At 48.2% G+C, this 69,613-nt stretch overlaps 6 protein-coding genes and 1 pseudogene across 8 annotated transcripts; 2 read left to right on the top strand and 5 right to left on the bottom strand.

Annotated features, from left to right (window-relative positions):
* Nucleotides 1-36,815: 36,815 nt before the first annotated feature.
* LOC136452519 (WRKY transcription factor 22-like) lies at nucleotides 36,816-39,480 on the top strand. Its single transcript, XM_066453130.1, has 3 exons — nucleotides 36,816-38,138; nucleotides 38,352-38,477; nucleotides 38,872-39,480. Exons 1-3 carry the CDS (start codon nucleotides 37,537-37,539, stop codon nucleotides 39,338-39,340), a joined length of 1,197 nt encoding a protein of 398 aa, XP_066309227.1. The 5' UTR covers nucleotides 36,816-37,536; the 3' UTR covers nucleotides 39,341-39,480.
* A 527-nt stretch (nucleotides 39,481-40,007) lies between these two features.
* Nucleotides 40,008-46,010, bottom strand: LOC136450181 (protein SGT1 homolog). The gene is made up of 10 exons (XM_066450530.1): nucleotides 45,769-46,010; nucleotides 44,314-44,383; nucleotides 44,085-44,209; nucleotides 43,703-43,832; nucleotides 43,376-43,472; nucleotides 43,231-43,296; nucleotides 42,203-42,341; nucleotides 40,650-40,732; nucleotides 40,447-40,551; nucleotides 40,008-40,372 (listed from the first exon to the last, which is right to left on the bottom strand). Exons 1-10 carry the CDS (start codon nucleotides 45,929-45,931, stop codon nucleotides 40,265-40,267), a joined length of 1,086 nt encoding a protein of 361 aa, XP_066306627.1. The 5' UTR covers nucleotides 45,932-46,010; the 3' UTR covers nucleotides 40,008-40,264.
* Nucleotides 46,011-46,781: 771 nt separating this feature from the next.
* LOC136454881 (secreted RxLR effector protein 161-like) lies at nucleotides 46,782-49,449 on the bottom strand. The gene is made up of 2 exons (XM_066455130.1): nucleotides 48,907-49,449; nucleotides 46,782-46,967 (listed from the first exon to the last, which is right to left on the bottom strand). The coding sequence occupies exons 1-2, from the start codon at nucleotides 49,447-49,449 to the stop codon at nucleotides 46,782-46,784; spliced, it is 729 nt and encodes a 242-aa protein (XP_066311227.1).
* A 2,092-nt stretch (nucleotides 49,450-51,541) lies between these two features.
* Nucleotides 51,542-52,812, bottom strand: LOC136454880 (uncharacterized). The gene is made up of 2 exons (XM_066455129.1): nucleotides 51,810-52,812; nucleotides 51,542-51,576 (listed from the first exon to the last, which is right to left on the bottom strand). Exons 1-2 carry the CDS (start codon nucleotides 52,810-52,812, stop codon nucleotides 51,542-51,544), a joined length of 1,038 nt encoding a protein of 345 aa, XP_066311226.1.
* Nucleotides 52,813-53,897: 1,085 nt separating this feature from the next.
* LOC136450180 (late embryogenesis abundant protein Lea14-A-like) lies at nucleotides 53,898-56,487 on the bottom strand. Its single transcript, XM_066450529.1, has 3 exons — nucleotides 55,770-56,487; nucleotides 54,828-55,341; nucleotides 53,898-54,717 (listed from the first exon to the last, which is right to left on the bottom strand). The coding sequence occupies exons 1-3, from the start codon at nucleotides 55,855-55,857 to the stop codon at nucleotides 54,465-54,467; spliced, it is 855 nt and encodes a 284-aa protein (XP_066306626.1). The 5' UTR covers nucleotides 55,858-56,487; the 3' UTR covers nucleotides 53,898-54,464.
* A 114-nt stretch (nucleotides 56,488-56,601) lies between these two features.
* LOC136450179 (uncharacterized protein At1g65760-like) lies at nucleotides 56,602-57,942 on the bottom strand (annotated as a pseudogene).
* Nucleotides 57,943-62,924: 4,982 nt separating this feature from the next.
* LOC136450178 (neutral ceramidase-like) lies at nucleotides 62,925-67,551 on the top strand. Of its 3 annotated transcripts, none has more exons than XM_066450525.1 (10): nucleotides 62,925-63,092; nucleotides 63,211-63,649; nucleotides 63,736-63,944; nucleotides 64,188-64,526; nucleotides 64,629-64,887; nucleotides 65,000-65,273; nucleotides 65,360-65,485; nucleotides 66,012-66,075; nucleotides 66,184-66,347; nucleotides 66,905-67,551. In XM_066450525.1, exons 2-10 carry the CDS (start codon nucleotides 63,246-63,248, stop codon nucleotides 67,451-67,453), a joined length of 2,388 nt encoding a protein of 795 aa, XP_066306622.1. In that variant the 5' UTR covers nucleotides 62,925-63,092; nucleotides 63,211-63,245; the 3' UTR covers nucleotides 67,454-67,551. The 3 variants fall into 3 exon arrangements, with proteins under 3 accessions (XP_066306622.1, XP_066306624.1, XP_066306623.1); XM_066450527.1 differs by lacking the exon at nucleotides 66,905-67,551 and adding an exon at nucleotides 66,469-66,895; XM_066450526.1 differs by lacking the exon at nucleotides 65,360-65,485.
* The last annotated feature ends 2,062 nt before the right edge of the window (nucleotides 67,552-69,613 follow it).

Genomic DNA, 69,613 nt, shown 5'->3' with positions numbered 1-69,613 from the left:
ACGCGCTGGACGACCCGCCGTACCGCATCAACGTGCTCTCCCCCTCCGAAGTCATGCAGCGTATCAAGGAGGCAATGGAGCCTTCTTGGGACAGTGCGAGAGCCCCCTTGATTTTGTGTACCCGGTGTCGGGGCATCCCCCGATGCGGCCAGAATTAGGATACATCATCCTTGTAAGTTTTCCCTTCCCCATGCCTTCTCTTCAATTGAACTCCCTATCCCTTGATACTAACATTGAGATTGGGGGACCAGCCGAGGGACCTCGTCCTCATAGATCACCCGGCTCCGTTGCCGAGGGATCCATCCGTGAGGGCGGCGAACCACGCCGAGGCCGAGTGGCAGAGGAAGGCGAAGGAGGACGAGAGGAAGAAGAGGCAACAGAAATTGCGTGCGAGGGAGCTAGTGGAGGACACTGATAGTGATGACGATGACGATGAGCTGGACGACAATGAGGTAGTTGCCGACACCGAGCGAGATGACCTAGAGAGCGAGGATATGCTAACAGGTATCCGCTCGTCCTTACAGGGGTCGGGACCCTTCCCGTACCATGGAGGGGAGGCCGCGTCCGAGAGACCGACAGAGACGGGCCTGCCGCCGCGCCCGAGGTGCCAGCGGAGGAGGGTGGCTCCGTCGTCACGCCCCAAGATGCAAGGGGGGCGAGCCCCTCTGCCCGGGAGTAGGGGGTGAGCTCAAAATGGCCCTGCCCCGATGAGGTGGAGCAGGGACCTAGGGGTTTGTCCCCCAAACATATCCACAGCCTATAACACCCATGGTGTTACGAGCTTGTTTAGCACTGTAATTTAGGACTAAGTAAAATTTCCGAAGCGAGTTTTCTCGGATTTTGGATTTAAAACATACTTGAGGTGATAAGCGAATCCTGTGTGACTTAGTTTAGTGGACTCAAATAAACGCTCAAGTTAAATTACGCAGTGCGCAGAAATATTTAGTAATGTCCGATAACGATTCTAGCAAGTAAATGGCGAATGGCTTGTTCTGTTGGATTGAACGTGAAAACAATTTTTATAAATAAAAATACGATATGACTGTTATATAGTACTTAAGTAAAATTCGGAGCATGATTATGGTTGTAGTTAAAATATCAAGTAACAAACTTTAGTGCTTTAGCCGTATTTAAAAATATAAATAGTCGGCTTGGTAAATGAATATTTGAGGGCTGAAATAATAACGATAGCGCCACTGACCACTCGCCCCACCTACCTCGCCGGTAGGATGCACGCGTTGATGGATGAGTTGGCCGGGCTGCTGCTGTCGGGTACTGCTCTGCTTGTTTTCCCTCCCTCACTGCCAGTTCCATCGCTTCACCCTGCGTCTCTTGTCTTGTCGCTTTGCCTGCCTTGCTTGTCTCTGCTGCCGCGGTCTCATCCTTGTCTGCATCCGTTGTCTGCCTTGCGTTCGTGTTCTAGCGGAGATTGAGCCCAGTGTTGCTTTTCCACATGCCCTCGCCATGTCCTTTCATGTTCTGTGCACGCAGCAAACAGCCACGCTACGTCGTCCTTCCCTGTCCCCGCGTCCATGCTCTGGCGGGTGTACTATTGCCTCCTACCATTGGCTTCTCGAGGACGCTAAGTCACCGCTTGCCTTGCTCACCTCTCTCTCGGACTCTCCGTCTCGATGCTCCCTGCTCCCTGTCTCACGTGAGCACCCGCCCAAGGCCAACGCCGACGCCGCTACCCCGCACCCCACGTGCATGCACGCCGAGCCGTGCACGGCTCCTCACCTTCCTCTCGCGCGCCTGTGCTGCTTCCCCCTCCTCTGCCTCCCTCACACCCGGTGTCGCCGTGCCGTGCCAGTCGCTCGTCGTCATCTCTTCCCTTTCCTCCTTGTGAGCGCGCGCAACTTCCATGGTCCCATGCTGGAGTCGCGCCCCAGCTCCTGCTCGCCTCTCCTCCGGTCTATATCGTCCCCAGCGCCGCTGTCGTGCGCAGCGCCACCCTACCTTCGTCGAGCACCTAGCACCGCGCGCGAGCGTGCCGCACCCCGCTGAGGTAACGCCCACCGTACCGAGCCACAGTGCTCCGCCATGGTGGCTTCCGTCGGTGCCGGTTCTCCCCACGCGTGAGGCTGCCTTGGTCCCGCGCTGGAGCCATGGCCTCAGCTCCTGCTATTCCCCCATGTCGTTCGCCTTGCCTTGCTCCTCCGCGCCACCGTGGTCGCTTCCTCTGCCGCCACCACGGACGCAAGCGCGCATGTCCACAACGCGCCCGGGCTACGTGGACCCACGCCACTCCACTTCCATCGTCGCCGCATCCAAAGCCCAGCGCAGCTCCACGTCGTCGCTCTCTGCTGCTCATTCCACGTGTAGCACCGGTGGCTGCGCTCTCACTGCTTTCCGCTGGCACCTATGGTGGCTCCCGACGCCGACCGTTGCACGCGCTACTATGCCCAGATTTCACGCCGCGTCTCCATCGTGGTCCGTGCTCATGCCCGCAGCGCTGCCCTGCTGCTCCACGGTGCCTCCTCCGCCATCGTGTGCACTGGGTGCAACCGCCTGGCTACCGACCGGTGCTCCCCGGTCTATCCTCTGTTATTGAAGATGAAGTGAAGGGTATGAATCCAAGCAAAAGTTTTGTATAGGGTCCTTACAGCGAAATACGTGACTCGTTTTAATAGGACTCTGGACCTAGGGTTGAATACAGAAAAATGTAGGGTCATTTTTGCAAAAATCGCCAGGCCACGCTGGGCCAGTCAGCTGCCATCGCGTCGGGCAGACTTGCTGGGCCAAACTCGCCGTCCACGTTGGGCCGCCGCTTGCTCCACTGGGCCGGCCTGTTGCCACCCGCCTGGGCCGCCGCGTCCCTTACCGCGCCGCTGGGCCGCGCCTGGCTAGCAGGCCGCTCATGTAGTTGCTGGGCCGCTTGCGTCCATGCACCTAGACTGGCTTGTGCCTGCACGCCTAGGCCGCCGTTCGCGCCACGCCGCTGAGCCAATTTTGATGGCTGCTGGCCCTTTAGTTCTAAAGCGATTGCCAATTTAGTCTCAGGAATAAAATTATAAAATCAATATAAAATAGTATAGGGATCCAAAAATGGTGAAACCAGTTTTGTTGAGTCTCTAAAATCATGATCTACCTGTTAGTATATTTTGTTCACATAGTTTGATAATATTCTTGGAAGCTAAATAATTAATTTAAGGTATTTAATATTGTAAAAATATAAACATGTAGGAATTGTTGTGATAAATTGGTGATAGTGTTGGCTCTGAAAATTTTTACAGTAAATTACTAATATTATTTGCTGCTCACTATAATTTTTGTAGCTCCAGAATAATTAGTTTGCTAGATAGATAGTGATGCCCTATTTCAAATAATGATTAAATCGATAGAATAAAATAAAGAAACAATTTGGGTTTATATAACTAAAACATTGGTTGGGAAGTAACACCTTATTTGACAACATGGATACGTAGACTAGCGTTAGAGCTATCTCGTTAGCTTGTGATGCGTGATAGGATTTCTAAGCGTTTCGGCTGTCATTGGTTATTTACATCTATGCATTTGCATCAATGCATATCATATAGGTACGATGATGGATCAACGGATCAATTGAAGGATGATTGGGAATCCGAAGATGGTGCAATGGTATTCTCTTCAGGAGATGATGCAATGGGCTTTCTATCTAGTTGATGGTGGATGATCTGAAGATGTAGATACTAACTTTTAATATATATCTTACCCAAGCAAGCCCCGGGGCATAACCCCTACTTTTTTGCACTTTAAATTATATTTGTGCATTAAGTTTTAAGGAGCTGAATGAAACCCACTTGCATATATATATCTTTATCCTATGAGTCTTACTAGTATGACAGGATCGTGTATATTGCTATGCTACAGGACTCCGATAGAAGTCGAGTGATGGCTGTCACTCACGAGAGATAGGAAATATATTATTGGATTATTGTCACTTAGAATATATAAAAATGGTGGAAATGAAAATGGTGATTGGGCAAGGATATAGTTTGGGTATTGGTGGGTGTAAGAGGTTGTATCACCGCGGACGCAGGGCATAGCTTGGTTACACCGCTTTCCCTGTCTATGTCGGTTAAGGACCGGCCGTTGCATAAGACTCTAAGGAAAGTCATAGACTTATTATCCCGAGCACATACTTGGGTATGGGTGCTTGAAAGACTTGTTGCTCTCTTATTGTGGATCCGACTCTTTTTGGACCGACTATCTTGGTGGTTTTTAGGTTAGGAGGCCCTTGCACCGCACTGAGTCTAGGACTCAGGGGCGAGAGCTTGGAGTCCCAGTTTGGATAGGGACCTAGACACCCAGGACAAGAGGGTGATGGGTTGGTCCTGCTTGTGCCTTGGGTACAAGCGGGATGTGTGTTTTTGGGGTACCCAGCAGGGGGCATTGATTCATGAATCACCGGGCAATCCGGTACGGCTTGTTTTGTGTCTAGCACCGTAGTAAGAACTGGAAGAAGAAAGATGGAAAAAGGAACTCTGATTGGTTATCACCTGCTTGAAAGTAGCATAGGTGCTTACATAGAATGGTTAGTTAATAAACTAATGCATTGCTAATAAAAATCGAATATAAGGATGCACTTTTAGTAATGCTCCTACAGATGCAATAAACCCACAAGCCAGATAGCCTTGCATATCCTTGGAGTCTTTTCTTTTCTCCTATCGGATAAGCCTTGTTGAGTACAATTGAGTACTCAGGGTTTTATTCCCCCTATTGCAGGTGGCAGGTGGATGCTAAAGTTGACACTTGTGTGTGGATTCCTCCTGGTGGGCTTAGAGAGAATTTCTTTTATGTTGTGGTCGTAGTTTTTATTTATAACTCTTACTAAATGTTTTTGTAAATGAAAGTTTTATAATCTGTTGTCCTAGTTCACATATCAATGCGTCATCACACCATGAATAGATAATTATTTCCGCTGTAATTCTGATCACATGTTTATATTCCGCTGTTACATTAAATTGTTCATAACTCTAATAATATGATTACATTCTGCTATTATCAAAATAAATATTATACTCTGATGTTGTATTAAAAGTGATGTAAGAAATAGTTAAGAATGATGTAAGCTTTATTCTCTCATTTGTGATCCTGATAGAAAATGTGGATTTTCGGGTTCTCCCCTAGGGTGTGCCCAACGGAACCGAGTAATTTGGTGTTCTCCTTTGGGTGCTTAGTGTCTAATGGAAGATGAGCACTCCTGGGAGGCATTAGATTAGGCGGTTCTGCCACACCGCCCAACAATGCCAATGTAAGTCACCAACTCCTCTATTTTTCTCTGTTTTCACCGTGACTCATGTTTTTCTTTCTCACAACATCTTGAGGCGACACAATATTTTGGCACTGGTGCCAAAAAGAGCGTCGCCCTTCAAGTGAGTTGACAGTCATCGGTTCACCTCGCACCTGTTTTGAGCAGGAGCGGCACCGGTGCGACTATGTCATCGGCCTGTCATGCACCGCCCATGGTGGCCTCTGTGCCCTCGGTGGGACAAGCGGGCTCTGAGGCTGGAGGGACGCCCTCAGAGGTCACTGAGTAGCCAACGACGGAGGTGATTCTACGGCTAATAATGGGGCGGACGGAGCTACCAACTACACTTGTGGCGCCGACCACAGCGGGCGCGACACCGCCGGCTGAGGCCCCACCAACGCAGGCAGAGGTGGCAGCGACTATGATAGGTGAGACGTAGCCAAATGCCACCGTGGTGGTGCTTGAGGAAGCGGCGTGATCCACGCCACCGATGGCCCAAGTGACGGCGCTCGATGTGGGCCGGACAGAAGGGGACATGGTCGAGGGGTCCCCAGATGTTGCGGCGGTGGTGGAGAGGATCAGTGGGGAATCGTCCCTAGCCCTGACATCGGGGGCAGCCACTCGCCCACACGGGATGAGCCCCTGCTCCAGTGGACGAATCCACAGGACCCGATGTCGACACTCTACACCCTCGACGATGCCACTGAGAGCATGGAGTGGAAGAGTCTCGACGAGGGGATTGCGGCCATGATAAAAGGCTTGGACCATGCCAGGGGCACCCTGCGCAAAGTCATCGTTCCCACTGGCTAGGTATTCACTTGATCTTGCCTCTTGCCCTCCTCTCTCTTCATGTATTTTTGTGTTCTGACCATCATCTTTTTTCAGTCCCTTATCGCTCGCAGATGGGAGAAATCCTGGTTCCGTCACGAGCAGAAGGAGAACTGGGACCGCAACATCTAAGAGGCCTGGTTGTGTGGGGATGTGACCGCCTAGCTCGTTGTCGCCCAACAGAGGGTGGTTGAGCTAACTCCCCTTGCCAAGGAGGCAGACAGTCTCCGACTATGGGAGGCCAAGGCCCGTTGGCATGAGGAGGAGACCGAGAGGGCGTTCGAGGCCCTGTTGGTGAGGGTGTGGCAAAAGGAGGAGGATGCTGCCAGAGTCAGGAGGGAGCAGGATGAGCTGCTTCAAAGGGATGCTGAGACCCACCAGCAGATCCTTGACCTTCTGGTCGAGGCTTAGAAGGAGCAGGAGCTGAAGCTAGTAGCCGAGGAGAAGCTCGTAGCCCTAGAGCAGAGGCAGGTCAGGATGCCAAGGCAATCGTCTAGCTGCGCAAGGAGCGAGACGAGCTGCTCCAAACCACGGAGAGGCTTTGCTTAGAGCGTGGCTAGGCCGTCTGATAGCACAATGAGGTGCAGCAGAGGATCAGCTCCCTCTAGGCTGAGCTCAGAACCATGACAACCTAGAGGCTAGAGGCTAAGGGCGTCTCTGCCGGGCTAGCTACGGAGCTCATCGAGGTGAGGAGGAACCTTTAGGCAGAGAGCGATGAGCTTGGTATCCTAAGCGCTACCCTCAGAGTGATCTACGATGGCCTAGAGGTGGTGTGGTTAGAGGGGACCAGTTTGCTCACAGCCCGTGCCATCAAGATCACGGTGCTGGTGCGCCAACTTGAAAGGAATGCCCTTTGCGCCGGGATCAACCAAGCCTTTGCAATTGCCCACTCTCATTACGTGGACAACATTGACTTGGAGACAATGAGCCTCGGCTTCGCTCCTAGCTATGAAGCACATGAGCTAGATGAGATAGAGACAGCGGTGGCTCCTCTCTCGTAGGACCTGGCGCACAGAAATGAAGACATAGTTCTCCCCCGGAGGGGCTAGTTAGTCGAATAGGTCGGATGATCATTTATTGTAATCAAAGGACAAGTGCCGACCCTTATGTATCATAAAAACAATTTCATCATTTCATTTTGTTTGATTGAACTTGTTTTCCTCCCTTTTTGTATGTGAAAAAGGGGCTCTCCTATTTTGACCCTTCTGTTCGTTAAGATCATAGGGCCCGAGGTGTAAGAGGGAAACTTTGATCATGCTGGTGAGCAAAGACACCGTAGCCGCCGAGGCGTAGGTTTTTTATAGTCCGACCAGGGATGTTCAGTTGTTCATTTCCACAAACCTTGCCACTAGGCTTAACATGAGGAAGAGGTCTGACACGGTGACTGTTTCAGAAAAGGTGTATTTATACCTTTATCAGCCCCCGAGTGAGATCTAGCCCTTTGCCGTTGCTGGGGTCAGATGTCACTGAAGATCGAGGAGAGGATAGCGACGTTAGTAGGAGAAAGCATCTCTTGCATTCGCGCATACCTGCTCCTCAGTATCTGAGCTATAGTTCTATGACCGCGCATTTGGTCTCCTTGTGAGTCCAACTTTCCTCAAGCCCCTGCGCATAGCAAGGGTTTGGTCAAGGGTCGGCTTGTTTTTATGATTGTCGCCGCGTCTGTGGTTTTCGCAACCGAAGGGGTTGAGTTAATCACCACTTGCCTCGATGGCTTGAGTGACGCACTCAGTGAGCTCGTTAACGGGCATGTTTGAGCAGAATCTGGTTCCGTCATTCGTGACGGGGTCGGTAAAGCCCTCGTGTGGCATTCCACTGCTCCTTAAGCCGCCTTCCAATAGATGACGCCTCAATGGGGATTCTATGGGCTCAGCTAGAAGCTAGGATCAAACGAGAAGGTTGAGGTGAGCCCACAAGGGCTCATCTGTGTTTTATCCCCTGGTTCTTGTTCGACGCGAGGTGGCCTCGGACCCTCCATGGGCCGGCCTTTGAACCCTGGTCTCCCAATTTTGGGTCGAGTGACCCGAGCCCCCGAGTCCTGTGGGGTTTGGTAGGGGTTGGCCGTGTTTCATGCGTCACCCCGTCCTCGGTTTCTATAATCGGAGGTGACGAGCTAACGACACTTGCCTCGATGGCTCGAGTATCGTGCTCAGTGAGCTCGCTAATGGGCATGTTCAAGTGGAATCTGGATCCATCATCCGCTGACGGGGTCAGCAGAGCCCCCATGTGGCATTCCACTACTTCTTAATCCACCTCCTAATAGATATTCGAGCCGTTCGATAGGCTTGGGTGGCCCGTTGGCATCTCATCGATGGAGATTCTATGGGCTTGGCTCGAGGTTAGAATCGAATGAGAAAGGTCGAGGTGTCCCTATCCGCTTTTGAGTGGGGTCAAGCAAGGCCGCTGGGGCTCATCTAGGTTTTTCTCCCCTGGCTCTGTTTCACGGGAGGCAACCTCGAGCCCTTCGTAGGCCACCCTTCAAACCTTGGTCAGTCACGACGACTATTGCTTCGTGACGCGACGCGAAGCGTTGTGATGCAACGATTGCATATGCAATCCTTGGATGTATGGGGTGAATGTATGAACATATGAATTTATGCATGAGAATGAATGATTATGCAATGGAAAAGAAAAAGTAGGGGTTGGTAAAGCTACCTCAACGGCTCCAGAGACGGGTTCGGAGAGCTCTTACCGGATATGTCCATGCGAGGTCCGGATCCGATGTTCATGATGGAGCTGGCGTAACCTGCATGGTGTATCCCACTACTCCCTATCTGTCTCTTGGCAGCGGCCTAAGCCATTTGATCGACTTGGGCGGCCTACCGGCCTCTCCTCGGTGGAGATTCTGTAGGTAGGCCCCTCTAAACCCTTCCTAGGAAGGTGGAGGCTAGAGCTTGGGGTGCGAGGACAAAGACTCTGATCACGCTGGTGAACAAAAACACCAAAGCCGCTAGGGCATAGGGTCCTAGCGGTCTGACCAGGTTTGCTCAGAGTTTGTGTTCGCACACCCTGCCTCCAATTTTTAATGTAAGGAGGGATCGGGCATAGAGAATGTCTAGCGGATAGACACTCTCGCCAGCCCTCGAGTGATGTCTGACCCCTTGCTGTTGCTAGGGTCAGAGGCTTGGTAGCGAAATTAATGCATAAAGTAAAGGTGGTTGTCTCTCAGTAGTGGCTTTCAGCTGTTCGATCAACCTGGGCACCGGTTTTACCTCAATGGTAAGAGTGATGGGTCCGGGAAGCCTCCATTGGAGATGAGCGGGATCATGTCTGCTTCCTACCCATTTCTCGGAGGTGGCTAAGCCATCGAGTCGACTTGTGCTACCTGCTGAGACAAGATTTTCCTGCAGAGATAAAGAATGAGAACATCCCACGCAAGAATTTAGTTTAGGCAGATAAGCCAAGCGCAGAAACTTATAACAAATGGACAAGTTTTCAAATTTTGTTATAGCAAACAACTTTTTAGCTCTTCTCGCGTTTTTGTATAAAAAGGTTAGCGCACTCCGACCCTTTCCATCGTTAAGGTCATAAAAGCTCGGAGTGCGGGTGGGCCAATTCTGATTACACTAGTGAGCAAAGACACCATAGCCGCTAGTGCGTATGTTTCCTGTAGACCAACTAGTTATACTCAGAGCTTGTTCCCATAAACCTAGCTCTTAGGACTTAACATGAAAAAGGGGGACAGGCACAGAGAATGTTTACTGGATAAATGTGCTCACATCAGCCCCTGAGTCAGGCCCGACCCTTTACTTTTGCTAGGGTCGAAAGTCCTAAAAGATCAGGGATTTTGACAACAAAAACTGATAAGATAAAGTGTGCGTTTATAAAGGGTAAAAGTGACATAGCTGCTTGATGTTCTAGGCATTAGCGAAGACATCACCGTCGATGGTCTTCAGCTTGTAGGCGCCTATCCAGAGCACCTCTATGACAATGCATGGTCCCTCCCATGGCGGGGAGAGCTTGTGGTAGTCCTTGTTGCTCTGGACGACTAGACGAGGCAAAGAACCAGGTCTCCGACATTGAAGGCCCGACCTCGCACTCGACGGCTGTGGTATCATCGTAACGCCTGCTGGTACTTGGCTGAGCAGAGGAGGGCAATGTCACGTGCTTCATCTAGCTAGTCCATGGTGTCCTCGAGGTATGCCTTGGCTCCTTGTTCATCGTATGCCCTAACCCTTGGTGCTCCATAGTCGAGGTCAGTTGGGAGGATGGCTTTAGAGCCGTAGACCATGAAGAATGGCGTGTAGCCGGTTGCACAGCTAGGGTCGTCCTCAAACTCTAGAGCACCACGGGAAGCTTGGAGACCCACCGGGCGCCAAACTTGTTCAACCGGTTGAAGATCCTAGGCTTGAGTCCCTGTAGGACCATGTCGTTTGCATGTTTGACCTGCCCATTCGTTAAAGGGTGCGCTACGGAGGCCTAATCAATGCAGATGTGATATTCATCACAAAATCGGAGGAACTTCTTCCTAGTGAACTACGTGCCATTGTCCATGATGATGGAGTTTGGGACTCCGAAGTGATGGACGATGTCGAGGAAGAACAGCATGGCCTACTTGAATTCGATCATGGAGATCGGCCGAGCTTCTATCCACTTTGTAAACCTGTCTACGGTGACAAGCAAGTGGGTGTAGCCCCTAGGCACTTTTTTGAGAGGTCCAACCAGATCGAGCCCCCAGACCACGAACAGCAAGGTGATGGGGATCGTTTAGAGTGCTTGGGCTAGTAGGTGAGTCTGTCGAGTGTAGTACTGGCACCCTTCGTAGCTACGTATGATTTGCTTGGCGTCGGCAACCATGGTAGGCCAGTAGAAGCCCTGTCAGAATGCGTTTCCGACCAAGGTTCTGGGCGTGGCATGGTGACCGCAGACTCCACCGTGGATATCGCTCCACAAACGCTTCCCTCGTCCGATAGGAATGCAGTGCTGTAGGATTCTAGTGTGACTTCGCTTATAGAGTTCGCTCTCTAAAAGAACAAAGGACTTGGTGCGACATTCTAGCCATCGAGCCTCCGTCTTGTCTGTCGGCAACGTATCACGAAGGAGGTAGTCGAGGTAGGGCATCTTCTAGTTGACTAGAGGATCGAGCTCTGTCGTTGGGTCCTCCTCAAGCTCCATGACTTCGGGACCGGATGGAGCCGATGGTTGGTCAGCCCCCAAGCCTAGAACGGGTGGACCGTCATCGGCTTGTTCTGACCCCTCATAGCGAACTGAGGGCTTGTGTTGGTTGCTAGCGAAGACACCTGTTGGCACCAGCTCTCGGTCGGACGCCGCCTTTGCCAGCACGTCGGTCGCCGCGTGTAGTTTCTTGAAGTGGTTCGGAGTGCCCTCTGTGGGCTTCTGACCACCCCTACGGTCGACGGTGGCCACGAGTGAGCCCTCATGTCATTGCTTGTTCTTCTTTTTAGCAGGATGATTGGAGGCGCCATCGCCGGTGTCCCCGTCCCGCCTCGCCTTACCCTTGAGGTAGTCGAAGATCGCTCCGATCGCTTCTTCGCCCGAGGCATGGCTAGTGGCGATGTCGAGAAGTTCCTTGGTGGTTCAAGGGCCCTTGCATTCTAGCTTGTGAACTAGGGACTCATAGGTGGTTCCAGATAGGAAAACTTCTATAACGTCGACATCGACGATGTTAGGTAGCTCATTGCATTATTGGGAGAAGCGCTGGATGTACCCACAGAGGGTTTCTCTGGCCTTCTGTTGGCAGTTCTTGAGGTCCCACAGGTTTCTAGGGCGCTAGTATGTGTCCTAGAAGTTTCCCACGAAGATCTCCTTTAGGTCCGCCCAAATTTGGATTCTGTTGGACGGAAGGTGTTCCAATCATGTTCATGCCGAATCGGCCAAGAACAATGGAAGGTTACGGATAATGAAATCGTCATTATCCGCACCACCGGCTTGGCAAGCAAGCCAATAATCCTTGAGCCATAGTCCGGGGTTTGTTTCCCCAGAGTACTTTAGGATGTTGGTTGGTGGTTGGTACCTTGGCGGGAAGGCAGCGTTGAGGATGTGTCGACCGAAGGCCTGAGGCCCAGCAGGCCGAGGCTCGGGCTTTGGTCCTCACCACTATCGTAGCGTCTGCCACGATGAGGGTGATAGCCATGGCTAGCTCCCTCTCTCAAGTTGTCGTAAGTACGCCTACGGGCGTTGAGGGTGTTGCGTGCGTCATGGTTGTGGACGAGATGCCAACACACTAGGACCATGTAGCAGAACCGCCTAATCTAATGCCTCACAGGAGTGCTTGTCTTCCATTAGACACTAAGCACTCAAGGGAGAACACTAAATTACTCGGTTCCGTCGGGCACACCCCAGGGGAGAACCCGAAAATCCACATTTTTGCCATCAGGATCACAAATGAGAGAACAAAGCTTACATCATTCTTAACCATTTCATACATCCTTTTTAGTACAACATTAGAGTATAATAGTTATTGTATAACAGCGAAATGTAATCATATTATCAGAGTTATAAATAATTTAATGTACAGCGGAATTTAAACATGTGATCAGAATTATAGCGGAAATAAACATCTATTCATGATATGATGAATTATTGATATATAAACTACTACAACAGATTATGAAACTTTCATTTATAAAAACATTTGGTGAGAGTTATAAATAAAAACTACGATCGCGACGTAAAGGAATCCTCGCTGAGCCCACCAGGAGAGATCCACACACAAGGGTCAGCTCTAGCATCAATCTGTCACCTGCAACAGGGGGAATAAAACCCTGAGTACTCAATTGTACTCAGCAAGACTTACCCGACAGGAGGAAAGAAAAGACTCCAAGGATATGCAAGGCTATCTGGCTTGTGGGTTGCATTTGCAGAAAGCATTACTAAGCGTGCGTCCTTATATTTGATTTTTATTAATAGCCGCATTGGTTCATTAACTAACCATTCTATGTAAGCACCTGTGCTATTTTCAAGCAGGTGGTAAGCAATCAGATTTCCTTTTCCATCTTTCATCTTTCATCTTCAGTTCTTACTACGATGCTAAACCGCAGACAAGCCGTACTGGATAGCCCGACGATTCGCGAATCAATGCCCCCAGCTGGGTACCCCGAAAACACACGCCCCGCTTGTACCCCAGGCACAAGCAGGACCAACCCATCACTCTCCTATCCCGGGTGTCCAGGTCCCCGTCCAAACTAGGACTCCAAGCCCCCGCCCCTGAGTCCCGGACTCAGTGCGGTGCAAGGACCTCCTCCACCAAAACAAACCCTAACAGTCGGTCCGGAAAGAGCCAGATCTGCGACAAGAGAGCAACAAGTCTTCCAAGTGCCCATACACAAGTATGTGCTTAGGATAATAAGTCTGTGACCTGCCTAGAGTCATATGCAACGATCGGTCCTTAACCGACCAGACAGGGAAAAAATAGTGTAACCAAGCTATGCCCCGTGTCCACGGCGACACAACTCCTTACACTCACCAATACCCAAACCATATCCCTGCCCGGTCACCATTTTCCTTTCCACCATTTTGATATTTTCCAAGTGATAGTAATCCAATAATATATTTCCTATCTCTCGCGAGTGACAGGCAATCACTCGACTTCTACCGGAGTCCTATAGCATAGCATTCTACACGATCCTGTCATACTAGTAAGACTCATAGGAATAAAGATATATATGCAAGTGGGTTTCATTCAACTCCTTAAACTTAATGCACAAATATAATTTAAACTGCAGAAAAGTAGAGGTTATGCACCGGGGCTTGCCTGGGTAAAATATAACCAAAAGTTAGCATTCCATCTTCGTGATATGATCACCATAGCATCATCTTTCAGCTACTCCAGTTGATCCCACGATCCACCATCGTTCCTATTATGATATGTATTGATGCAAATGCATAGATGTAAATAATCAACGATAGCCGAAATTCTTAGAAATCCAATCACGCTTCCAAAAGTACCATTTCTCCAGCAACTCCCGATGACTCCACAATCCATCGACGTCCCTCCGTCGACGTCGAACTCGCGGTACTCGGCAAACAGACACAATTAAATATTCACATAAATTCAATCGCGTTCCAAAAATTATGAAACTTTTATGGATAGGTGGGGTTCGATTTTAGATGAATTTAGGAAGAAGAAGTGATGGAATCGGAGTTAGCATAGTGGAGATATTAATTGTGCAAGGTGGCGCTAATTAATCACGAGGAGAGAAAATGAAACGTGATTAGTGGCCACGAGCTGCCGCTGGTTATTAGAAAGGGAAAAGGAATAAAGAAATTGGTGGAGTGGATTAATGGCTCATGACTCTTGACTTTACGTGTATAGGAGCTGAGTTGGTTCTCGGCTTTGCTACTAGCACATGGCATAGGACAAGCTGCTGATGTGGACTTAAACAAAGAGCAGAGCGGGTATATGGCTAGGATTCTTTGAGAGAGACACAGAGAGCACCGAGCATTTGTGCTCCTCAGCTCGTCCACCATGGACAGCTGCTGGACTTTCGCCTGATGGCGATTCTAGCCATGACTTCCAAATCTAAGGGCATGGGGAGGTAGAAGGGAGGTAGGGAATGTATGGGGACTATCTACCTTGGTCAATTGTAGCTTGAGGAAGGAGATCAACAGAGCGTAGCCTTCCCAGGCAAGAACAGAGAAACTCGATTTAGAGAGTAAGATGGTGAGCGGTGGAGTGGGATGGCTCGGCAGGCTTGGCGTGTCCTTTATAGGCAGGAGATGCGGGGCTAGAGGTGGAGCTGGCATTTGGCTAGCTAGTCATGTGAATTGGATTTCACGTGATGAACTTGGAGTGGGTCTTTGGTCATGAGTGCATTAATTCAAATAATAGACTTTGAGTGATCTTTGGACTTGACGAGCACATCAGGACTAGAGTGTGCTTTGGGCTAAACGTGTTTGGTGGTGAGGTGCTGATTCATTCATGCAGGTCAAGGAATTAATGGGGAAGGAGACCACAGGTCAAGGAAACATTAGAGAATGAGAAGATCAATTGCAGATTAGCTACCTCAGCTGATTATTGCAGCTCGGGAGAAATCGATAGACGCGACTTTCACGAACAAAAACAGAGAAACTTGATTTTAGAGAAGCAAGTGAGCAGTGGAGCGGAACGGCTTGGCGTAACCTTTTAATGGCAGGCGACGCGAAGGCGCGACAGCGACGCGTCGTAAGGTTAGCGGCTAACTAGCTTGCTTAAAGGTAACAAAGCGATACTGCGCAGACCGTGGCATTTTCGGACAAACAGTGTTTCTACGCTGCTACAGTGTTTTCCACGACGTTACAGTATTTTCCACGGCGCTACAGTGTTTTCTGCGTCGCCACATTGTTTCCTGCGCGTGAACAGTGTTTCCTACAGATGAACAGTCTCGTGCTCAGTAATGTTTCCACTGTCATTATTAAAAGCGCTCCTCGTGCACGATTTAACTCTATCATTATTAAAGCAATGATCATGATCAGTAATGTTTTCACTTCCTCACATGATCATCAACGATAGGCGCTAGCTTCTTGACAGGATTATCCAACTCGATCATGGTTACAGCAAAGGGTTAGCAAGTAATCAGGCGTGTAAATATTTCATGCAACAGAGATGATTGCCATTTTTACCACGATGCAGCTGACATCTTCAAACCACTACAGATAGAATTTCTGGTCAGTCCATGTATAGGCACGTCTGTAGCTCTAGTTGGAGAATCGTAGCATCTATGTTCTTCTGCGTTCATATCTAAGAATAGCACTTCGGTTCAAGTCTCAGCACAGAAAGCTTGACGAGTACAAATTCTAAACACAGCCTGACTTTATACAGTGATTTCCTACTTCCTTGTGGCTGCTGGTGGACCGACGTGTCCCTACCGAGGCGCTCCAAGGGCATGCGCTGGTAGGTGTCGAGCTCGCATCGCTAAGACAATGAGCTCTCAGCTTGTTGCGCCACCACACGCTCAAGCAGCGTGCGAATCTCATGGTGGGCCCGACGATCCTCGGACGTCATGACCTTTGTAAGACCATGGAGCAATGCTGCCACAGCGGTGATGTTCTGGCTCACTTGGGCGAAGCGAGGGAGGGCTTCTTCATCGGCGATGATCCTCCGGTTTACGTCATAGGCCATGGTGCATGCGCGCCCACTGTCTCCGTAGCACTCGATCTCCTAATCAAGCTCCATGCATTCCTACTCGAGCTGGAGTCACGCTTCCTCGATCTCTTGATGTTGGGCTTTCAGCTACTCCACCCGCATGCGAGGTAGGGTCGTTGTCTCCCCCATGACCTCATCGTCGAGGTCGTTCGCCAGGGTAGCCTCCTCCTCGTGGATGCCTTCAATGTGTCCCCCAAGGTACCTGTCATGAAGCATTCATGAGAGGGGGGGATGGCTTCCCCTGCTAGAGTTAGAGCCAGAGGGCGACTCTGGCTCCTTTGCGAGGAAGTCATGGAAAGACTTCATGACGTGTTCGATCACCCCCATGAACTCGTTGTTTGCGGGGGACAGGATCATGCGCTGCGCCACAAGGTGGCCAACGGTCTCTAAGGTGTTGCAGAGACCGAATGGGAGCACTGTCGGGGCACTCTAGAGGAGGTATTCTAGGGAGAATGGCTCTCCCCCAGTAAGTTGTGCCATGACATTGGTGAACGAGAAGGTGAGGTGGCACATGTCCTCCTGAGACGGTTGGGGTCCTTGGAAGACACCAAGCTGATGCTCAAACCTTCCATAGTTGAAGTTGAGGAGTTGGCCGCTTCCTAGGGCGCGGGCCTCCAGCGCATGCAGCCGCAGCTCCTTGAGCATCTCGGTGATCGCGTCGAGGCCAGTGGAGTGGAAGGGTTGAACGACAATAGGCGCCCGCGCCAGCTCTCCATCCGTCGTGACAATGAAGTCCAGGTCCCCAAAGCGCATGTGCGTGCCTAGGACCCAGTTGACGCCGTGACTAGCCATCCATGGCCTGATGTTAATGTTGGGACACGCAAAGTCCCCTACCAGGTGCGCCAACTGTCGGTGTTTCGAGTAAACACCAACGAGTAAATTTGTGTTATTACGCATCTGGCCTAGATGGTGTGCTAAAAAGACATAAGGTTTATACTGGTTCGGGCAGAATGTCTCTATGCCCAGTTCGTGGCTACTGCTCATGTTATTAGAACTAAAAAGTTCGTAGTATGGGTTACAAATGGGCGAGAGAGGGATATGTCCCAAGTCTCTGATGGAAAGGTCAAATGAGAGCTTGGTTGGTGCTCCGCTATGTGTTCGAGGTTCGAGGCAAGTGATTCTGCTGTGATGCGGCGTGATGCATGATGCGATGAATCCCTCACCTTAGTGGTGTTCCCTGTTTTCCCTTTTATAGACCAAGGGTTGGGTCTTCCTTTTCCTCTATGCAGGCCCCATTGACATGGTAGGCGGTGATACAGACAGCCCCATGCCAAGCGCATGTCTGCTTACCCTGATGGGGTCACGCTAGGCGTCTGTCCGCTGACGATGCCTTGTCCTGGCATTGTCAGTAGGTTGTCACATCCCATCCCACCCCGGTGGGCAGCACGATGAACTAGGGTGTTGACCAGTGGCTTTACAGGGAGCAGGCAGCACAGTGACCGCATGTCCGTTAATGTGGGTGATGTGAGTTTCCTTCTAGACCTTAGTGGTTGTAGTGAGCTTCCGTAAGCATCCATGCTCGAGGGCAAATGACGGCGCCCATAACACTGTAAGGCAAAATATCGGCGCCTACAACACTGTTTAGGCTCTGACATGCCTGGAAGGTTGCAAAGCACCCTTCTGGCATGGCCTGATGGTACTGTCCTATAGGTGTGTAGGGTACGGTCCTCGGTTTTCGATTAACTTGAGCATCTTGCCTTATCTGCTCCGCCTAATTCCTAGGTCGGTATTGTGTTAATGTCGTCCTAGGCGTCGGGCCTTAGGCGTCGGGCGAGGCAAAGCCAGCCTTCAGTCATCGGGCGTGGTGGAGCTAGCCCTCAGACATCGGGTGAGGTAGGGCTAGCCCCCAAACATCGGGCGAGATGGAGCCAGCCCTCAAGAGTCAGCCGAGGCAGAGCCAACCCTCGGGGGTCAGGTGAGGCAGGGCATGTGGCCGTAGCGCCCACTGAGGCAAAGCCAACCCTCGAGGATCAGATGAGGCAGGTCCCATGGCCTCGGTGGTTAGACGAGGTGGAGCCCGGCAAACGACGTAGTCATGCTCTTGATCGTGTGGATAAATCAATTTTGATGGTCATTAGCTCCTCCTCTTCGGGTACCCTAGTATAGGTTCTTGACAGTAGCCTCGAGCCCTCGGGTGATTCAAGTAGAGTAGCTTAGGGGATTTTTTGACTTGCCAGTGGGTGCGCGCGAGCGCACCCAGTGGGTGTAGCCCCCAAGCCTACGAAGGAGTAGAATACTCCTTTAGAGATTTTTCTGAAAGAGAGGACTCTGAGAGCCCTGGCCCTCTATTATTGCCCACGGCATGTCCTGAAGATGGTGATTTCTCCTTGTCGAGGTCAGACCCTTTGCAGGTATGGTCGTGAGATTTGGTGGTTCGTTAGCTAGATAGTTTGATTGGGGTCCCAGCATATAGTTCGTGGGGATCTAGCCAAGAATAGCCTGGCTGAGACACAATCACGGGCTGAGATGCTCGTGGCGCTCATTCGCCCAGGTACTGGTCGCTTGCAGGGCCCATCCCTTATTGTTGGGGTGCTTGGAGCAGCTGTCGAACCTGTTGATGGGCCAACTGTTGAACTCCTAGGCCTAGACATGCCATAGAGACATTTGTTGATCCGTATTTCTCTTACTCATAACGAGTCTAGGCCCGCCCAGGGAGGCAAAACCTCCGATGAGACTTTTGAAGGAAAGGATAGGGATTGTGTGCGCATATCCCATGATGTGATGTTGTGGCAGATCGTGGCAGGCGTGGAGATCCAGGCGAACGATTGGTTTCCTTGCATCCATCACCCCTATAAAACCAAAAGGTTCGCCCCAGGGTTTCATACTTTGCCTCCTTGCCTTCACATCTGCAACCTCCACCGCCAATCACCTAGGTTTCCCGCATCCATGTTTCAGCCGCCGTCGAGCGCACATCCTCCCACCCCCACCTTCCAATGGAGTTGTGGTGCTGCTCTAACATCACCTCCCAGCGCTTGGAGGGCCTTGTTCATTGCGGTCTTCTCTTTGTGCGGACCACGGCTGAGGAGTGGCTGCTGCCCGACGAGGAGGACATGTCGTTGCCGCCCAATGACTATGTCGTCTCGTTCGTGCGCTTCCATGAGCATGGGTTTCCCTCCCCCACCCATAGATTCCTTAGAGGACTACTACAGTACTACAAGATAGAGCTGCCGCACCTCAATCCCATTAGGATCCAACACATGGCGGCATTCGTCACCCTATGTGAGGGATTCTTGGGGATTAGCCCTCACTTTGATCTGTGGTGGCACTTCTTCACCGTCACCCTCTAGAAGAAGCAAGAGCTGAATAGCTAATGGGATGCGCCAGCATCAAACTTCGGAATAATTGGGTCGGCGAATACCCGTCAATGTGGCTGTCGACCTCCAACAAGGGGTGGCATTCGCATTGGTTTTATCTCAAGAATGATGTCGTCGCCCCCTTGCTAGAGTTTACCGAGCACCTAATCAAAGAGGCCCTAGATTCATGGAGGAAGTGGGGTGTCCCAGAGAAGGACAAGAAGAAAATCCTGGACCACCTCACCGCCATCTGCATCCTAAAGGAGAAGGGGCTAAAGGGGTCAGGCATCATCGGCGCCTACCACGCGAGGAGGGTGGCGCCACTTACGAGGCGCACGCTTCCCCTATACACGATGTGCCTAGGACATCATTCGATGGGACAACGCTTGCCGAGGGGGTGCTCTCTGTAACAGAACCGACCAATTATACGAGATTAAGTAAGAAAATCTTTCGCCGAAGCAGATAATTTAGCAAACTTAAGCCCGTATAACCCGGTAGTCCGTGAAACCATGAAGGATTTCAAATCAATCGACATACAAACCAAGATCTTACAAGTTTAGCAAGTACCGTCACACGTTACATAAAGTTCACAACGACAGTAGATACATCAGAGTTTAGAACATAAAGTTATTACAAACCAAGTTCAACTGAAATAGCGGAAGTAATTAGTTTTAAAGCCACACACACACTTTTAGTTCAGATACAGTGCCAGTAGATAGTCATTTCCAACAAAAGCATCAGATGAGAAATACGGAGTGACCATTTGCCCTTGGTCCTAGTTGTCACCCATCACCGGATACAGGCAGTTAATGCAATAGCCGTAGTACATTTGACCATCTGCAACAACAATGGGAACAACGCCCTGAGTACGAGAAGGTACTCAGCTAGACTTACCCATCTTAAACCAAAATAAAACGACACCAAGGATTATGCAAGGCTTTCTTTAGTGGGCTAGCTGACTCTTTTGCGAAAGCATAAGTTATCATGAACAAACCATTTTAAAGTACTTTGCATCATCTTTATTATAACCTACCCATCTAGGTAAGCACCGGTACTATGGCAATCACATGATTAAACAATAACATCCAGTTACCAATTTAGCTTCAGCATAACTCACATCATCCAGATAACCATCATTGTTCCATAATAATTACTACGATGTCGTAGCTCAAGTCAAGTGCTCACTATCCAGGAGCAATGGCGATTTGAATCGATTCCTAACCAGCTGGTGATTTATTCCTCACACAAACCATGCTTCCCCTGCTAGGGTAGCCTAGATTACCAATGACACCTTTCAGGTAGCCACGGGATAATCTAGAGCCGCAGTACCCAGGGACCGCCCGACTGCCAGGAATCAGGTCACACCTGCCCTTGGGCTCACCCTTCGTGCCCCTGTCATACCCCCCATCAGCACCAATACGCGCACTCGTGTAGATCCCGGCCCGAATAGTGACACTAGCTTCGCGGTCGAAAGGTACTTTATTCGGCTAGCTAAATGTGAGGCATGCGTTCAATATGACAAGAGGGACGAGCAACGATCGGTCCTTAATCGACACAGATGGAAACTAATAGCACCCTAGAACCCTGTCTTGTTGCCTCCAACTATTCCGTCCGGTCTCCAATTTTCCATCACATATGGTTAATTCTAGGATATCATTCTTTTCATAGCCAATCTCTTCTAGTAACCACCTATAATGTAGGTGACCGGGTATCACTAATCGCTACCGGTCTAAGCAAGGCTAAGCAGTTATTCGATCCTGACCTAACAGGGTAAAAGGTAATAAGGTAGGCAAGGATAGTAATAAATGCATCAACGGTTTCAATCAACTCCTACAACTTAATGCAACAATATATAAACTCATATATATAGAAAGAATTGCTTTTATAAAGTAGGAGACTTAGAATGCTCTGGGGCTTGCCTCGTTCGAACGAACTAGGTTGGTGATCCACGCACTCCGGCAAGTCCTCTCCTTGCTCCTCTTCCTCTAGCACCTCCTATGCCTGAACTTCTTGTGGATCTGCCCTGGTCTGCTCTTCCTGAACTGCTACTAGCAACTCCTCCTACGATCCTGTATGATGCAGATGTATAAGTGCTAATGCATAGGTGCATCGGAGAGATGACATGTAATGATCATGATGCATGCAATGTAGACGAATATGTTTAACTTTATTGTACATAGTAGTAGCAACGCTCTTCTACAAGGTAGTCAACATCATCCAAGAACATGTACTACTATCTACTACGAAAACCACTGTACTAACATGCCAAATCACCACGGCAACTAAGATGCTTGACTTATGAATGAATGAGATGATCCAGAATCAAACAAAACGACTGCAGGATGATTGTTGATAGAAAACATACCGGCTGTCACGGGTTCTCCTTCCGGGATGTCATCAATGGTGGTGTGGTGCACACGAACTTGGTACTGATTCTACGGCTTCTTAGGATATGGGCAAAACTTCGCAAAGTGCCCAGATTGATTACAGTTGTAACACGGTCCTCTTACTTGAGTAGCAGCTCCAGAAGAACTGCCTTGTCTGGCCTTGGCTTGTGGCACCGCCATCTTGAATGGCTTCTGATTCCTCTGAGGTTGCTGGGCATTCTGATTCCTCTGTTGGGATGGCCTGAACCTTGCACCAAGGGCAGGCGAACGATACGCAGAACGGTTTGCCATCGGGGCCCTTGGCTGGGACGGACCAGACTCAAAAGCTCTCTTGCGAGTCTTGGAAGTAGCATATACGTTGTTGTTCTTCTCTTGCTTTAAGCAGTCACTAACAAAGTCATTGAAACACGTTCTCATGCTGGTACCCACGTGCTTCATCATCTTGGGATTCAGACCTCTCTTGAAACTAGCGATCTTTTTGGCATCGGTATTCACCATGTCAGAGGCATACCGACTTAGATTGTTGAATGCATGTAGATACTGTGTCACAGTCTTGGTACCTTGGGTTAGTGCGAGAAACTCTCCAAACTTCATTTCTATCAACCCAGGGGGAATATATGTTCCACGAAAAGCCTCCGTGAATTCCCTCCAAGTAATGTGGGCATTAGGTGGAAAAGTGGTGCGGTGATGCTTCCACCACATTCCCACGGGGCCTTGCAGCTGATGAGCTGCGTACTCAGTTTTCAATACTTCTGTCATCCTAAGGACACAAAACTTATCTTCCATGGTGTTTATCCACTCTTCTGCATCCAATGGCTCTACAGCTTCTTTGAAAATTGGTGGTCTGGTGTCCATAAAGTCCTTGAAACTGCTATGCTGATTCGCTTCATGTCCACCTGGGTTTAACCCACGGTGGGTGTTGTCAGCAATATGGCGCAATGCAGCTTCCATGCTCTGCTGCATGCCCTCCATGTTGCGTTGACTTCCAAGGAACTATGCGAAGAACTGTTCCGCAGTGTATGGTGGAGGAGGAGGTGGTGGCGGTTCACGATTCTCATTTCCAGCAGCACGACCACCTACCTCAGTAGCGTCATACACGGTGCGGCGAGTGTTCGGCATCTACATATTTCAGCAACAGTAACCATTAGGCGATGTTGTAGAAATTGCAGGAGAATGGAAAGAAATTATGCCGTACTGAATTCACTGGAGAGAATAAATTCATACAATAAAACAGTGGCACAATAATTCATTCCTATTAACACAACATCACTAATTAGATTACTTAAGCACACACATCGCGTCCATTACAACCGGGTTGCCAGCATACATACACTGGACTTTTATGCGTTCAGATATCGCAGTACTAGCCAAGTTCTAATCACATGCCAAGTCTCATAAGTTTGAAACAAGATACATTAGGTTACAAGCGACAAAAGAAAAGTCATCGCGATAGGACCTACACACTAGCGCAAGGCCACTAGCCTACTCCTCGGGGCCATCGTCGGGGTCAGAGACGTCACCATCGCCCCCAGGTGAAACTATAGACTTGTCCTCATTGATGTCCATACCAGCGGCGTCTAGAGGAGCATAGGGGCCAACCCCATTGTAGAGCACGTGAAACTCCTCATGCAGGTTGACGTTGTACTCCTCTAGCTCATCGACCCTCTGTCGCAGAAGGTTCCTTGCATTCCAGGCTTCATTCCTTTCCTGAACCAGCTGTCCAATCATGCGGTCTGCATTGTTGTTGGCCTAAGTCAACGTATGCACCTGCTGCATAGCTCTATCACCTCTCTCTACCGCCTGGTCCCGCTGTAAGCTCATATCAGCCAACTGCTCCTGCAAACTATCTATAGCATGTGCCTGCTGCTTCTTTTGCTTTCTTGCCTTGAGCTTATCATCACCACGCAAACTAGTCAAAGTCCAGTAGGTACACTCAAGACCCTGATACGCTCTAATAGCGGCAAACATAGCACTCATAGCATGGTTGTCGTTAGCCTGTCCCTCAGCCGGACCTCTGACCAAAGCACTTCCCTGGGGCTGAACCCAAATAGCATCACGAGGATCATCCCTAGGAAAGGTGCCAGCTAGAGCTACTGCAAGCTCACTGGGAAATTTGCTCATGATGTCCCTGATGACGCGGAAAGCTGCTCCCTCTGCACCCTCACCAGGAGTGCGACCCTCAAACTCCAAGTGCCAATCGTCCCACTCTGGAGCATCACCAAGAGCAGGAATGGTGATCTCTACCACTGCGAGTCCATCCTCTGCTAACTGGCTCTCATTCCAAGAGTACAACGGCTCTTGACCCTCTGGGTACCCCACATCATGGAGCACTCTCCAAAGCAAGGTCGGCATGCCAAACTCGCTCAAGAAGGTGTCTGTGGTGCGGTGCTCCCTCAGGGCCAACTGACATCGAAGTGCCCTTCCTCCGATGGACTTACGGGCAGTCTGCTTCGTGCGAGCCATCTATAGCAAATTGTTGTTTTATTACCCACGTGAGAACAAGGTTAAGTTGTCATTTTTATCAAAATGAGATAATCAACTTATAAGGGGAGGAACAATGCCATGAATGATATGTAACAACATGATGCATGCACGTTCCGTACGTTCTCACCAACTTAGGAAAAATAACAATCGCTAGCGGCATAGACGGTGGCATACGATGATCTCTCATAACGTAGCTAATACGTACTACACGATAGCGCTGTTATGTACCTGCAAAAGATCCACTTCAGCCCAACCCTTGACAGTATGAAAATTATGCATGAAAGCAGTAAAGTAATCTACTCGTTCTACACGTATTCCCTGATACGCGTACAACGGTAGCAACTACCCGAACCATCGTCCTATCGACGGCATCGTCACCACAGGACGGAATTCCCCACACATTGGATACCTTCATACAAATATGTGTATGGCATGTAAATAATCCGGCATCATATAAGCACTTCCCTAGATCGGCAGTGTATCTGATCATGCTCTCACAACTCTCACTTACCGAGGCATAGAGGCAACGGATCCATACATTACCACTCAAGTGAATGGCACTCATACAATAGCACGCCGTATGAGCGACGAAATAGAAATATGATGCAAAGACCCCCAAGTTAGTACTTAAATAAGCCACCTAGAGTCCTTAACTGGGCATAAAGGATATGACCACTGGCACAATATTAAGTTTTAAATTAAAGGTTGAAACACCTATATACTATAAGTTAATAATTAGTTTTGTAACACAAAACCCTTTTGTTTTAAATACATGCATGAATAGTAACCTGCTAAACCTCGCTCTGATACCAGCTGTAACAGAACCGACCAATTATACGAGATTAAGTAAGAAAATCTTCCGCCGAAGCAGATAATTTAGCAAACTTAAGCCCGTATAACCCGGTAGTCCGTAAAACCACGAAGGATTTCAAATCAATCGACATACAAACCAAGATCGTACAAGTTTAGCAAGTACCATCACACGTTACATAAAGTTCACAACGACAGTAGATACATCAGAGTTTAGAACATAAAGTTATTACAAACCAAGTTCAACTAAAATAGCGGAAGTAATTAGTTTTAAAGCCACACACACACTTTTAGTTCAGATACAGTGCCAGTAGATAGTCATTTCCAACAAAAGCATCAGATGAGAAATACGGAGTGACCATTTGCCCTTGGTCCTAGTTGTCACCCATCGCCGGATACATGCAGTTAATGCAATAGTCATAGTACATTTGACCATCTGCAACAACAATGGGAACAACGCCCTGAGTACGAGAAGGTACCCAGCTAGACTTACCCGTCTTAAACTAAAATAAAACGACACCAAGGATTATGCAAGGCTTTCTTTAGTGGGCTAGCTGACTCTTTTGCGAAAGCATAAGTTATCATGAACAAACCATTTTTAAGTACTTTACATCATCTTTATTATAACCTATCCATCTAGGTAAGCACCGGTACTATGGCAATCACATGATTAAACAATAACATCCAGTTACCAATTTAGCTTCAGCATAACTCACATCATCTAGATAACCATCATTGTTCCATAATAATTACTACGATGCTATAGCTCAAGTCAAGTGCTCACTATCCAGGAGCGATGGTGATTCGAATTGATTCCTAACCAGCTGGTGATTTATTCCTCACACAAACCATGCTTCCCCTGCTAGGGTAGCCTAGATTACCAATGACACCTTTCAGGTAGCCGCGGGATAATCTGGAGCCGCAGTACCCAGGGACCACCCGACTGCCAGGAATCAGGTCACACCTGCCCTTGGGCTCACCCTTCGCGCCCCTGTCATACCCCCATCAGCACCAATACGCGCACTCGTGTAGATCCCGGCCCGAATAGTGACACTAGCTTCGCGGTCGAAAGGTACTTTATTCGGCCAGCTAAATGTGAGGCGTGCGTTCAACATGACAAGAGGGACGAGCAACGATCGGTCCTTAATCGACACAAACGGAAACTAACAGCACCCCAGAACCCTGTCTGGTTGCCTCCAACTATTCCGTCCGGTCTCCAATTTTCCATCACATATGGTTAATTCCAAGATATCATTCTTTCCATAGCCAATCTCTTCCAGTAACCACCTATAATGTAGGTGACCGGGTATCACCGATCGCTACCGGTCTAAGCAAGGCTAAGCAGTTATTCGATCCTGACCTAACAGGGTAAAAGGTAATAAGGTAGGCAAGGATAGTAATAAATGCATCAACGGTTTCAATCAACTCCTACAACTTAATGCAACAATATATAAACTCATATATATAGAAAGAATTGCTTTTATAAAGTAGGAGACTTAGAATGCTCCGGGGCTTGCCTCGTTCGAATGAACTAGGTTGGTGATCCACGCACTCCGGCAAGTCCTCTCCTTGCTCCTCTTCCTCTAGCACCTCCTATGCCTGGACTTCTTGTGGATCTGCCCCGGTCTGCTCTTCCTGAACTGCTACTAGCAACTCCTCCTACGATCCTATATGATGCAGATGTATAAGTGCTAATGCATAGGTGCATCAAAGAGATGACATGTAATGATCATGATGCATGCAATGTAGATGAATATGTTTAACTTTATTGTACATAGTAGTAGCAACGCTCTTCTACAAGGTAGTCAACATCATCCAAGAACATGTACTACTATCTACTACGAAAACCACTGTACTAACATGCCAAATCACCACGGCAACTAAGATGCTTCAAAGATACACCAAAGTGAACATTATTAACTAACTCGCATTAAAGAAGATATTTTTATTTTATTTTAAACTCGGGCTACAACAGCAACATACATTTTGGTGTTCATAAAAATCTGAGAAAATTACAGAAGTCTAGTACTGCTCTAAGTAGACTACCATAAAATTTTCATGGCATTTAGATAAGTAAAATAGCCTACACAAAAATGACAAGGCATGATTACTTAAAAAGGCATAAATAGGAAACCTTAGTTAAAAGTGCCAAGCAACAGATTTCACATTTTTCCTAGTATCATTCTAGCATAAGAATAACACTCACCAAATTTTACCTATACTGGATCTATAGAAAAATTATGAAAATTCACACAAGTATTAATCAATGATAAAAGGAAAATATATAACTCAAAAACCATACATGCAATGACTCTCAAATTTTTACCAGAGCTTCTACTAAGCAAGACTAGCATACCCACAAAATTTCATAATTTTTGGACCACAGAAACTCAAGATATAATTCAAACAAGTTTGCATGTATCTAAAAACATATTTCAAGTTCCTATTTAATTCATCCAAAAATTATACTATAAGTGCTGATGTTATATTTTTCTTAGATACTAGACTTCACTCAGATCCTAATAAAATTGGACTCACTCAAATTGGATCTACCAAACTTGAGATACAATTTTTACAAAATGCATTCAAAAACTGAACAAATGAGCTATCCTACTGGATCTGAGTCACTGACGGTCGGGACCCACACGTCAGCCGGGTCCACGCGTCAGCGACAAGGAAAATAGGGGACGCGGCTGCGACGGTGCGGCGATGGTCGAGCTCGCCGACGGTGGCCTCTCCGGTGAAACTAAAAGCACCAGCGTGCTCGACGTGATGAGATGACTCGATTGGAGTTACCGGCAAGGCCTAAGATCTAGCGGAGGTGGCTCGTCACCGATGATGGCGGCACGGTAGCGCTCCGGCGCGAGGCACCGACGACAGTGAGCTCCCAATGTCCCTTCTGAGCCTGGTACGAGCTATGCGGGGTCACCACGGACCTAACTACGCAGAGAAAGGAAGACGAGAAGGGCTCGGTGGTGGTTGGCCGCGGTGAGGTCCGCTCCGGCGAGGTGCGGCCATGGAAACGATGGCGGAAAAATGGCCAATGTGCCCTTACCGAGACCCAATCGGTGCAGCCTAGGGGTGGAGGAGGTAGAGGAGAACACGGCGGAGCTATGATGAAGATGTAGTGAGCATTTTTGTGACGGCGAGCAAGAGCGAGCTCGCCAGAGTTGCTGCGGCTGCTGCTGCGGAGCTGCGAGCGAGCGGAGAAGGCGAAGGAGATGGAAAATGAGCGGGTGAACTGGTCGAGCAAGCGCGTGGGGGATTAAGGCGAGGCCAGCGGTGCCAGAACTGCCGCGGCGCGTGGCCTACGCGAGCAGAAGACCGGCGACGCGCGGCATCCACATGGCGGTGTTCTTCTGAACTAGTCGGGTACTGTAGCTACGATTCAATGAACAAAGAGCTGACTGACAACGCCAATTGGTGATGCTCTATCTCCTAATCCGTTGATCCTTAGCGAAAATAGTATAAATGAAATTTATAGCTCTAAATACCAGCTCCAAATCATGCTAAAGGACCAAGACCTAATTCTCACTGGATCACAAGTTATAACAAGCCAAAGTTGAGTACTTGAAACTGGAATTTGATTTCTGACTTAGAAAATTTTAAGTGTTGAGTCAGCACCACAAATCTGACTTGTGGGACCATTTAGAGCATGTTGTGCACATTTTCATGAGTTGGTCATAAAACAACTTTTGATCCTTATAAAATTTGCTACAACTTTGCTTTAGGTTGCTCAGACAGGTAAACACTCTATGCTACACTTTTTAAACAGTCAAACCAAAAAGTCCTAGGGTCAAAACAAGTCAAACCATGACTTGGAAACTTAATTAGGCAAAATAATCAACATGAACATTGTTCCTAATGACCTTCTAAGTATAGCTAAGTTGTTTAACAATATATTTAGCCATACCACACATTGGTCACACAAGAATCAAGCATAGAATGCACTGAAACGATAAAAAACAATTAAAATGTTACATTTGTTTCATGGTCATGTTTCACATGTTTCATGATCTTGTTGTATCGTACTAACTAGCTAGGTTCCACTAAAGTAAGTTGCACATGTTGCACTTGAGTGTTGCACACTAATCATTTCATAAACAAAAACAACACTCATGAAATATACAGTATGTTGCAATGTTTCGATAACATGTTTCATGTAATATAAGCTCATGAATGGATGAATGATGCTCATGTTCATGAAATGCAAGTGCAATCATGCAAGCCTAACACCAGGGGTGTTACACTCTCCCCCTCCGAAGTCATGCAGCATATCAAGGAGGCGATAGAGCCTTCTCGAAACAGCGTGGGCGCCCCCTTCATTTTGTGTACCCGGTGCAGGGGCATCCCCCGATGTGGCCAGAATCAGGATACATCGTCCATATAAGTTTTCCCTTCCTCATGTCTTCCCTTCAATTGAACTCCCGACCCCTTGATACTGATATTGAGATTGGGGGACCAATCGAGGGACCTCATCCTCATAGATCACTCAGCTCCGTTGCCGAGGGATCCGTCCATGAGGGTGGCGAACCGCGCTGAGGCCGAGTGGTAGAGGAAGCCAAAGGAGGACGAGAGGAAGAAGACATTGGGCAAGGCGAAGCCAACCCTTAGGCATCGGGTGATGCGGAGCCAACACTCAGACGTCGGGCAAGGCGGAGCCAGTCTTCTGTCGTCGGGCTAGGCGAAGCCAGCCCTTAGACGTCGGGCGAGGCAGAGCCAGCCCTTAGATGTTGGGCGAGGTAGGGCCAGCCCTCAGACATTAGGCGAGGCGGGGCTAGCCCTTAGATGTCGGGTGAGGTGGGGCCAACCCTCAGACATTGGGCGAGGCGGAGCCAGCCCTTGGGAGTCAGCTGAGGCAAAGCCAACCCTCAGGGGTCAGGCGAGGTGGGGCCTATGGCCACAGCGCCAACCAAGGCGAAGCCAATCCTTGGGGATTAGATGAGGTAGGGCCCATGGCCTCGGTGGCCGAACGAGGTGGAGCCCGACAAACGACGTAGTTGCGCTCTTGATCACGTGGACGAATCAATTTTGATGGTCCTAGCTCCTCATCTTCGGGTACCCTAGTATTGGTTCTAGACAAGTTGCAATGCCACCGAGGAGCTATGCAGCTGCTGGATCTAGGTACAAAGCTTTGCATCCACTCTAAGCTAAGGCAGCCTATCTCTACCTGCATGCCAAGTCCATTGACATCGCCGTGGATAGGACGCGGCTATGCGGCGAGGGCGAGGCGCCCATGCTCGACTAGAGCTGCTGGAGCCAAAGGAAGGAGAGGGAGGGACTGAGTGGGTGATGTGCGGGCCTCACATGTCATTGAGATGTAGGCCAGCGTCCTACGTGGTGGTCAACACTAGCGTGGTGTGGTCAAAACCACTCAACGTCAGTCAAAACAGCCTTGTCCCCGCCTAGGTAATAAAAGTGAACGGTTTTAACAGTTGGGGTACCGGTATTAGACGATTTTGTAGTTGAGGGTTAAAATTAGACCAACGCAATAGTTGAGGAGCCAAAAGTGGAGTTAATCCAACACCATGCTTAGCTTCGGCCTCTTTGGCATCCCCATGGTCGGCGCTGACATCTGTGGCTTCAACGGCAACACCACCGAGGAACTATGCAGTCGCTGGATCCAAGTACAAAGCTTTGCATCCACTCCAAGCTAAGGCAGCCTATCTCTACCAGCATGCCAAGTCCATTGACGTCGACGTGGAGAGGACACGGCTATGCGACGAGGGCAAGGCGCCCGTGCTCGATTGGAGCTGCTGGAGCCAAAGGAAGGAGAGGGAGGGAATGAGTGGGTGACGCGCGGGCCTCACATGTCACTAAGATGTAGGCCAACATACGACATGGCGGTCAATGCCAGCGTGGCATGGTCAAAACCGCTCAACGTCGATCGAAACAGCCTTGTCCCCGCCTAGGTGCTAAAACTGAACGGTTTTAATAGTTGGGGTACTGGCGCTAGACTATTATGTAGTTGAGGGTTAAAATTAGACCAACATAATAGTTGGGGAGCCAAAAGTGCACTTAATCCAACACCATGCTCAGCTTCGGCCTCTTCGGCATCCCCATGGTCGCCGCTGACATCTGTGGCTTCAGCAGCAACACCATCGAGGAGCTATGCTGCCGCTGGATCCAGGTACAAAGCTTTGCATCCACTCCAAGCTAAGGTAGCCTATCTCTACCAGCATGCCAAGTCCATTGATGTCGCCGCGGAGAGGACATGGCTGTGCGGCGAGGGCGATGCGCCCATGCTCGACTGGAGCTGTTGGAGCCGGAGGAAGGAGAGGGAGGGAATTAGTGGGTGATGCGCGGGCCTCACATGTCGCTGAGATGTAGGCCAACATCCTACGTGGCGGTCAACGCCAGCGTGGCGTGGTCAAAACCGCTCAACATCGGTCAAAACAGCCTTGTCCATGCCCATGTGCTAAAAGTGAACGGTTTTAACAGTTGGGGTACCGGTACTAGACGGTTTTGTAGTTGAGGGTTAAAATTAGACCAACACGATAGTTAAGGAGCCAAAAGTGGACTTAATCCGCATGGTGTTGATGGAGTAGCGGATGTCGTCCCATGTGGCGGCGTTGTCGCCGGTCCAGGACGCGGTGTACCGACCGAACCCCACAAACATGGATCAGTTGAGCACGAAGGGTCAGCGGTCGGTATCGGCGAGCAGCGCGTCGTGCATGGCGCGCGCCTCCAGGAATCCAAAGAGGTTGTGCGCGTCGTACTCTCGCACACCGCCGTAGTGCACCGAGGACGCCAGCGTGGTATTGTTGTTGATGGGGCGGCGCACGCCGGAGTTGTTTATCAGCGGGGCCCGCACAGAGGAAAAGAAAGATCCGACGTCCTTGAAGGAGTTCCTTTGCCTCTCATTTTCCTCTTTTCTCCCATCTGTAATCCATGCTCTCCCTTGGTCTATAAAAGGGAAATCAGGGCACCCCACTAAGGGGAGGGATTCATCGCATCATGCATCACGCCGCATCACAGCAGAATCACTAGCCTCGAACCTCGAACACATAGCGGAGCAGCAACCAAGCTCTCAGCACCCATTCGACCTTTCCATCACAGATTTGGACCTGTCCCTCTCTCGCCCATTTGTAACCCTTACTACAAACTTTTCAGTGCTAATAACATGAGCAGCAGCGACAAACTCGACGTAGGGGCATTCTGCCCGAACCAGTATAAACCTTGTGTTTTTAGCACACTATCTGGGCCAGACGCGCAATAACACAAAATTACTCGTTGGTGTTTACTCGGAACACCGACACCGCTGAAGCCACATATGTCAGCGCCGGTCATGGGGATGTCGAAGAGGTTGAAGCTGAGTATGGTGTTGATGGAGTAGCGGAGGTCGTCCCACGTGGTGGCGTTGTCGCCGGTCCAGGGCGTGGTGTACCGGCCGGACCCCACGAACGTGGATCGGCTGAGCACGAAGGGCCGGTGGCCGGTATCGGCGAGCAGCGCGTCATGCGTGGCGCGCGCCTCCAAGAATCCAAAGAGGTTGTGCGCGTCGTACTCTCGCGCGTCGCCATAGTGCTTCGAGGACGTCGGCGTGGTATTGTTGTTGATGGTGCAACACATGACAGAGTTGTTGATGTGGTACGGCGGGTCGTCCAGCGCGTTGAGCGGCGACGCCGGCAGAGGGGCGCAGGTCGAGGTAGAATGGGTGGGAGCCGTAGAGGTTGAGGTCCACGTTGGAGGCGGCAATATCTGTGTTTCAGAGCGTGAATGTGTCGTTGCGCTACAGCCAGAACGTGTGCTTGGTGTGTTTGCCCAGCCCGTACAGCGACGCCCGGCCGTCTACCGGTAGCGCCGTGGTTAGCTCTAGGTACCTATCCTTGAACACCAGCGCCGCGGAGGTGTCGAAGAGGACGTCGCCACTGGAGCGCCGGGAGACAGTGAAGCGGAACGACGAGGCTTGCAGGGTGAAGGTCAGGTCGGACGTCGCCGCGGAGAGGGCGCGGCTGTGCGGCGAGGGCCAGGGCGAGGCGCCCGTGCTCGACTGGAGCTGCGGGAGCCGGAGGAAGGAGAGGAAGGGAATGAGTGGGTGATGCGCGGGCCCCATATGTCGCTGAGATGTCGGCCAGCGTCCTACGTGGCGTTCAACGTCAGCGTGGCGTGGTCAAAACCGGGTCAAAACAGACTTGCCCCCACCTAGGTGATAAAGTGAACGGTTTTGACAGTTGGGGTACCGGTATTAAACGGTTTTATAGTTGAGAGTTAAAATTAGACCAATGTAATAGTTGAGGTACCAAAAGTAGAGTTAATCCTTTATTATACTGTACGTAGTATATATTTTGGTCCCCGTTATCGGTCGCGCTTGACTGCTAGGCAGGCGTCAGCTATTCTGGTTCTGATCTGACCCTGCGCAAATGTCGAAGGGCAGCGACAAGGAGAGATCTGTCCCGCCGGCCAGCCGCTAGACTCCTAGAGCATTGTTGCTGTCTGCCTTGCCGCCGTGCGCGGCCGTCGTCGAGTGCGCGCGGGGCCGGGGCCGGGGCCAGGGCCAGGGGCCTGGAGTCCGCACGCATTATTTGTGCCGGCCCCGACGACGACGATCGACGTGATCTCCCCGCTTTTCTCGAACGGTCCACTGCAGGTGCCCCATGCCTAGACAGCAGCGGCAGCAGCGACCAGCGAGGAGGAGGAGGATCTCGCGCAGCGCATAGCAGGCTGCCGGTGCCGCCGGGGCTCCTATGTTGCGGGAGCCACGCACGTCATTAGCACATATGGTTTACTGTAGCACTTAATGTTTTTCATGGACTAATTAGGCTTAAAAGATTCGTCTCGCGATTTTATCGAGAACTGTTTAATTATTTTTTTTATATACATTTAGTACTCCATATATATGTCCAAATATGCTCTTTTACTATAGGAGTAAAAAAAATGAAAACTAAATATGGCCTAAGCCGGTGCGTACGGTCCGTTCGTCTGTCCGCGTTATCTATCGCTCCCGACGGATGGATGGCCACCACCACCTCCAGCTTGTTAGGTCTGGGCGTGCTCAAGCTCAACCGGAGCAGCGGCACTGCAACCGATCGATGATGGATGTGGTTGACACGTGACTGTGTTTTTTATGTAGTGTCGCGATCGGCTACCTGACTTTGGGTGTGTTTAGTTCGTGAAATAAATTTTTTTTATGTTATATCGGTTGTTTTGGGATGTTGGAAGAGGTTTTCGGATACTAATAAAAAAACTAATTACATAACTCGTCTGGAAACTGCGAGACGAATTTATTAAGCCTAATTAATCCATCATTAACGCATGTTAGTTACTGTAGCACTTATGGCTAATCATGGACTAATTAGTCTTAAAACATTCGTCTCGCGATTTCCAACTAAACTATGCAATTCGTTTTTATTTTCGTCTATATTTAATACTTTATGTATGTGTCGTAAGATTCGATGTGATAGTTTGTGGTGAAAATTTTTAAGAACTAAACCAGGCCTTTGATTGAAGCAACTGGCAGCAGTAGGTCCGGTCCATCTGCACTTTTCAAATGGCTGGCTACTTCGTGGGACACTGCAGGTAGGTGCCAGGCGCCCAGGTTTCGATCTCCCGGTATTTGTATTCTTCTTCTTCCAAGGATATGGGTCTGTTTGGTTAAGATCCTAGGCACGGGAGCCGTTTGTTTGGTGCACTGAGATCTCCCGGTATTTGTACTCTCATGCGTTGGAATTTGATGGCCTGGTAGCTGCAAACTTGCCTGGCAAGCAGCAAGCAAACATGCTTGCCTAGCATGCTGCGTTTTTGGATGCTGACTTCTTGTAGCCCTGATTTCTTGTCTGGTCCAAACATGCAAAAAAAAAAAAAGCAGTCTGGCTCACGGGGCAATGTTGCATGCCACTGTAAAAAAGGACTCGTAGCACCATCCTTTTTTACGTGACTTTATATTAAGCCGTCTCTACAAATAGCACCTAAACGAGCCGTCTCTACAAATAGATTTGTAGAGGTTGATGGTGTTATCAGACGCCCCTACAAATGGCTTGATTTATAGGAGCGGCTCTATATCCAGCCGACCCTATAAATCAGATTTATAGGTGCGGCTCAATACACCGAATAGTAAAAATTAAGTATTAAACGATCTCGGATTGAGAAATGACCAAAATAAAAGTTGTAGATCTCGAAAAGTTATGAAACTTCGTTGTTTACAACTTTTTCATTTGAAATGATTTACTGTTTCAAAATGCTGTTTGAAATTCAATTTTGAAATTATTGAAGAACATTGATGTTTATTTTTAATCTCTGGCTAAAACTTGTAACTAGTCTTTATCTCTCGTACTAACTTCAAATTTGATGATTTTTTTGTAAATTTTCTAAAATCATACTCTATCAATTTGTTGTGTTATTTTGTCCATCTTTTCATGTCACTGTGTTTTATCTATTTGAATTTTGAATTTCCAAAAATGATAACTTCAAACGTTATTTTGAAACATTAAATGATTTCAGTCGAAAAAGTTATGAACATAAAAGTTGTAGAACTCATCAAGGTCTACAACTTTTATTTTGATCATTCCTTCATCCAACAAAGTAGTAGTAACATTTATTCGCAAAATTTAGATATCGCTCTTATAGTTTAATGTTACTACCACTATGTTAGATGACCAAATGATCAAAATAAAAGTTGTAGATTTTGGAAAGTTATAGAACTTTGTAATTGACAACTTTTTTTATTTGAATTCATTTTGTCGAGGAAGACTACGTTTGAATTTCTCAAATTTGAATTTCAAATTTTTCAAAAGACCTCGGATAGAGAAACTACCACAATAAAAGTTGTAGATCTCAAAAAGTTATAAAACTTTGTAGTTCACAATATTTTCATTTGAGATCGTCTCCTCAAGGAAAACTATGTTTGAATTTTCAAAAAATAGAAATTTGAATTTTTTAAACGACCTTGGATGGATAAGCAACAAAAATAAAAGTTGTATACCTAGAAAAGTTATGAAACTTTGTAATTGACATTTTTTTGATTTGAAATCATCTTGTCAAGGAAAACTAAGTTTGAATTTCTCAAATTTGAAATTCAAATTTTGTAAACGACCTCGGATGGAGAAACTACTAAAATAAAAATTATAGATATCGAAAAGTTATAAAACTTTGTAGTTGACAACTGTTTTATTTAAATTCATTTAGATCCTCAAACAATCAATTTATGCTCGATTTAGCATAATATATGGGAAACTCCCAATATAGACACAAGTGAGTATTGGATGGAGTTGTTAGAGGAGGGAACTTGCGAGCTAAGGTAACGGGTTCGGACCCTGGCAACTGCATGGCGTATGATTTTATGCGAAAAAATGCACGACTTGCTGCTTGCAAGCTCGCGACATGTGGCTGACCGGTGGGAGCCTCCCCAGATTAAATTTTTTTAATGCGGGACTTGTGGCTTGCGAGCGCGTGACGTGTTACTGACCGGTGGAGGCCTCCTGAGATTAAAAAAATTCGTATTTTGTTTTGTTCAAATTCGTGAATTTTTGAAAAATAATTTATAGGGGTCGCTTAATATCCAACCACCTCTATAAATAATGAGCCGCCCTTACAAATCCAATTGAATGCAATGGGCGGTCTGGGAGCTTCAACTAATTCAAAAACCGTTTTTGATGGAAATCAGTCAATTCAAATACTTGATTATCAGTGGGTGCCCATACTGATGGAGCCCGTGATATGAAAAAGAAAATTATGAAAGGTTCATGATGAAACAACGCGTTTACGTCCTTGTCTCGCCTCCCTCGAAAACCCGAAGCTACGAGTTTTGTCTTCATGCGCCCGCCTGCCCGCACTGTAAACCGACCGCTTTGCCAACAGTAAGTGTTGGATCGTGATGCAAGCACACGACGAAAGGCATCTGTCCTGCCAGGTTTATTCGCTTTACGATCGATGCTCGGAGTAGGATTCGCAGTGGCAGCCTGCTTGCAACGACGGCGCAACTGCGATGCCGATCGATGGGCGATGCATCATCACATTTCCTGTTTATTATTCCCACGCCTCCTTCAGCCTGCAGGCTTCTTTATGACACGGGTGAGAGAGGGCTGGAATCTTCCAGTCCAGCCCCATGTCTCTCTCTCCTCTCCCTTTTGACATTTGGAGCAGAGTCAAAGAGAACAACAGGAAAAGGCCTAGCCAAGCACGACGACGACCGCCGGGGCCCCCCTTTTGACACTGCAGCCGCCGCCGCATCCCTTCCAGAAACCAGCAAAACACGCTCGCGCCTCGCGGCTAGTAGTAGGGATGCAAATCCGGGGCGCGATCTTCTTCTTTTTATCCCTGCCGTTGCTGCCTCCGTGCCCACCACTTGCAGCGGGTTGACTTGGCATCGCATCGCATCGCATCGCAGAGATCGGGCCTGCCGCCTGCGGGTAGAGCCCCCCGCGCCGTGCCGCGTCTCTGCGGACCGATTGCCCCCGGCCTGGCCTGCGCGTCCAAATATATATGCGCGCGTGCGGGGGCCGCGGGGCCCTGCTGGAGCTGGACTGCCAGAGTGCCAGTGCCAAAAGTCAACCCCCACCCCCTCCTCCTGCAGGAGCAGCACGCACGCGTCCCTCCGCCTCGTCAAAGGCTCCAGCGAGAGCCCGGTCGTGGTTCATGCGCGGCGTGCTGCTGCTCATGGCGGAGCACTTCAACGACTGGGACCTGCAGGCCGTCGTCAGGAGCTGCGGCAGCGTCGCGCACCCGGACCCGCCGGAGCCCGCCGCCGCCGCGGCGGACGCAGCGCCGCCGCGGGGAGACGAGGCGCCCGCCTCGCGTGCCACGCCGCCGCCTGTGGCTGTCCGGGGACAGGAGCGGGCGCCGCCGCCCGTGGCCAAGGCATCGGCGGCGCTCCTGTACGACCTCGAGTACCTGGATTTGGATCGCAAGCCGTTCCTGCTGCCGGTCGTCGCGCCGTCGCCGAGACCGCGCGCCGGGGACGACGGGCGCGAGCGTGAGGTGATGATCTCCTTTCCCGCGGGGGCCGCGTCCACGTCCGGGATGCAGCAGAGGGCATCGCCGCCAGGCCGGAAGCCAGGCGCGCGCACGCCGCGGCAGAAAAGAAGGTACCGTACCGATGCTGTGCGCTCAAACTCCATCAATCATCGTCGTGCGTAGCACCATACCGATACCTTGAAGATGCCGACACAGATTTAGTGCAAGATTCCCTTTTTAGGCTTAATTTTGCGTGCATGATTTGGTTAGACAATTAGAATGAAGTGCTGCCATGGCTTATTGCTTTCCTTTCTCCTCGCTCCCTGGTTGTGGTATGATGACAGCAAGAAGAGCCAGCTGAAGAAGGTGGTGCGCGAGATGCCGGTGGCCGACGGCGGCTCGTCGTCGTCGGACCCGTGGGCGTGGCGCAAGTATGGCCAAAAGCCCATCAAGGGCTCGCCTTATCCGCGGTAACTGCCTTTGACCTCGCCTTGCATACTTTCCACGCGTTGCACTCACTGCCTGCTCGACGGTATAGCTAGAGCCTTATCGTTGACTGCAGAGCACTCAACTTGCTAGGATCCCTACACCTTAATTAATTATTGGCACCCTTTTTTTTAATAAGCAAAGAAGAAAAGGGAGTAAATGCCATCCTTAAGGCTTCACATAGATGTCCTAGCTAGTTTGATAATTCAGTCACAAGAATGAATGAAACGCCATGCCACTCGGGCATCATCAAGCTTGGTCGCACTGCACGTCACGTGTACATTTGTAGTACTACAAGACAATTCGGTAGCCGTACTGCGTGCTTGCAGTTGACCTCTGCTGACCCTCGTTGCAATGGGAATCTGTGTGTGACCGCAGGGGGTACTACAAGTGCAGCAGCATGAAGGGGTGCATGGCGCGGAAGCTGGTGGAGCGCAGCCCTGCCAAGCCCGGGGTGCTCATCGTCACGTACATGGCCGAGCACTGCCACCCCGTGCCCACGCAGCTCAACGCGCTCGCGGGCACTACTCGCCACAAGACGTCGTCGTCCGGCGCGGCCGCCGAGCACAGCACGGGCACGGCCTCCTCTCCCAAGAGCCACGAGCAGGGCCAAGCGGTCGAGAAAGCGACCGGCCATGGCATCGGCGACCGCGAGCATGGCAACAACGAGACGTCAGCAATGGCTTGGGAGTTTGGCGGCGAGGAGATAGCAGCCATCGACGACGACGAGTTCTGGCCTGCGGGGATGGACCTGGACGAGCTCTTGGCGCCCGTGGACGACGACGTCGATTTCGAGCACGTCACGGAGGAGGAAGATGGCGTGCTGGGACGGCGGCTCTCCCTCTAGGTGGGCGCTGTAAGTTCAGAAATCAGAACCTTCAAATGCAGTAGAGGACGAAAAGATCTCGCCTCGAAGAGAAGCTATGTATAGGCGTCTTTTTTGTGCGCGTTTCTGACAAACAGGATCCCGAAAACCAACGGGATGAATTTCCGTTGTATATCTGCGTAGTACTCCGTACTTGCGTAATCTCCGCTTCGGCTGTGTTTAGTTGCCAAAAAGTGCTACAGTGGTCATCACATCGAATCTTGCGATACATGCATAAAACATTAAATATAGACGAAAAAAAAACTAATTGCACAGTTTAGTTAAAAATCGTGAGACGAACGTTTTTTAGCCTAATTAGTCCATGACTGAACACTAATTGCCAAATAAAAACGAAAATACTACAGTAACCAAATTTCCAAATTTCACAATCTAAACACGCTCGAAGTCGGTGCGCATTGATTTTTGTACTCCTATAATTCAGGTGCACATGGACCAAGCAACAGACCTGGAACCAAGTAAAACGCCGACACATTAGTACCAGGTAGAAATCAAATTTCCAATAAATTCAAATCATCCACCAAAGAGATGCAAACGCAACTGTGCCAATGGTGAATGACTGTAACATAAGTCACTGCATAGTACAATTATTCAGTTGTGAAGATCACACTATGCTGGCAAGAAAAACATCTTAGACCAAAAAGAATAGGCATTCCACAGATTATAGTTTGCTGTCTTTGTTACCACAGATGTTTCGTAGTCGATACCACAGAATAGCATACCATACGTCCATCAAAAACTACGGCAAGTAGCACTCAGACACGCTAGACTGTCATACAGAAAGCTTACAAGCAGAAGACTTAACCAAGCTCATGGCACCAAATGGGTGGACGTTACTAGGTCATAATTTCCAAGACCTGGATTTACAAAGACGGGCAAGTCCAAACTTTAGTATTCCCACTTCTTGAGCTCCATACCATCAGGAGGGCTCCCTTCCACCACCTTTGATCCAACATCTTTCCAATTGGTTGAGAGAACAGTGCCATTAGATTCCACCTGCAGGATACGTGAGTATACATAAAATATAGTTGGTTCCAAAACCAGTATTAGCTGGGCCAAAGATCACGTACGAATGACTTCATCATGGCCCTCCGCATATCTTCATCAGCATCCTTGTAGATGTCACGGAAGAATTTGTTCAATGCAGCATCACCATCAAGTTTTTCTTCCTTCTCCTGATGCAGACACAAATCATGCAACCCCATACATATTCGAGAAACCTAAGTTGCAGCAATAAGAGTGGTACATATATAAGTGGGAATCTTGATCATACCTCCTTTTTTACTTCAGCTTCCAGTTTATCCCAGTTTTTTTTTGCCTTTGAAGATGGGTATGAAGGTCTTGGGGCTGTTTCAGCTGCAGAACATATATACAAATAAAATGTCTCTCTAAGAAATGAAAGACAGTTCAAGAAAGAAATGATCAAGATTATTAATTGGCTAATATTATCTACAGAAATCTGTTCATCTCAAACTGTTGATCATGTACAGATGAACCACAAAATGGACACACTACAAAACTAACGTGTGCACAAATCCATTACACTCAAATTAGTAGCCTCACTATACGGTTACTTGAGAAGGGCGGGCCCGGTGCAAGCGGTAGAGTCTTACCGCCTGTGACCGGAAGGTCCCGGGTTCGAGTCGCGGTCTCCTCGCATTGCACAGGCGAGGGTAAGGCTTGCCACTGACACCCTTCCCCAAACCCCGCACAGAGCGGGAGCTCTCTACACTGGGTACGCCCTTTACTATACGGTTACTTGAACAACAATCCAGATTGTTTAGCTAACCAATATCATTTAGACAAGGCTGTTCATCTCAAACTATCTATCATGTACACAGTTGCCGATAGCTTGAGCTTAATCATTGACCATCCATGAACCATGAAATGGAAAACTGTAAAAGTAAATTGTACAACTAAATATATCTTAACTTGGTAGTTCATTTAACGATTTCTTAAAAACTAAATTCTTGCTAAGGAAAGCAAGATGAAGTCACCTCAACAGATGGCCTCTAAGAGTATTCGTTAATATTCCTGCATAACTACAAGCACAATACTTCTGGTTGGCAGTATTATAGTGATGCTAACATAGTTTTAAAAGTTTTCATAAATCATAAGCAGCAACATGCCTATGCTTCTTCTGTTGGCAAACCAATACTTCAAATAGCTGAATTAGGGCAAAGGATATGAACAGTCTATGATACACATTGACTGTAATTTCCCTGATACGCCACAGTAAAGAATTAGGGGAAAGGACATCAGAAAGTCTGAAACACCATTATCCGTAATTTCCCTAATATGCCATAGTAATGAATATCATATATGTTAGAATATCGAAGTCCTTTTGAATGACGATATGATACACTACACCATTAACCATAATTTCCCTCATATGCCATAGGAATATCATGTGTGTCAACATTCGCACATCATGCAGGTTTTCATTCGGTTCATCTAACTGCACCATCATTCTGATATCCACTATTTTCAGGGGGCAGTGTGCACACTAATCTAAGGTAGGGGAATGATATGGAACTGAGCAAAGGAAGGGTATAGAGGTAGAAATACTTAAATACCCATATAAAAACATCCAGCAAACCACAAAAAAAAATGGCTCTGGCTCCGGCACAAATGAACAGGGAATGAGGAGCTGCCGGAGCCATGTTTTTGGTGCTCTACTGGCTACACCACAGTACCCCTACAGTCGCGGAGCCGGAGCCGGAGCCAGCGGGAGCTCCACCGAATGCGCTCTAAATCATTACCACAGCTGCCTAACTATAGAGACTCGGACATGATGAGTGGCAATAGTTCTAAAAGATATATTACCTGGTGCGCTTATCTTCTGGGGCACAGCCTTTGGTCTTCCACTGTAATCCAGGGTTGTCCATGTCACCTGCTCGGCTTTTGCAAGGCGTATTTCGACCTTGGTGGATAAGACTTGATATTTGCATTTCTCAGGGATAATCTGATTTCCAACAATATAAAAACATTTATTCACACATAAATAAAGTATATTCACTAAGCTAATCAGATAACTACAAATAGTCCACAAACATAACTGGATTGACAAGCAATGCTTTGCGGAATTTAAAAGACAGGCCCCTATGTCAACAAGACCAAAAGAAAATGACTCCATTACCAGGTCTTATTTGGTTTATAAGTCACTCCAAAGGAAAAAGAGAGAACAAAAATGCAACATCAATTTAGTTTCCACAAACCAACAAACGATCATTCTGAAACCTAATATACATGAATTTTACACTAGCATTAAAAATTATTTACCAAGAGCAGATCCAAAAACAAACGAGTGCTGTTGAAGCAATTTTTGGAGTTCACAAATTCAAGTCATTCTATGCTTATCAAAAGAATTGTATCGACTACATTATATATGATAAAAAAAAGAAAGGCAGTGCTGTGTATAAACCCAAATCTTTGCATGAAACACTATTATGTCTTATTAGCTAACCATTTTAGCTAAATCACAAAAAAATCAGGTGGTAGAACTTCACAGGGGATAATATTAACCACAAACCTCCACAGTTAAGCACATGACCTGCTAAATACTTCTTTAAAAAATAACACAAAGCAACATCTTGATTTGAAACTCCATTGCCTGTGTTTATACAGTTGAAAAAAGGTAAAGTGAAGCTTATATGTGTTTTTGTTTTGTTTCTCTAAAGTTATTTAAATTTTCCACTCTTGACCTTTTGATTGAGACTCAGCAGCTAGAAATCATAAATAAATTTATATTCTGTATCTGACCCTTGTCTTCTGCTAGCTATAGGTTGACTTACACCTTAGTAACAGATAACAAGTATGAAAAGCAACATCAACATAGAATGGAGAGTGATTACCTTAGAAAACAGACGGGGCTGAAAATGGTATGGTTCTTCACCAGGGACTTCAATGGATACACTTAACTAAAATGAGAAACAAGATTAGTGAATACAGTAAAAAAGACAAGAGAACTATAATAATAATAATATGAGCAGAACACACCATCTGTTCACCAAAATCAATGACTACACTATCAGCGGGAACACCCTTAGCAAATATTGTCAGCACCACTTCTGTGGCACTGTTGTAGTAGTCATGCCTGCAGCACAAATTATTTAAGAGAAAATTTTAGCAAAAAAATAGCTACTCATGCTTGACATTAATTTCAGCAAGGGAGAAGCATTTTGCTTTCCTCCTTGTATGGCCCCCGAATTAGAATATGCTTATCAGTAAACAAATCTGTACTGGGAAAAGGTCAAGTGGTTTGATTACATAGCATTCAGTCTGAGCTAGGTGGTTCAAAGAGTTCTAGGAATTTACACTAGTTACCTGTATTTAGGTTTGCTTGGGGGTTCTACCACTGGCGGTGTATTCTCTATATTTGCGACATCCTCCTTGTCCTCAACAGTAGGAGCCACAGGAGGCTCAACATTCTTTACTGGTGCCTGGCTAGATTCCTCTGGACACATAAACCAAATAACAGGGCAGATAGTATGAGATGATTGAACTGAAACATAATTATTCTCCAGTACACAAGGCTGCTGCAAACATTTCTCAGGCAAGGCAGCTAAGTGGACAAATATCATCAGAAAATAGCATGCGCCACATTGCATTCCCAATTTACGCCCCCCCCCCCCCCCCCCCCCCCCCCTTCTCACCACACGCACACTGTTATTTCTTGTTTACACTAGCTGAAGTTTATTTTGCTCACCAGCGATGCGCTCTTCACATTCCTTCAATAGACGAGTAAACCTTGAATCGCCTGATGCATAGGAAGAACCCAACTCAAGAGCAGCCTTTGCAGTTTGGTATTCTTCAAGCTTAATGCATGCAGCACTGTAAACAAGAAATAACTTAGTACATAGATAAAAATGTAGCAGAGGGAATTATGGGAGTGTTCATGTATAACTTTTATTGAAAAAAAGAAGAGTGACACTAACCCTTTCCGGTAGTAGGCTTTATGCATCGTAGGATCAAGTTCAATTGCTTTGTTAGCATCCGCCACAGCTTCTGCAAGTTTAGTTAGTAATTCCTTTAGTGCTATACATTTATTGTGTTCAAAAACAAATATGCAAGCCAATGATGGTAGCATGAATAACACTACAAACTGAAAAGAAACTTCATGTGCACTTTCTTGTTACACAAACAAAGAAAGTTGCAATGACAAAACCATGTAGTTTATTATTTTAGTAATTTAGTTCCAATGATTCACATGTAACTGAAGCCAAACTTTACACATCATTTCTTATTACAGCCACACCACGCGTTTCTTATGGTTCCTACTGATTCAGATGTAACAGGAGCCAAACTTTGCATTCCATTTCTTATTGCGAACAAATACTGCAATGATAGTAAATCAACATGTAGTTTCTTATTTTGGAAACTGCTGATATGGATGTACAGTTAGGATGAGGGGAGAATCTAGAATAGTGCTACACAACTATATAAACATATCTAAAATAGGAGGCATTTTTCTTGTCAATTTAACTGCAGAATCTGGTCAAAATGAGCTACTACTTTGCACTGCAACCTACTGAGAGTAATACAACAAAATGGCATCGCCCCAGACTAGGACCAACAGAGATTAATACAATCTAAATCCTTCCAAACCACTCTGTCATCACAACTTCTTCAACATGCTGCTGAAAACCCTCAAGCCACCAATTGAGTTGTACTACTTCACATGTATACACACATTTAACCTGAGACTCAGAGTAATAGCAAAAAAACAAGCATAGCAATGAAACAAGGAACTAGGAGTAACACATTACAAACCACAGAAATGAAACTGGTAAGGAACATGGGGCACCTAAAAACATGCACAGCACCACGACCGGAGCGAACTAAGGACATACCTTACAACACACATCGTGACACAGCAATTAGGGAACTTGAGATAAACCATATCACACACACAGCAAGGCAACAAGTAGGGCAGTAGGAATATACCTTGCAACACACAAATCAAAGCTATATCCCAAACGTCATAATTAGCCCTGGACATTTCAGGCAATCTGAATCTTCGTACTCTACTGCCCACATATACTTAACTCTACCCGACCATTTCAGAAACCCCAATCATCTAGTGCCTCTTTGAATTTCGAATCAGATGATTCACCGCCAGGTCTACACCAAAGGCCGACGTTGACCTGCCACACCCTACCCTAGAATCGCCACGAGTTCGCTCATCACAACAACAAAACAGCGAATCAAACTAACCTTCTAAAAAACCGCGCAGCCGCTATACCAGGCCCTTGCGGTTACATTCACACGCACGCGCGCGCGTCGAACTACTGTCCCCGCACGTCAGCGCACAACCAATCGAACCGAACCCTAGCGGAGTAGTAGGAGAGAGCAAGGAAGGATGGGGGGTGGGGGAAGAGCACTGCCCGTACCAGTGTAGTTGCCGAGCTTGATGTGCGCCTGGGCGCGGTCGGCGTAGAGGTCGGCGGTGGCGGGCCCGGCGTCGATGGCCTGGGTGTAGAGCTCGGCTGCCAGCTCGAAGTCGTCGTCGACGAAGGCCTCCTTGGCCTTGCTCTCCAGATTCGACGCGGCCATGGCGGCTCCTTCCTCCGGCTGCGGGCGTCTGCGGGCGACGACCAGACGATGACTTGGGCGAGAGCGAACAGAATAAATAAGGGAAAATTGGTTGCGTGTAAAATATCCCGAAAGGCTTCGTAAAATATCACTGAAAAATTGAATCGTGACCCGGGTAGTATTATGTTAAATTAAAATAAAGTCACAGAAGTGATGGAAGCCTCCATCGCGTCCGTACGCGATATTGTCGTGGATGCTCGCTGCAAAAAGGAACGGCTCTTTGCGGCACCCCTCTACCACGTGCAGCGTCCGTAGGTTGTGCTTGCGCACATCCTTGCCAGATAGGACTATAGGAGCGCCCGTAGGTTGTGCTTGCGCACATCCTTGCCAGATAGGACTATAGGAGCACGCGCCAGAACATAGAACCGCTGCACCAGCGCTAGCAGGTTCTTGCGGCCAGAAGCACGCGTCCTTACCGAGTTGAAGAAGCACACGTCCAGCAGCAGGTTCTGGGGCCAGAAGCAGCGCATTGCCTTCGCCACCGCCGGACCATCGCCCTGTCGCCAGCTTGGACGAGACCAACGAGGCGCCGAGGATGACGTAGCTGCCGTGGGTGGAGCTGAAGTCGGCCTTCCACTTTAGGAGCACGCCATCGTCAGTGCCGGCTCGATGTGGAGGCACCGCAACTGAGCGGAGCACCTCGGAGCGCGAGTGGTGGACTGGTGGGAGACGTCCGCGATGCGGGGCGCGGGGGCAGTGGCTCGGAACGCTAGGAGACGCCCGCCGCGGCGGAGGACAGGATCTTGCAGAGCGCGTGGCGATGCCGCCGACCAGGACGCGCGCAATGTGCACGAACGCGCCGCGCCCGCCGCTAGAGGTTGGTGCGGCGGGGAGCCCGATACAACTGAGGAGGAGGAGGGCGGCGGGTCGTCGGGATGACGCAGTCGACGCGGATGAAGACGGAGTCGACGAGCAGCACGAGCGCGTGGAAGCGGCGCGAGACGAGGGCGCAGCTGCCGAGCGCCTTGATGTCGCCGATGCGGTTGAGGACGTCCCGCTACAGGGGCCCTCCTCCTTCATCCCACGCAGGTTACAAGCACACAGATCGGAAACGGAAGAGAGGCGTCGGCACGGGGCAAGACCGGGTGAGGCGAGAGCCGGGACGATAAGGATGTGCGCAAGCACGGACGGTGCGGCACGTGGTGCTGGTGGTACCGCAGGAGCCATTCCTGTTCGCGGCGAGCATCCACGAGAATAACCCGTAAGGGCGTGACGGAGGCTTTCTGTCGTTTTATTTTAACGGAATGCTATTTTCCGTTAAGGGTTTATTTTTATTTTTTTTGTGATATTTTACCCGGACGTAAATTTTTAATGATATTTTACGGAGACAGTGACAGTGACGCAACCAATTTACCCAATAAATAAATAATCGAGGTCACTCGTAGGTGGGCAGGGCAGGCGAAGGGATGGGTTAACGACGCGGCCTTTTGAAGGGACCCGTGGGGGTTCTAGAGAGTTCCATGCGGTAAGGCCGAGAGGCCGAGGCAGGGCCGGGCCGGGCCGGGCCGGGGGGGGGGGGGGGGGGGGGGGGGCGCTTTTGCGATGCATCATCGTCATTTGCAGCTTGCGGATTCTGGCTGGGTTAATTGCGGGGGAAGTTCTGCGGGTGCTCTCTTTGGGCTTGTTCTGCTTTTTCTTTTCTTTTTGCTCTTTTGTGTGGATCAAGACAAGTCGCCTAGTCGGTCGTATGATTTTGTTATTAGTTACGAGGAAGGTTCGCGATCCGATCATTGATTGGTTAGATTTGATTAGTTGCTGTCAAGTGGCCTTACTTGTTTAACCTCTTTCCGCTGCTTCTGTTTAGTAATTTGATCGATCAAGAATTGGGTGCAGGTTCGTGGTTTTGTGCTGTGGTTAAGGTGACTATCTAGATTAGATCTCATGGCCATGGTGTTGCTTGGAACTGTGGTTAGGAATGTGTCATGGGATGGGATCCTCGCTGGCGTTATCTTTTCTTTAGTGAGCATCAGACCTCGCTGGTTGCGGGCATGTACGAGCAACCGGAGATTCCCAATGGAGGTTACACACAATAAGCGTCTCGTTTTTTAAAGAAATTAATTATTTTTTAAAGTTTAACTAGATTTATAAAAAATATTATCAATATTTATATATTTTAATATATTTATTCAGAAAAAAAAAATTCACTATTAATCTCATAATACTTATTAGACATCATCAATATTGTCGGTATATATTTTTATATGTTTGATTAAATTTAAAAGAAACGACTCTCTCAAAGCAAGGTGTACAGTTATTTTGACCGAGGAAATAAGCTAGAGAGATTGCTGCTACAAAGATGTAGCTACAAATGCAGCAAATTCCGGTGGCAACAAAATTGGGTGTTGGCAAACTATAGCTAGTGCAGGTTGAATTATCAGGATCTCATTTGTTTTTTTTTTTTTGAACCTTGGCAAATTCATTACTCATCTGATAAGTCATCAGAAACGATTACAAGAACATTTTTAGTGGCGGAACTTGCGGTGAATTCCTCCCTGTAAGAGGGATGAATTGGGAGAGAAATCACCGCACGTTCATTATCATCGGAGGAGGTACATATACATGTCCAGAGCTATTGCCAGCCAATCGTGTACAACAGACGATCCTATAATCTAGGGAACATTGGCTGGCTAATTGACCGGACTGACAGGCTAAAAAATAGCATTACAACAGTTACAATGAACTGACTGAAACCATCTTAGACTTTGTCTTTTACACCCCCCTCAGTCTGAGCATGATCTGATTTGATGCATAGACTGTTTCTGAAGTCTTGGAACAACGATGTGGGCAGCCCTTTAGTCATAACATCTGCAATTTGGTGTTGTCGGTATCTGCAAAATTCTGAATTGACCAAGGGCAACCCTTTCTCTGACAAAGTGTATGTCTAGCTCGACGTGCTTGGTTCGGCGATGGTGAACTGGGTTTTCAGACAGATATACCGCCGAAACATTATCGCAGTAGATCATTGTCGCCTTGTCGACTCTGACGTGTAGCTCCTGTAGTAGGTTGCGCAACCAACAGCATTCTGCAGCTGCATTCGCCACGCCCCGGTATTCCGCCTCGGCACTCGAACGTGCCACCATCGGCTGCCGCTTGGATGACCACGAAATAAGGGAGTCTCCAAGGTAGACGCAGTATCCAGAAGTCGAACGCCGTGTGTCGGGGCAGCCTCCCCAATCCTCATCGGAGTAGGCCTTGAGGTCGGTGGATGGCGAGGCCGAGATGACGAGACCGTGGTTGATCGTCCCTCGAAGGTACCGGAGTATCCGCTTGACGAGGTTCCAGTGCGCTGTTCGTGGCGAGTGCATATACAGACATGCCTGATTCACAGCATATGCTATGTCCGGGCGCGTCAGTGTAAGGTACTGCAGCGCACCTGTGATGCTGCGGTAGAATGTTGCGTCGTCCGCCAGCTTGCCGTCGTCGAAGGACAGCTTCTGCTTGTTGTCGACCGACGTGGGTGCAGACTTACAGTTCGCCATCCCCGCGCGATCGAGAATGTCCTCCCGTGTACTGAGCTTGCGTCAGGAAGAAGCCGCTAGTGTCTCGTCGGACCTGGACGCCGAGGAAGAACTTGAGCTGCCCAAGGTCCTTGATGGCAAACTCACGACAGAGCTCCTGGATGACACGCTATAGGAGCTGTGTGGTGGATGCTGTCAAGATAATGTCGTCGATGTAGACAAGGAGATACGCTAGAGCACCGCCACTGCTGTAGACAAACAGCGACGAGTCGGAGCCAGTGGGTTGGAAGCCGATGGATCGGAGGTGTGCACCCAGTCATTGAAACCAGGCTCTTGGGGCCTGTTTGAGGCCGTACAGAGACTTGACGAGGAGGCAGACGTGGTCAGACCGAGTCGCATCGACGAAGCCTGCCGGCAGATGACAGTAGACGCGTTCCACCAAGTCGCCATGGAGGAACGCGTTCTTGACGTCGAGTTGGTGCACTAGCCACTGGCGCGACGCAGCAAGGTGTAGCACGGTGCGAATGGATGTTGGCTTGATCACCGGGGAGAATGTTTGGTGGAAATCAACGCCCGGCCGTTGCGAAAATCCACGCACCACCCACCGTGCCTTGCGTCGCTCCAGCGATCCATCGGGATGGAGCTTGTTCTTGAATATCCACTTGCCGGTGATCACATTGGCGTTCGGCGGATGCGGAACAAGAGTCCATGTTCCGTTGGCCTGCAGCGCATCGAATTCAGCTTGCATCGCGGCATGCCACTCCGAATCACGAAGGGCGGCACGAACGGAGGTCGGAGGAGATGTTGGCGTCGTCGTCATTGTAACGTGGGCATATTTTGGGTTGGGCAGGTGGATGCCGTCGCGCGCCCTGGTGACCATCGGATGACGGGGTGGTACCGCAGGAGCGGCAATCTCCTCAGACTCCGTCGGAGTTTGTGCGGTCATGGGCGCATCTGCGTAGGAGACGCGGGCGACGATGTCGTTGGTGCGCCCGGATTAGGCTGCGCCAAAGGAGGAGAGTTTGGTGCAGCCGCAGTTCGTTGGGGATGCGACCGTGGTGCCCGAGGATGACGCTGCGGATGCGCCTGAGGTACCGGGAGCACATCCTGAATGCACGGTGCGTCACAGACTTGTTCAGGCGCCCTTTGGTCAGTTAGCTGCACAAACGGAAAACAGGTTTCGTCGAAATAAACGTGACGTGAGATGATCACACGTCTAGTTTCCGGATTGTAGCACTTGTAGCCCTTTTGGTCGAGTGGGTAGCCTAGGAATATGCAGCGAGCAGAACGCGGCGCAAGTTTGTGTGGAGCGGTGGCTACGATGTTGGGGTAGCAAAGGCAGCCAAACACACGGAGGTGAGCATAATCCGGCGGTGCGCCGAAGAGGAGCTCGAAGGGGGTGCAGTTCTGGCGAGGTCGACAAGGGCGTCGATTGAGAAGATATGTGGACGTGGCAAGTGCATCTGGCCAAAACGATGGAGGAAGGGAGGCCTGGAACATGAGAGTGCGAAGCCCGTCGTTGAGCGTGCGCAGGACGCGTTTGGCATGCCCATTTTGTTGGGAAGTATAGGGGCAAGTCAAGCGCAGGTGAATGCCATGCTTAGCAAAGAACGCACGCGATGCAGAGTTATCAAACTCCTTCCCGTTGTCAGTTTGGAGGCACTGAATGGAGCGCTGGAACTGGGTGCCAACAAAAGCATAAAAGGAGATCAGAGTAGGCAAAACGTCTGACTTATGTCGTAAAGGAAAGGTCCATACATAGTGAGAAAAATCATCAAGAATGACAAGGTAAAATTTGTAACCCGAATTGCTTATTATTGGTGAGGTCCAAACATCACAATGCAACAATTGAAAAGGAAAAAGGGAAACATTTGTGGACTCTTTGAACGGAAGGCGCACATGCTTGCCGAGGCGACAGGCATGGCACGTGTGTTGACTGGACTGGGAGCAACTGAAGCCGATGGAGCGAGACAAATGGAGAAGAGCATCACGTCCCGGGTGACCGAGTCGAGAATGCCAAAGAGGGCCAGCTGCCGTAGTGAGGAGCGCCTGCGCTGGTTGCGGATGTGCAGCACCACGATCAAGACGTAGGGGGTATAGCTCGCCAGAGGAATCACATCGGAGGAGTGCCATCCTGGTGCGAAGATCCTTGATGGTAAAACCCCAAGGATCAAATTCAACAGAGACAGAGTTATCTCGGGTTAGAGCGCGAACAGATATAAGGTTCTTGACAAGCTGAGGAGCAATGAGAACATTGTTCAATTGTAAGGGTTGAGAACCAGTAGAAAAAGAGGTGCGGCCAGTGGACGTTGAAGAGAGAAAACCACCGTTGCCGACAATAATTTGACGAGGAATAGAAGAGGAGCAAGCAGTAAGGATACCAGGATGGGAAGCCATGTGTGATGATGCGCATGTGTCGAGGAACCAATCGTTGGAGCTGCCAGCAGATGCGTTCAGCGACATGTTGTTGAGCGCGGAGTAGAGACAGGGCGGCAGAGTGCCCGCGTCGTGCTGTGGCGGCGGCGCGGCGAACGCCGTCATGGCCGAAGGAGGAGGGGCACCGGGGCGGGGAGCGAGAACGCCCGGTCGCCAGGCATTGAGCGGCCATGCCTGAACCACCCCTTGCCACGGGTTGTAGGGGGCGGGCCACTGCGGTGGCGGGGCGGGAGTGGAGTTGTTCCCGTCGGACGCAGACTGACGTTGACGGTTTTCCGCCTTGCGCTTCTTGCGACGGTCACCGCCAGTGGCGCCAGAGACGGTGGGGCTGGGCGGTGGAGGAGCCGACGCAGACTTGGTGGTGGGTGGCGTGTCGCGAGCGGCAAGGAGTGCCGTCTGTGCCTCCATCTGCAGGGAGTGCTTGATGCGGTGCTCCTCCTGCAGCAGGTACGACTTGGTGTAGAGGAACGTCGACGGCGGCTTCATGGTGGAGAGCACGGCGATAGCTTGGCTGAATTTGTTGTTCAGCCCACGAAGAGTGTTGATGACGAGCGCCGAGTCGGAGACGGCGGCGCCGCAATCATAGAGGGTGTCGGCGAGACGCTTGAGGCGGCCGCAGTACTCGTCGATCGACATGTTGCCCTGGAACAGGCTGTGGAACTCTTGCTGGGCGTAGATGGCGCGCTGCAGACTGTTGTCGAGGAACTGACCGGTGATGGCGGTCCAGGCGGTGTAGGCGTTGCTGCGTGGCTTGTAGACGTCGCTCCAGATGTCCTTGGACACCGTAGAGTACAACCACGAGACGATGCACGAATCCACCTGCAGCCACTCGGGATCATCGATCATGGCGGGCGCATCGACGGTGCCGTCGATGTGGTTGACGAGGCCGAACTTCTGGAAGGTGAGGTCGAAGAAGGAGCGCCATTGCCGGAAGTTGCCGTCATCCATGGACAGTGTGACAGGAACATGATTACGGATGTTGAGGAGGACGAGGGTGGAGGCCGTGGGAGGGACGGGTTCGTTAGGCGCAGCAAAGGGATTGGTGCCAGAGGATACCGAACCGGTGGGGGCTCGCCATGACTGAGGGCAGCGGAAGGTGGAGATGTGGATCAAGAAAAGGCTGATACCATGTAAGAGGGATGAATTGGGAGAGAAATCACCGCACGTTCATTATCATCAGAGGAGGTACATATACATGTCCAGAGCTATTGCCAGCCAATCGTGTACAACAGACGATCCTATAATCTAGGGAACGTTGGCTGGCTAATTGACCAGACTGACAGGCTAAAAAATAGCATTACAACAGTTACAATGAACTGACTGAAACTATCTTAGACTTTGTCTTTTACACTCCCCTTCAACGCATTCATAACCCAAAGCAGCCATAACCTGTGCTGCCCTGTTGCCAACTCTACTCAGGAAATTACAATCGAAATCTATAAAATTCACACGAGCTAAAAACTTGAGCTCCTCAACCAATGCAACTTCAGGCATTGTATCGAAAATGTCAGACTTCATTGCTTGCTTGACCATCAAAGCATCCGTTTCCAGTATAAGTTTGCCAACACCAAATTTGCTGCCACCTGAATACCCTACAGACAGGATATCATCTCGGCTTGGAAAGCACTGAGAACATGATTCAGTCTTCCTCTTCCCGTTAGCACAACATCTCCATCATGATCTCAAATCAGAAAACCCAAACTCCCAGACATGCTTTCAGCCTTGAAAGAAGCATCACGATTCAGTTTCAGCACTCCATCAAGGGGTTTGGTCGATTTGACACTATGAACCTCATTTGTTTCTAATCAAGCTTTTGTAGTGTCTTTGGTTTTAAAAATTGAAATTGGCTATTCACCACTCCCTCTCTAGCCATCGCCTTGGGGCATTAGAGAAACCACCGAATAAATAGAGCTTATAATGGTCAGCACTGGATTTCTCTGGTGTGGTAACCGGAATTATACAATGCTCACTGTTTCTAACAACTAGTTGAGTTGGCTAGGGCTATATACACGGTCATTTGGAGTGTGCATTAGAGCAAGCTATAGGTGAGCTGAGGCTTATCCAATTGTCCTCCAAGTTGACAAGGGTCGTGGGCATGCAAATGCGCATGAGAAGGTCGGAATCCCCAATTGGGTGGTGCACAGAAGCTGGGCGCAACTATGCTCGGATTTTATGGACTAGCGTAAATATACTATGAAATTCTTTTGGGTACCATTGGACTCGATATTATCTTCATCTTGGCCAAAATATATTTTTTGGAAATTGATTATGAGAATTGTTGGAGATGCTCTAGATAAACCTTTCTAATACATCTTGGCACACATGCTAGTTCTGTTGATCATGTATGCGTATGATTCCAACCACAAAAACATGGTCATGGCTTAGGAGGGGCCACGTTCGCTACATCGGGTTATTAGTTTTTTTTTTTTTGACGGTCAAGCTTGAACTCCTCTATTTCACACCGGTGTGACATACTTTTAAATCCCTGAACACATAAAAAAAAAACCCAAATATTGCTAATCGTCGACCATCATTGCTTCAATACAGCACTGATTATGGCATGAAAGTAAATCGAATCATTCGCTAAACATCTGAATCGCTTAGAACAATAAGTCCCGGAAGGTGGGGAGCTTGATCTCGCCCTCGGTGGTGAGCGGGATAGTGAAGGCGCCGATGACGGGGAGGTCGATGGTGAGCCCCACCTCCAGCAGGTAGTCGATGTCCCAGTCCCCTCCCAGATCCTTCATCAGCGTCACAATGAAGTCGTACGGCACCTTCACCGGCAGCTCCAGCTTGGTGCTGCCGCTCGCCGCGATCCACCCGGGGTCGGCCATCGTGCCCGACACTATCACCCTAGGGCATTAGTGAGAGATCAGGTATGCGCGTATATATATATGGTATATGAAATTAACGGAATCAGAATGTGACCATGTGAGAGAGGGACATGCATATGCATGACGTACTTGCCGGCGCTCTTGAAGGTGTAGGTGATCTCGCATATGGGGATGCGGTGCGAGTAGGGGTTGCTGATGTCGACGTGGCTGTGCAGCTCGACGCCCTCGCGGCTGATGCTCCGGAAGGAGACGCGATCCAGCGCCGCCTCGGGCTTGGGGATCTGCGTCACCTTCTCCACCACGAAGTCCTTGGCCTTGTCCACGAGGCCGGCCACGAGGCCGACGCTCCTCTCCCGTCTCTCCTCCTCCCCTCCCGCTTCCGTGGCGGCGGCGCCGGATCTCTCCTCCTCTGCCCCGCTCATGTTTGGGGAATTGGGGAACTTGCTGCGCGCGGCCGGAGGCGGTGTGTCCCTCGACGCGGACGGAGGCGGAAATGGGAAGGGGAACCGTGAGAGGAGACAGGAGAGGAAGGCGCCGGCCTTTATGCGAGGCGGAGAACGCGGGACGTGGTGCGCCTGTGCCTGAGCATGCTCATGCATCACCGGAATAGCAGTGGATATCCGAAACCCAACTAAGGCCTTGTCTGAATAATAATAAAATCCACATGTATTGAAGTGGATTGAAGTGGAATTAAACTAAATTTTATTCCCATACATATGGATTGAAGTAGATATATATGTGCTCCAAATAAGACCTAAAGAGACACGTATGGGGAGATTTTTTTCACCTACAGGAATACTAATGGGTAAAAATATGTAAGATATGGGTACGAAAACATACTACCTATACCCGTGTACCTGCGGATAATTTATACTCTCTTATCAACACAAATATCATCATTAATTGCTATAAAATACACATATATCCAATATATCTATGACTATTATGCCTTTAATTTGTGAAGTTTTGTTGCTATATGTTATAATTGTTAATCTCTATTAAATAAAATAAATAATTGATATATTATTATAGTAATATAATATATTCATGTTTTTCTTGTAAGGCCTCGACCTTGAGCAGCAGCAGCAGCCACGGAACGCCGAGAGGAGGTCCAGCAACGCGCCGAGGTTCCGGAGCACCCCGTCCAATCGCCAGCCATGCAGCAGCCGCCATCGCCCTCGCCGCAGCACCACCAGGGCCCTACTGTGCCTGCTCTTGTCGCCCTCTCCCTCGTCGCGCTGCCCGCCTTGGCCACCTCCACCCCGTCCTCCGCCTACTCGCCCACGCGCCACGCGCCACGCGCCACGCGCTACAGCTCGTGTCGTCACGCCGCTGCCAGCCGCTGACCACCCTCCTCTGCGCCGTCTGGAGGGACGAGGACGAGGCTAGGCCCACCTCGCCTGTCGCACCTCAAGCGGTAGGGCAGGGCCACCGCGGCTCGGACTTGGACCTTGACACCGTGCTGCTGCCTGACTAGGAGGTCCTCATCTTGCTCCACCCCGATGACGACGCGCACGCGCCCTCCGTCGGGTCGGCCATGTGCGCGTTCTCGGGCAGGGCCACTTCCCCTATGTGGTCGCTTGGGAGGATGCCCGCGTCAGGCCGCCGAGCCTACAACTGCGCCCTGCCCAGGCTAGAGCCCCGCCACAGCAAACACCGCCACGCCTCGTCCTCGGCGGCGGATGACGAGGACGTCGCGCCCAGCTGCCACTGTGGCATGGTCACATCAGATGCTAGCGGCAGGTCTTGGACCGTTGGTGTACAACGGCAGTAGATTAGGAATCCATACAGTCGCTTTTGTAGTTCAAGGACTCAGATAGGAATGCTTCAAAAGTTTGAGGACACAACGTGCATTTTACTCTTTTTTTCTTCAGATACACACTATTTAAATGCACACAGAACGTTACCAAAACCTCATTCAGATACGGAAAAAGGAGTGTTCAAACCGGGGCACCACTCAACGAGAAAAGTGACTGAAGTGCTACCATAGTGACATCATCTATTCGATTGCAGAAGTCTACCAACCAGCAACATAGGGCAGGTACGGATCACTGTCCATCTAAGTAGAACATGCTTGGGTACACCCAGAATGGCTGAAGCTTGATGTACATGCCCCTGCGGTACTCAAGGTAAGGGTTAGTGGAATCATCCCAAATGGCATCTGTATCACCACCCAGCCCATGCAAGACCCATGGTTGTGTATAATGAACATAGTACAGGCAGTTGCTTCTCCCGCCCCATCGTCCTGGGCTCATGCAAGAGAATGCTGGGCTCCGCACATCATCACCAACAATGAGGGCATCATTCTCCAGCTTCACCACCTCCACCCAAGTTGCAGGTTCAGTGGACATGTCCAGGCGGGTAGGCTTTGTAGTTGACAGGTGCTCCAGATGATGTGCTCGAGTAGTAGTTGTAGTTAACAATTAGAAGCATGCCGCTACATGCCACCAGACAAGGTTGTGTATATGGGTATCCATGCATGTTGTCCAACCACACAGTTGCTATCTCCTGCAGACCAAGCTGGGGGCGAGTGTAGAGCCTGGGGTGGGTGTCCATCGCGATGAATTGACTGTTGAACTCCACAATCTGCACAACTGCATAATTAAGATTGAGCTGTAGTTTTGACCAAGAATCACTTCCAATCAGCCAATCAAGCAGACACTGACCACCCCGTTCTAGTTGCACGCAAACTAGGAGGTGTGAGTTTGGTGATGCAAGGGGAGTTGTCTGCATGCCAGAGTAGAAATAAGTGTTGTCGCCAAATGGAGCTGTGGAGGTAAAACTTTGGCACCAGTGAACACATCCATGATAAGACAATTTCTGCCGTGACCACAAATCAGCTGCCCATAGGAAGAGCCGGCAAAGTTCAACTTCTCAAATGTCTCTTCAGGAATCTGGCAGCGGAGGGTACTTTTCATGTTGGCTGGATCAAGGACCTGACACGTGCGGAGCTCGTTACCATCATCACTTCTGGAAGGTAGATTAGGAGCACGGACACTGATATGGGGCCGGACGACGAGAGGCGGGAGCAGGGTGCAGAATGTGGATTTAGATGGGTATGAGGCAAAAGCGGCACGCCAAGAGCGGCAGGTGCTAGCAAAGCTGAGGAGCTCAATGAAAGAGCTCAACAGAAGAACAATGGAATGGAGCAGACCTTCTGGAGATCTGCCCACCCTTGAGGTCCATACACAGCAGGGGTTGTAGTGGAGGCAGAGGTGGCATCGATTTTGCTAGGGCTTTGCATGATGTCAGACTCTCTGCAACAAAGTAAAAAAAAAGTAAACAAGTTAGAACTGAATCAAAAATGAAAAATAGACAGTAAACTTGCTAGAGACTTAGGTAACATGCAAACATTTTAATCTATATGTGTTGTACAGTACCGATCTGAAGCCATTTGTTAAGTTGTTATACACTGTTGCGTACAAGGAATTCTATGTGCTGGGTGAACCCTAATGTTCAGGCAAAGCCAGATCGAAAAAATACAGTTTTTAAGTCTTGTTTCAATTCTAACTTTTCGTCAAAGACTACCTAAACCCATCTCTATTTTCAGAACATAATATTTAGGATGACCTCCACATTAGTGAAGCATGAAACAAAGGTGAAACCTATGGCAAAATGACCAATTATGTGCTGCCGTTCACAGATCAACCATGGCATACAGAAAATACTTCAATATCCTGAGCTGAACCCCCACCTAACATAAAATTGGTGTCTTTTATCGTAGCCATGTGAGGCATGGCATACATCTTCTTGAATCTACCTGATCAATGAGAAGTCCATCTACGGCAGAGCCAGAACTCAATGGAAACAAGATACTAATGAAATTTCTTTGCTTGGTTTGGATTAAGAAATCAGAGCACTGTAGAAAAGTCACAAATGTGCCAAATGAATTAAAAAGAAACTAGGAACTAGGTGCCAGAGCAAGCCTTTCTACTACCTACTAGATATTATCCTACAGGCATCTGAAATCACAAAATTTGACGTAACACACACAGTATTTTTTTTGCTCTCCAGATTAAAGGCTCCCAATCCTTGTTCTCCAGATTGAAGGCTCCCAATCCTACTTCCTACTTGCCTAGTCTGCACCTATGTTGCCCGGACACGGATACGGGTATCGGATACACGGATACGCTATTTTTTAAAAAAAAACAGTGACATAGGGATACGCCTAGAATTTTTTTTAATAATAATAATTAATAACTATACATGATTTAATATGAAAATTGAAAACCACAGCCACAGCATAGTAAGCTGAGTGCACAACTTAATAAGGCCATAGCCAAGAGACATGTAGCATAACAAACAATTTAAGTTCACAGCTTAATAAGGTCACATCCACAGACCACACGCACACATCCTAAACAGCCTTCTCCAAAAGCTATTGAACGCACGGACAGTCGAGAAACTGAATAGTTACTTACCGACTGAATCTTGCTGGAGCAGGGGCGCAAGGCTGCAAGCCTGCAACTGTAGGGGCCAGGGGGCTGGGTCACCGCTAGCAGGGAGGGGGCGCCGCTGGCCGCTCGCTGCCCTGCCGCCGGCCGATTCGACGGTGAGCCGCCCAGGGATGCTCCTTGCTCCGTCCTCTAAGCAGGGGCACACCAGCATAGAGCTGCAGCAGTAGGGGACAGGGATCTGGGACTGGGCGGGTCGCCGCCGGCCGCCGGCCGCTGACCGCCGTTCGCCAATCGCAAGTCGCGTAGGGCCCTCCAGGGCAGTGCGGCTGTGCGGGAGTTGCGAGACCGCGAGCACCGTGCGGGACTGCGGGTGAAGTCCTGAAGGGGGAATAGGTCACTCGTGGGAGGTAAGTTGGGCTGGTTTTCTCTCATGGGCCGTATCCAAGTCGTCCCAACCGTGTCTGATACCTACGTATCCAGTTTTCCCAGTACGGCCTGGATACGTGTCCCAGGCGTATCCGGGTCTGCACAAATGCCACATGAGTGAAAGAAATGATGCAACGTTTGTTCAAATGGCATAATAAATACTCAGTAACACGCCAAAACATATTATACAATAAGTATTGTGCTTCTGAATTTAAGGAGAGCAGAGCCCTAACATCAGGATATAAAGTGGACTTCAGCAATGATAATCCAAAGTCAAGCCCCATGACGGCTGCTAAAACACCTAGCTGCCACAAGGAAAACTACTAGATTTACTGACAACAATGATAAGAATTAGAACCTGAATCAAAATTAGAAACACCAGTGCACTGATACTGCTCTTTTTTTTGCGAGGTGATACTGCTCATTTTCAGATTAACCGTGACATACACAAAAAAAATGAGACTTCTGTTCGAGACATCAAAGCGTGTCTTAATGCTACCTTCGTTCCATTTTATTCCGCGCACACACATATCAAGATTCAAACTTTAAAAACTTTGACCAATAATTAGGTTAATAATTTTTAACTATTATAATACAAACTTTATATGATTAGATTTGTAAGGAATTATACTATCCAATAATTATAAGGAATTATACTAGCCAACACTGCTGCTGAGATAGGAGTAGTTCTATTCTAGCCACATTAGTTGTGGGGTATCATCCCATTCAAAATGTACTCGATCAGGTACGGTCTATCGACCCATGACCCGTGCATCCTACAATCACACCAAAATCCAATTGAAACCTAAACGTAGTATCTCGATTCAAGATGAAACCACAACAATAAACACGTGAGGTAGTTTCTCGGATTGGTTCAAGAAACCGAAGGCTTAGGGAGAAGGCACACGTATGTGAAATGAACCGAGAAAAAAAGAGACCGAGGGAGAAGGAAACTCGGGTTTAAGTGCCAGAGAGAGGGAAGGTTTAGGACTTGCTTAAGAAGTAGGCGGCGATCGGCGACGATGGCGCCGCAGCCGGTGTCGGCGCCTTTGCCTGCGATGACAGTGTCCATTCCAGAAGCATCGCTTCTCCTGCTTCCTCGCTCCCTTTGCTCTGTGGTACGCAATGGCGGACCTAGGATTTAGGTAAGACTTGGGCCAAAATTCTAGTAGCCAAAGCCAAAACATTGGAGTTTTTATAAGAATCTAGCTATCTACTTAATTTAGTTGCCCAGCCTTATGATCTATTTGATCCCTATTACTAATAGTTAGTTGCTAAAAATTAGTTGAGGAACTGTTTAGATCCTCAAGTAATAAGTTCAGTTAATGTGTTACTCTTACCTACCAACAGCCAACAATTAGCTATAGCTGGTTTCTCGTAACTATAACACAACTAATAGTTAACTCGGCATATTCAAATAGGTAGCACTAGCTCTATGAGATCTCACATCCCTCATCCCTTATAACCGACTATAGGAGATCTCTCAAAATCAATCACAGTATACAAGAGTGTTGTGCTACAACGGATTACTTAAAACTCATCCTTTATACTCTCTCCATCCAAAATAAGTCATTCCAATTTTCTTAGAGAATCGAAACATCTCAAGTTTGATCAAATTTAGATAATAAAATAATAACATCTATGTTACTAAATAAGTATAATTAGATTCTTTATTAATTGTATTTTTATAGTAGACCTATTGAATGCTATAAATCTTTATAATTCTCTCTATAATTTTAATTAAACTTAAGATGTTTTGACTCTAAAAAAAAGTTAGAATATCTTATACTCCCTCCATCCCAAATTGTAAGTCATTCCAAGAATCTTGGAGAGTCAAAGCATCTCAAGTTTGACCAAGTTTATATAATAAGATAATAACATTTATGATACCAACTAAGTACCAATAGATTCTTTGTTAATTATATTTTTATAGCATACCTATTTGATGTCATAAATCTTTGTAATTTTTTTTATAATTTTGGTCAAACTTAAAAAGCTTTGACTCTCCAAGATTCTTGGAATGACTTACAATTTGGGGTGGAGGGAGTAATTTGGAATGGACAGAGTATTTGTTATTACACATGATGCCCACATATTACATGTTATAGTCAAATCCATTTTTCTTCTTTTTCCTCACAGGAGGCCTTCCTCCTCTCCAGCACTCTCCTCGAACGATCCAACAAACGGAATGACGGCTAGCGGTGCGAGGCCTGACCGCGAGGGCTCGGTGATAGGTGGATGGTGGATGCACGACCTCGGGAATCGACAGGAGGTTTCTTAACTCCACGCTAACCTATTGCTTTTTGCACTGTTGAACGGGTCAAAAATTTACTCAGCATCCTCTAAGTTATTATACTATTAATACGTCGTTAGAAGAAAAAAATCAACTAGGTAGAAAAGCTGGATGTTTGGCGATCCTATTTTCTTGCTGCCCTCAAGAAAAAGAAAATTACATCCTCGTCTAAAAATTACTACTCACCGGGGGCATGGTTGGGTCGAACGCGCGGTGGCTGCCCACCGGCATCGCCTCCAGAGTCCACGGCTAGTTGTGCCAGGTCCACCGCTGCCAGTAGCAACAGCATCAAGCCATCGATGCGTTCCATTCAATGGAAATCTAGAATCTGGATCGGCCAAGGGGCAAGGGCCAACCCTGCATCACGTATTCACATGTGTCTGTGTGGCCTGGTCTCCGGCGACGCGTGGTGGAATGGAGCATGCGGCAGCGGACGAGTAAAAGGAAACAGCCCCAACATCATTCTCTCCCCCGATGGAACCACTCACTAGCGAGTTGCCCGCTGCTTTCACTCGATCTGTTGGAATAGTGAATGGTCCATCTCTTTCCATCAGCTTAAATTTTTTGGTTGAGTTAGTTGGTACAACTTAATATAGTATCAAAGTCAGAGGTCTTGAGTTAGAATCCTAGTTAACGTAATTAAAATAAAATAATTGCTGCTCGCTCCTATTCTAAGTGTGAGGCCTGAGGAAGCCTCCACGTGAGGGAGAGTGTTGGAATATGAGGAAGCCACAACATGAGGGAGAGTTTTTGAATATAAGTGAATTGCCCATGTCTCCTTATTAGCTTAAGCTTTTAGGTTGAGTGGTTGGTGCCATCGATGAAAGACGCACACGAATGCATGTCGCCTGTGAGAGGCATCAGCTGCTGCTGTGAGACTGTGAGAGGCAGCTGCCACAGCAACAGCCGCTTATAAGGTTCCTATCTACCGCATCTCCCGCTCTTAAATCCACATGATGACGTATTGACGTGAAGCAGAAACGGCGGCCAAGATGGTTCACACTTCACACGGCGAATTTGTTGTCCACCGTCTCCCCCTCTGGCATTCCTGTCTGCTTTCTTCTTCTGCTTCGTCCCCTGTCTCCACTCTCCGCTACACTCTGCCACAAGCTCACATGGCCCCCCATCCGCAACGCTAGCCTGAAACTCTCGCCAGATCTCACCATTTCAGACCCTTCCATCGTCGGACGCGTTGTAGATTCCTTGGAGGTCAAAACACCTTACCAGTCTCTGAATGACATTCAGAAACGTGCTACGGATTTCAGCTTGAGCAGCCGAGTGAGTTGCCCCCATTCTCTTTCACATCCTCCCTCCTTTGTATCAGCCATATTATTATGCTTTCTCGAGTTTAATTCTCTGGAGTCTGGCATGAGCCCTTCTCTTATGGTTTCTGCAGCGTGTTCCTTCCCGAGCCAGCTCCCTAGCTTCCTGATGGAGCCATCATCGTCTTCCTCCCGCCGCAGCAGACCTCGCGGTTCCGATCCTCCCTCTCCCACGATACGACGTCTACTGTGTCTCCTACTCTTTGTTCTTCAGACCTGCATCCGCCCGGCCCCGGCGGTATCAGCAGCGGCAGCCTCGCCGTCGCCGTACCTGGTGGGCGTAGGGAGCTACGACATAACGGGGCCCGCGGCGGACGTCAACATGATGGGGTACGCGAACGCCGAGCAGGTCGCGTCAGGAATCCACTTCAGGCTCAAGGCGCGCGCGTTTATCGTCGCTGAGCCTGAGCCTGAGCCTGGTGGGACTGGGAAGCGCGCCGTCTTCGTCAATCTTGATGCCTGCATGGCGTCGCAGCTCGTCACTGTCAAGGTGCTCGAAAGGCTGAAAGCAAGGTAACACCCCTTCAATCTCTCTTCATCCTCATGGCGATGGTGGAGCTGACTGTCAGGACCTCACTACTCCTACTTCAATTTGCCAGGTACGGTGACCTTTATAATGAGAAGAATGTAGCTATTAGCGGAATCCACACTCATGCTGGGCCAGGAGGTTATCTGCAGTATGTAGTTTATATTGTCACATCTCTCGGGTTTGTTCGCCAATCATTTGATGTGATCGTCAACGGCATTGAGCAGAGTATTGTTCAAGCTCACAGTAACCTCCGTCCTGGTAAAATATATGTAAACAAAGGTACAAAATTATCCGTGTCTTCCAGGAGTCCAAGAACTTCTGGCACTATAAATGTGATACCTCAACTAGTTGAATTATTTATTTCATAATCCACTTCTGATCATTCTCAGAATCTCTTACAGTGGTTGATCAACGTCCTCAAGTTTTTATTAGACATCCTAATCTCTGTCATGGTTGCTACAATGGTTTTTTGGTTATTACAAATAGAGTCTACATGACCGATGCCAGGCACATGATTTTCAGGTGAACTCCTTGATGCTGGTGTGAACCGCAGCCCGAGCGCATACCTGAATAACCCAGCTGATGAGAGAAGCAAATATCAGTACAATGTCGATAAAGAAATGACACTTATTAAGTTTGTAGATGGTGAAATTGGTCCAATTGGGAGTTTCAATTGGTTTGCAACCCATGGGACATCAATGAGCCGTACAAATTCTTTGATTAGCGGCGACAACAAAGGTGCAGCTGCACGTTTCATGGAAGATTGGGCAGAGCAGAACGTTATTCCAAAGCAGGCAGTTCATGTGAGTTCTGGGCATCCGCGAAGAGTCTCCGCACTAATTCCTGAACCAAATGAGATAAGTATGTTGCATTGCTAGTGGTGGATGAGATTATGTATCAGATTAAAATATCCAATATATAGGTCCTGGCTAAACTACTCTTTTATTGGCTTTTGTTTTTCAGCTGATGACGACCTAATACGATTGGCATCATCCTACAAGGCCTCAGGTGGTAGGCAAATATCAGGTTCAAGTATCGCCACGCGCATTCGAAGCACTGAACAAAACAAGCTCAAATTTGTTTTTGCATTCTGCCAGTCAAACTGTGGAGATGTTAGTCCAAATGTCTTGGGAGCATTTTGTACAGACACCAACCGTCCTTGTGACTTCAATCACAGTACATGTAATGGGCAGAATGAATTATGCTACGGACGAGGCCCAGGGTATTCTTCCGCTTGCATACAGATTATTACAGTTGAAGCTTTCATATTCTTATTTACATTTGGAAGAACTCATTATAGATTAATCCTTTAATTTAAATTTTGCTTGTTGCAGATATCCTGATGAATTTGAAAGTACTCGTATCATTGGCAATAGGCAATTCCTCAAGGCTGTCGATCTTTTCCATTCAGCTTCTGAAGAAATACAGGGCAGCGTTGATTACAGGCATACCTACCTAGATTTCTCGCAACTCGAAGTGAATGTTTCTGCAAGTACAGGAGGTCAGCATCCGACGGTGAAAACATGCCCAGCAGCCATGGGGTTTGCCTTTGCTGCTGGAACCACAGACGGCCCTGGAGCTTTTGATTTTAAGCAAGGAGATGTCAAGGTTGGTCCTACTGTAACAATCAAACACTAGCTTCACAAATTTCGTTGGCGTGCTATTGACTGTTTTTTTACGTAATCCTTCGTTAGGGGAACCCATTCTGGCGGTTAGTACGAGATGTAATTAGGCCACCCGGCACAGAGCAAGTGAAATGTCAGGCTCCGAAACCTATACTGCTAGATACCGGTGAAATGAAGGTTCCATATGATTGGGCAGTAAGTCTTCCTATTTCTCTTTACGAGCATATACAGTACAAGCTTGTAAAATATAACATTAGCTGAGTTGAGGCTTAGGGCGCCGCTGCTATTGTCGCCGGCTGACTAGATAAATTAATATATCCACCTGTTTTGCTGCTCCTCTCCGTATTGGCTGTTGGAGAGAGGCAGGGACGAGTTCGCCTTGGTAGCTCCGAGCTAGCGACGAGTTAATCGCTAGAGAGTATTTTTTTTTATCTGTTTTATTGCCTCCATGTCACTCTGAGCTAGCGAGGAGTTTGCTGTTGGGGACGCCCCTGTTCACTTGAACTTATCAGCCGGCTTATCGGCTAGAATTTACAGTATTTTTCTCTCACAACAAAACAACTTTAGCCCAATATCAACATATTTATGATCGGACACGTGTCACTGGCTATGAGTCATAGACTAACTGTCAGTCTGTCACTGACTCAGAACCAAGTAACTATCCAACTGCATTTGCTCAAATTTCACTGTCCTCTATTGAATTATGTGTTTTTATATGCAGCCTGCGATACTTCCAATTCAGATCATAAGAATCGGTCAGCTAGTTATCTTGTGTGTCCCTGGAGGTATATATTCCTGATTCTTTGGCAGTGCATGTGATGTCTTGATCTACTGACTTTCCTTATGATATCCAAAACTCATATCATGATGTTTTCATGGTTATTTCGGTTCAGAGTTCACAACAATGGCTGGGAGGCGGCTACGTGATGCTGTCAGAAATGTGCTAACAAACAGTGGTCAGTTTGATAACAATGTTCATGTTGTTCTCGCGGGGCTAACAAACACCTACTCTCAATATGTCACAACTTTTGAAGAATATCAGATTCAAAGATACGAGGTGTGTATTGTTTTCTTTAAAAGAAGAAAACATTGAATGAAATGACTTAATTTTGCTTGACATCTGTCTTCCCACGGTGTATTTGTTAGTTAAGTACTTAAGTGTTATGAACGACGTATAGGAATATGAAGTAAAAGAATCAAGCCACAGAGGAGACACACGATTTAACGTGGAAAACCCCTCCGATGTGAAGGGGAAAAACCACGGGCACCAGCCAGCAACAATCTCACTATCTCAAGAGTTTTGGGTTACACGCCTCCGGCGACGGGCCTCCGCTTCGCTCCGTCAGAAGCCTGGCCTATATCTTGGAGTGAATTTGGAACAACTCCAACATTAAGTATATGAATTTTAACTACCTTATATTAGGAATATTTAACAATCTCATTGGTATCGCTGAACTGCACTTGGTCCTGTTTCGTCTGTTGTATCTTTGCATCTCTGTCTTTTGTTGTCATATTTTTTTTCCCAATGTAGAAGTCAAACAATAATAGACATATTCATGAACATCCTTATGTACTTAATGGACATTACAAATACAGACTAATGCGTTTTTGCAGGGAGCATCCACGCTGTATGGTCCTCACACCTTGAGCGCCTACATTCAAGAATTCCAAAAACTTGCTACAGCCATGGTTACAAACAAGGAGGTCCCAACAAATCTGCAGCCTCCTGATCTACTAAACCGGCAAATTGGTCTGCTCCCAGGTGTCATAGTCGACGATACACCTCCCGGCGTCACGTTTGGAGATGTCAGGTCGGATGTCCCTGCGAACTCAACCTTCAGGAAGGGCAGCGTTGTGAACGCTACATTCTACTCGGCCTGCCCAAGGAATGACCTCCTCACCGACGGTACCTTCGCACTCGTTGAGAAGCTGGATGGCGGCAGCGATTGGGTTCCTGTCTATGATGACGACGATTGGTCGCTGCGCTTCAAGTGGTCAAGGCCTTTGCCGGTGAGTCCAATGAGTTTTGCAACGCTAGAGTGGACAGTTCCAGAAGATGCCCCATCCGGTGTTTACAGATTGAGACATTTTGGTGCCTCTAAGCCCTTGATTGGGTCCATCAACTATTTTACAGGCACCTCTAGTGCATTTGTAGCACGTTAAGTGTTTTTTTTCCTCAAATACACAAAAGACTTACATATCACTGTATTAAGGTAGAAGAGTTTTGAATACAACACATGTTCGGAAACAGTACGCGTACACTACACCTATAAAATTCACACCATCCAAAAATATTTTACAATGTTTTCCCTTTAGTTTTTACATGTATATATGTATTTGATGTTAATAACATCATCCCCTGTCATTTTAAACCGCTGTTCTTGTTGGAAATACACGTAATTTTTTTTATTTCTATAAGAGGCAAAAGTCATTAACAACCGCTGTTGTACTAAATTCAAACAGCACTGATAGACAGTAATTCAAGCCAATAGAATTGGTGGTCTCCCTCCGATCCATACAAATAAACAGTCCATACACGCAAGGAGTTTTTTTTTTTTTTTTTTTTTTTTTTTTTTTTTTTTTACCATGGAAGAGATCTCCATTACTCATAAACCAACGCCAAATCTTTGGCTACAAATGACCGAATACAAAGCAGAATACTGTCCAACACTGGATCAGTACCGTGACTTGAACTCGCCCCAAGGGCAGCTAAATTGTGGGCTACCAAATTACAATTACGGGAATTATGAACGACAACATAAGCAGCGAAATTGCTAGCCAAGAGGTTTTTGAGTTCCCAAATGAGGCCACTTGCTGAAGAGCGATCAAAATCCGAAGAGGTGACGGCCTGTACCACCATCGAGACATCAGTTGCCAATATCACTTTTGAATTCCCAAATCAGCAGCTCTCTGTACAGCATGTAAACAGGCACAAATTTCTGCATGAAAAGCTTCTCCCACGTTCGTCAGGACTCCATAACCCGAGCTGATCACACCTCCATCAGCACCTCGGATCACAAAACTCCATCCCCCGGATCTGCCCTCTTGCCTATAGGAGCCATCGCAATTCAGTTTCATCCCGTCCCCTACAGGTGGCTTCCATGATTGTTTCAGAGGTGGTGGAAAGTTCACCTCAGCACGCTCTAGTGAAGACCACTCTCCAGCATAGGATCTGATCAAAGCTGCCTCACGTATCTTCTCGCCCGCAAGGAGGTTTTGAGACCACTGTTCACATAAATGCAGGAGAAAGAAAGAATCAATCAGGGACTAGAGTGGGGTTGAATAAAAATTTAAATCAAAAGTTGCAGCAGAATCAACACTTGAACTAGATGTCCGGTGTATACTGAATATACAGTACGTTGGAAACCAGATGTCCAGTCAGATTAACGAATTACCTACGGGATCTACAAATTTGGCCATCAAAATTTAAATCTACTTGTTACCAGAGCCTCAGTTAGATGTGTGAAGTTCCTTGCACTCAAGTATACTTAAAAAAGTAGATTGAGTAAAATTTCCACGAGTCAACGAGAACAAGCTCAAGAACACGAACAACGCAAGAATGAAGGAGAACAAAGAAGTGACTACGTCCTTGTTGTTGAGGAAGCCACCAAGACTTGAGACTCCTCGAACCCTATGATCTTCTCAAGTGAAACAAATATCATGCTCAAGGGTTCTTACTAAAATCGTCAGAGCGATAGAAACTTCCCAGAGTACTCTATGAGAGGATGGGTGATGGACAACTCCTTACCGGTTAGAATTCCATGAATCCAATAGTAACACATCTAAATTAATGCTTTCAAAGAGTCTCCAAATGCCCAAGAGGATATGAATGAACTTTCACTTAGTACAAGGATTAGTTCTTTGATTATGTGTCATTAATCCACCAAAATCCACAATAGGGTTAGCAAGGCAATCACTATTTTGCTAGGTAACGTCCTCACTCTACTCTTGTTTTCTCACCACCCATTGCTTCCATCCTTCTCTCTCCACCTCTTTTGTTAAGCCAGCCTCACGTCATTCCTGGCGCTTCAGGTTTAGAGAGGCCCAAGCTTTCACCTAGGCCCCGCCAACCACTACCAACTTGGGACGGGCAGGCCAGCAAAGGCACAACACGGGCCCGGGTCCAGAAGCCATCACTAAGCATCCACACCACCTTGATGCCCCCGCTTGGGTTACAAGCTCACGCTACTGAGCTCGGCCTCTCTCCACCTTTTGTAGGGCTTGTTTGGATAGAAATGATGATGATCATAAAATTAATGCATATGCTTGGGTTATAAGTGGCTTTTGCACACAAGTCCGAAGGTTCAATAATATAATATGCCT

The sequence above is a fragment of the Miscanthus floridulus genome, chromosome 5 (assembly GCF_019320115.1).
Source record: "Miscanthus floridulus cultivar M001 chromosome 5, ASM1932011v1, whole genome shotgun sequence".
Classification (NCBI taxonomy): Eukaryota; Viridiplantae; Streptophyta; class Magnoliopsida; order Poales; family Poaceae; genus Miscanthus; species Miscanthus floridulus.
This window is presented reverse-complemented; position numbering and strand designations above follow the sequence as displayed.

Bases quoted from the DNA above. Each gene is read 5' to 3' on its own strand.
- LOC136452519 (XM_066453130.1), top strand. From the start codon at position 37,537: ATGCGCGCGTGCGGGGGCCGCGGGGCCCTGCTGGAGCTGGACTGCCAG. The intron at 38,139-38,351 runs GTACCGTACCGA...GTATGATGACAG, and splicing joins ACGCCGCGGCAGAAAAGAAG to CAAGAAGAGCCAGCTGAAGA. The intron at 38,478-38,871 runs GTAACTGCCTTT...GTGTGACCGCAG, and splicing joins AAGGGCTCGCCTTATCCGCG to GGGGTACTACAAGTGCAGCA.
- LOC136450181 (XM_066450530.1), bottom strand. From the start codon at position 45,931: ATGGCCGCGTCGAATCTGGAGAGCAAGGCCAAGGAGGCCTTCGTCGAC. The intron at 43,833-44,084 runs GTGAGCAAAATA...TTATGTGTCCAG, and splicing joins ATGTGAAGAGCGCATCGCTG to AGGAATCTAGCCAGGCACCA. The intron at 43,473-43,702 runs GTAACTAGTGTA...TTTGTGCTGCAG, and splicing joins CCAAGCAAACCTAAATACAG to GCATGACTACTACAACAGTG.
- LOC136454881 (XM_066455130.1), bottom strand. From the start codon at position 49,449: ATGGCGAACTGTAAGTCTGCACCCACGTCGGTCGACAACAAGCAGAAG. The intron at 46,968-48,906 runs GTATATCTGTCT...GGGCCCCTGTAG, and splicing joins ACTGCGATAATGTTTCGGCG to CGGGACGTCCTCAACCGCAT.
- LOC136454880 (XM_066455129.1), bottom strand. From the start codon at position 52,812: ATGGATGACGGCAACTTCCGGCAATGGCGCTCCTTCTTCGACCTCACC. The intron at 51,577-51,809 runs GTATCCTTACTG...TTTACCATCAAG, and splicing joins ACACATGGCTTCCCATCCTG to GATCTTCGCACCAGGATGGC.
- LOC136450180 (XM_066450529.1), bottom strand. From the start codon at position 55,857: ATGGCTGGCGATTGGACGGGGTGCTCCGGAACCTCGGCGCGTTGCTGG. The intron at 55,342-55,769 runs GTCGAGGCCTTA...ATTATTATTCAG, and splicing joins GGCTGCTGCTGCTGCTCAAG to ACAAGGCCTTAGTTGGGTTT. The intron at 54,718-54,827 runs GTACGTCATGCA...CTAATGCCCTAG, and splicing joins ACCTTCAAGAGCGCCGGCAA to GGTGATAGTGTCGGGCACGA.
- LOC136450178 (XM_066450525.1), top strand. From the start codon at position 63,246: ATGGAGCCATCATCGTCTTCCTCCCGCCGCAGCAGACCTCGCGGTTCC. The intron at 65,486-66,011 runs GTAAGTCTTCCT...TTTTATATGCAG, and splicing joins AGGTTCCATATGATTGGGCA to CCTGCGATACTTCCAATTCA. The intron at 66,076-66,183 runs GTATATATTCCT...ATTTCGGTTCAG, and splicing joins TATCTTGTGTGTCCCTGGAG to AGTTCACAACAATGGCTGGG.